At 40.5% G+C, this 52379-nt stretch overlaps 6 protein-coding genes and 1 long non-coding RNA gene across 11 annotated transcripts in view; 3 read left to right on the forward strand and 4 right to left on the reverse strand.

The window, feature by feature from the left end:
- Positions 1-7292, reverse strand: part of cckbrb (cholecystokinin B receptor b) — a gene marked incomplete at both ends in the record, with an annotated part of 12685 nt that extends 5393 nt beyond the window's left edge. The window contains one exon of the mRNA XM_079169686.1: positions 7130-7292. Within this exon, the coding sequence (XP_079025812.1) occupies positions 7130-7292 (163 nt within the window). The remainder of the gene's footprint in view (positions 1-7129) is intronic.
- A 5071-nt stretch (positions 7293-12363) lies between these two features.
- On the forward strand, positions 12364-18417 carry pdzk1 (PDZ domain containing 1). The gene is made up of 8 exons (XM_079170176.1): positions 12364-12497; positions 14240-14449; positions 15400-15613; positions 16341-16676; positions 16767-16963; positions 17041-17265; positions 17336-17650; positions 18173-18417. The coding sequence occupies exons 2-8, from the start codon at positions 14243-14245 to the stop codon at positions 18215-18217; spliced, it is 1539 nt and encodes a 512-aa protein (XP_079026302.1). The 5' UTR covers positions 12364-12497; positions 14240-14242; the 3' UTR covers positions 18218-18417.
- Positions 18418-18691: 274 nt separating this feature from the next.
- On the reverse strand, positions 18692-24277 carry LOC306703966 (Golgi pH regulator). The gene is made up of 14 exons (XM_079170177.1): positions 24051-24277; positions 23672-23731; positions 23448-23551; positions 23251-23357; positions 23021-23122; positions 22744-22864; positions 22491-22571; positions 22286-22395; positions 22084-22172; positions 20260-20352; positions 20060-20155; positions 19648-19737; positions 19460-19525; positions 18692-19362 (listed from the first exon to the last, which is right to left on the reverse strand). The coding sequence occupies exons 1-14, from the start codon at positions 24090-24092 to the stop codon at positions 19156-19158; spliced, it is 1368 nt and encodes a 455-aa protein (XP_079026303.1). The 5' UTR covers positions 24093-24277; the 3' UTR covers positions 18692-19155.
- A 1042-nt stretch (positions 24278-25319) lies between these two features.
- On the forward strand, positions 25320-35533 carry LOC306703639 (OX-2 membrane glycoprotein). Of its 3 annotated transcripts, none has more exons than XM_079169651.1 (7): positions 25320-25462; positions 25960-26073; positions 26207-26527; positions 27679-28008; positions 30430-30714; positions 31357-31458; positions 33795-35533. In XM_079169651.1, the coding sequence occupies exons 2-7, from the start codon at positions 25992-25994 to the stop codon at positions 33800-33802; spliced, it is 1128 nt and encodes a 375-aa protein (XP_079025777.1). In that variant the 5' UTR covers positions 25320-25462; positions 25960-25991; the 3' UTR covers positions 33803-35533. The 3 variants fall into 3 exon arrangements, with proteins under 3 accessions (XP_079025777.1, XP_079025779.1, XP_079025778.1); XM_079169653.1 differs by having other exon boundaries at positions 25998-26073; XM_079169652.1 differs by having other exon boundaries at positions 25320-25458.
- Positions 35534-38055: 2522 nt separating this feature from the next.
- On the reverse strand, positions 38056-41059 carry LOC306703892. The gene is made up of 6 exons (XR_013767299.1): positions 41000-41059; positions 40127-40459; positions 39995-40033; positions 39775-39915; positions 39643-39677; positions 38056-38917 (listed from the first exon to the last, which is right to left on the reverse strand). It is a non-coding gene; the product is annotated as an uncharacterized lncRNA (long non-coding RNA).
- A 1758-nt stretch (positions 41060-42817) lies between these two features.
- On the forward strand, positions 42818-45425 carry LOC306703891 (uncharacterized protein). Its single transcript, XM_079170041.1, has 4 exons — positions 42818-42924; positions 43581-43600; positions 43699-43739; positions 44089-45425. Exons 1-4 carry the CDS (start codon positions 42905-42907, stop codon positions 44275-44277), a joined length of 270 nt encoding a protein of 89 aa, XP_079026167.1. The 5' UTR covers positions 42818-42904; the 3' UTR covers positions 44278-45425.
- Positions 45426-45734: 309 nt separating this feature from the next.
- LOC306704305 (cell surface glycoprotein CD200 receptor 1) lies at positions 45735-50566 on the reverse strand. 3 transcript variants are annotated; one of them, XM_079170592.1, is made up of 7 exons: positions 50248-50566; positions 49105-49146; positions 48223-48528; positions 47754-48017; positions 47459-47555; positions 47318-47360; positions 45735-47225 (listed from the first exon to the last, which is right to left on the reverse strand). In XM_079170592.1, exons 1-7 carry the CDS (start codon positions 50315-50317, stop codon positions 47103-47105), a joined length of 945 nt encoding a protein of 314 aa, XP_079026718.1. In that variant the 5' UTR covers positions 50318-50566; the 3' UTR covers positions 45735-47102. The 3 variants fall into 3 exon arrangements, with proteins under 3 accessions (XP_079026718.1, XP_079026717.1, XP_079026719.1); XM_079170591.1 differs by having other exon boundaries at positions 47459-47558; XM_079170593.1 differs by lacking the exon at positions 49105-49146 and having other exon boundaries at positions 47459-47558.
- Positions 50567-52379: the final 1813 nt, after the last annotated feature.

Here is a 52379-nt window from a genome sequence, read left to right on the forward strand (position 1 = left end):
ATTCAATCAGCTGGCTGTCAGCTGGTTACAGCTGGGGCGTATAACTTCCGTGTCCTGCATGAACTAGCTTCATTTATTAATTTTGTTTTTTTTATAAAACACTAGCTTTTATGCCTTAGACTTCTTAAACAACTCTTAACTAATAGGATCCCCACACTGAAAAGCGGATGGGTCAAACAAAAACCAGTCTTTCACCCATGAGACTGTGGTTTGCACCTCGTGTGAAACGAGAAGTCAACAATGATTTATTTGTCGCGTAACTGCCGTACTTAAGTAATGCCACTTCCATAGTTATTTTAACCTAAACCAAAATCTTTTCCAAAACCTAACCAAGTAGTTTTGTTGCCTAAGCCTAACCAAGTTGTGTGCATGTAACAAGTGGAAATTGACATAGTGTTGCTGGACTTTCGTTGGAAAAGCCACGAAAAATGAAATGTTTTCGTAATATATCATATTCAAACTGTTGTATGAGGATACGTTGGTTGAGTCCAGCTGGGCTTGAGTTATGTTGAACTTGCACCACCTGGCTGAAAACAATCATAAACAGATAAACAGATAAAATAATTGACAAGCTTCTATCTGCTGCTCATTTTTGTCTCACTAGATTTCTGCCACCAGCCTTGGACAAAATGAGCCTGGTTAGCGTGTTTTGTTTTTGATAGCTGTCGTCGCATGAATATTTCTACTGGCATAGCAAGTCACCAGTTAGCTGCAACCAGCGTTGCCAGGTTTGGCTGATAAAAAATATCAAAGGCAGTACCTGTCCAATCGTCATAAAAGATAAATCATCCAGCTCAATTATCATTTTGTATGCACGTGTAGTTTTTCATACTGAGCAGCCAAGCACATATGTGTGTATCGAATTTGGTTACCAACATTAATATTTTCCACCTTGTCTGCCTGTCTGCTCCCTTATCTTCACCTCACACCCTGCTTAGACACAACACATTTTAATTGGTTACCTTCTGTATCCCGTGGATTAGAAGCACCCATGTGTACTTCAGCCGCAGGACAGAAATCACATCACATGCATACGCCATAACTTCATCGACACAGTTGTAGAGGCGACCAAACACGCTCAAGCCCTAGTCCTCTGAAGAAACACCTCCAGCAGTTCCTCAAAGGCACATAGTAAATTGGTAAATTGTAGTAAATGGTACATTACATCATAAAATCTGCAACACATCTAAAAAGAGTCTGTTCCCTGTAAAACACCAACCAAATGTATTGCTATCTCCATCTTTTCTTTACACTTACTGCACTCGAGTATATTTTCAAAGCACATTTTCATCTTTCAGGCGTCTCTCCTTGATCTTTACCCTTTTTCCATCTCAGGAGTTTTCTGCAGTTTGCTTTCTTTCCTTTATTTCTTGGTCCATTCCCTCTCTTTCTGCTCTCAATTATAAGTAGGCTTTCAAAGGAATACAGCAACAAAGCAAAGTCATCTACACAGCTACGAAACTCATATCTGATAAAAAATGTTGGTAAGTTAGAAAAGACAAAATGTTCAGCTTGCGCAGCCGCCATTAATTCCTGCTTTCCATCTGATAAGGTTATTCTTTAAGTACCAGAGCTATTACACCTCACTGACTCACCATCACAAATGGTGTTAAAAACACAAAACACAATACCCATATTTGTACTACTTGGCCTGTCACATGTAATGACAGTTGTCCTGAACCTGACTCATTGATTTACAAAAATCCACCTGAAATGTAAATGTATGAATTGTGCACAGCTTGGCTAGGGCACATACTGTAATCTGTGTGCAAAAAGCAGCGTTACATTCAGGTCGAGATGTGAAAATCTCAACTCTGCAGCACAAGAGCTGGCATGAGGTTAAAGTGGACAATCGAAAACAGGATTTGGCTTCAAATCCAAATGGGCAGATGTGTAGTTCATACTGTATATGAAAGTAGGATAATGGCATGTAATTGATTTCATGCTCTTTCCTCCAACCAGCCGCTCTGAAATGTGTTTGTTTAACTTGCAGGCTTAGCGATGGATTCCGGCTCAGCTTGGTCAGCGAAAGTCAGTCTGTCTCCCCCTCTCTCCCTCTCATCTCCCTCTCAGAAACACACACTTCCCATCTAATGACATGAGGCTGCACCATCTGTCTCACGCACTTCTATGCAAAAAAAAAAAAGAAAAAAGCAGGAACCTCTAATACGGTGGGTAGTGGGTACTGTTCTGCTGACACAACATCAGGGTCACAGCCTCGTAAATGGCAGCAACTAAACGTTTTTAATTCTTTGCTTTTTTTGTGCATCTATACATTTACATGAGCAAAATAAAAATGTGGAGACAGATGATTGGTAAGAAATGTTCTGTATTACGCTCTCTCTCTTTCCTAATGAAATATGTTACACTGGCCTCTGCCTAATTGAAGCCAATTAGCTGTCCTGTGTGCTCGCTGGCTGTGCGGAAAACACTGATAACTCCCTCAGCACATTTAACATTTCCTTCAGGCCAGCGGAAGCTGCTCATAGAGCGGAAGCTGCTCATAGAGCGGAAGCATTTATGTTAATCACTTCCCCTCACCAACTTGTGTTCGGTTTAATATTTTGCTATATAAAGTCGAGCACTCCTATCATGTAGTTTTTGGTTCTACAGCCTTATTTGACAGCTTAATACTGCTACATTAAACTACAAACTGTTTAAAAGCCTTTTCACACCAGGCACACATTTTCGTCCGAAAAAATTGTTACAGAAATGTATAACGTACTTTGTCGGTCCTTATGAATGCTTTCACTCGTCTGCAACATTCAAGCTGGGGAACAAATATTAGAACGGATGTCAATTTCAGCGATTTCCACCTATGGAAAATGAAATCCTTTGCCCTCATTCTGCATGATAATTAGCCATGTGCTTCTATTTGTTGCACGGAGATTGTGTACTTTTGGATAAAAAGCCTTAATACAAATTTAAAACCATAACCCTTAATCATCTAAACAAGTTGCCGGTCCAACATGAGCTAAAAGTGGAACAACCGAGCTGAGGCCACAGGTGGACAGACAGACTAAACTGAGAAGGGCCCAGGGGTGCTACTCTTTATTCACCTCAGGTGCAACACACCAATCCTCAAAACAGAAAATGGCGCCATCTACATTTGTGTCCCAGTGCTTTTACAAGCATCCAAAAGATGTAGGGACCCCACCACGGGTGCCCTCCCAACGATGGCACTCTGCTTCACTGGAGAGGAAAGGGATATTTTACAAAAAGACTCCAAACAAACAAGCAGCCCAGTTGGTATAACTCAAAACAGTAAGGAGCAAAGCAGCATCAAGTGAACCTACAAAGGGGAAACAGGGATTACCAAGGATCACCATGCTGCACACTAAAATATACCTTTAAATGTTGTGAGATAACTCACCACCTCTAGTATCGGGCATGAGACAGTGTTGCCTCGGAGCTGTCTTTATTGAGTGATTTCAAATACATATGATGTGAGGCACATCTACACCAGATGTCCATTGTTTTGTTATACCGCTGTATTATATACTGTAGCTTCTTTCAGCTCATTGTTTTGGTTTTATGGCGCACAGCATTGCTGTTTTGTCTCACCGCTCACATTTGCATCTTTTCTATATGCACCAAGCAGCAGTTTACAGATAAAAAAATCTCTCAAGGCTCTCAACTATCTAAACAGCAGCCAGACAAATGTAGTGACTACTGGTTAACATAGTGGAGTGGCTAAAGAGCTAGATAGTTCCCTCAGGTTAAGTGTTTTCACTCTCGCTGTGAATCTCGCTCTTTGAGCTGATCTGCACAGCTGTGCTGCATGTGGTGCTCCTGATGTGGGTGTCTTATGAATATTCCACCAGTTTTTAGTGTTTCACCACCTGTGACAGTCAACTGGCAGACAAATCCCTGTTATATCTGGAGAGCCTCTAGAAATGCACCGACTGCTATACTACCACAACTTTACAGGAGAAACCCAGAAACCAACGCTGCCCATTTTGCAATGTTTAGTTTGCACTCTGCTCCACTGATTATTTGGAGAACTATTTTCAGTTCAAAGAGCCAAATGACAGAAGGGAAGCCTGCAGCGCTCGAAGTGTGGGGAGCTGGTTTCATGAGTGTGTGAGTGCAGTGCCTATCAACCGTGTCTGACCATCGGCTCTGGCACACAGTCTGCTCCCTGTTTACAGACTAGCGGCACTGTGAGCACTGTTACTTTGTTGCAACGTCTAGAGGTTTCCTATTTGCAGAAAACTAATCATGATATGTCAGAGAATAGTGCTTCAATTGTTGTTATTATAGAGTGCTTTACCTTTTTCCCTGCAGATCTCAATAATGTATCTCTATTTTGTCGGATGCACACAGCATGCCGCTATATTGGACACCCGTGTGTACATGCATGTTATACATTCTGCACTGTTTGGTTCACCTGTGCAAATGCAAACTTCATTAAAGCTTTTCCACCTCTTGCGTAACCTCAATTTGAACGCCTCATCGCTGCTAATTTATCATGAATTTAAGTGTTGAATGTGAAAGGCTGGTGAACAGATTTCCTGCTAACATTAACATTAAAATAATTCAAGATGAGAGTAGACTGTGGTGGCAGAGTCTATTGTTAGATATGCAGTGAAATAGTGAGAGAATTAATAATGGCGTTTGTATTCCAACCATGAATATTTAAGGTTTCATCCGTTTCTCTGTTTCAGTTTTCAGACATTACATTCTGTCTGATACATATGCAGCGTGCATCCCTTTCAGTTGGCCTTCTGTACCTATCAAAGAAAAGCCGACTCTGCTCTTGTAAGACCAAGGTATTGGTAAATGTCACAGCTAGTAGCTAATCCAGCATAGTAAATGTCATCTGAGCCTTTTCACTAAGCCAACTGCACCCCCGGAACAGTTGATGGAGGCACCGAACGAAACCACTTACTGTTGACTGACAGTAACACACGAACCGCAGAGCCCACTGCAGTCGCACTACAAAACAACATGTTGGTTGCTCGGCACGTATAGTGCATGCATGTATTAAACACCTCAGCTCTCAACAGGCTCAGTGAGATGAGAGGGTGTGAGCGATGGAGGTAGTGGTGAGAGTGAAGAGGGAAATTAAAAGCAGTGGAGAGTTATTTTGTCCAAATTCCTTTTTTTGATGGATGCACTGCTTTATGCTCAGGATTTGAAAATGGTTGTTTATTCCAGTGACTGATAACCCCCCCCCCCTCCTCCCCTCCCGTTGCCGTCATCATCACCTCCAAAGTAATGACCTCCTGATGTTGTAAGATGAACTGCACTGCAATCAGCCAGTACCCTTAATAACTATATTGATTCTAAAAATATAGTCATGCACCTGAGTATAACGACGGGCTTGCTTAATACCACTATAGCTTGTATCATTTCTGCAGCAGGGGTGTCAAACCATGGGCCATGAAGCGCTATAGGGAATCTCCCGTTTTTTGTTCCTGACCTGCGTCAAATGTGAAACCGTTTTGAAAGGTGAGATTGAGCAACATGTTTCCTCCCAGCGATGGGCGAGGATTTTCCTGTTTGCCGGGGTGCATTTTGCACCATGGATTATCTTTCAACTGTGATTTGTAACGGTTTTGGAGGGCACAGATAAATGATGGCGTCAGATCAGAAAATGCTCCCGTGCATCGTTGTGAAGGCCAGTTACAAATTGCGTCGGCCTGTTTTGTTTGGTTTGGACTCTTAACATGACTCGTCGCCCTGCAGACCAGGGATGTCAAAGCATGTGCCATGGACCACTTAAAGTCTTCCCACATATGCTGCAGGTCTTCATTCAGCCTTTTTCCATTTCCATTTTTTTCTAATTAGTGGTCTGTGGAAAATGCTGTGACATCCATGGTCTGCGGGGCAACGTAGTGGGAATCTGATGGCGCCACCTAATGTGCTAAACACAGAGGGTCAGAGTAATGGACAGGGAGAGGAGATGACCGAACATGGTGGAGAAGTAATCAAACTCGGGGGTGACAGAGTGAGTAATGATAGCGACAGCAGCTGCACAGGGTCAGACATCCTCATTTACCACCCTGAAGATGTGTGTGTGTGGTCTTGTTGGAAGATAGGAATGCTAAATAGAGCGAAATAAGGCAGCAAAAAGCCAAACTGAAGAGAAGTGAGTATCTGTGTGGGCGAAATAATATAACAGTGCAAGTGGATTAAGCTCCCAACTTAACCATGCTGCTGCACCAGACACGGCGGTCTTGATCTGTACTTGTCACAGGTGTCCCCAGTCTGTAGTTTTCACTGTGTTGATTTAGCTCATTATAATGAGTCACACTCAGGGGTGCTAGAAATGACTCATCTCTGGCAGGTGGTGAAGATGTGACGTAAACATGGGAATGGAGCGAAATCATTCAGAAACGTATATCTCTCACTTGTGAGCTGTCAACACGAATAACAACATCATAACGAAGATGCGCAATCAGTCTTCTACACACACGTAGCCCACACACACACACACACATCATCATCATCAACGCAGGTAAACGTTGAGAAACAACTGTTAAGCAAGTGAAAAGCAGGTGTTTGATAAAATAGCAGGTGGAGGTAGGACTGAGAGGAGATTACAAGACTGATGACGCACTTTCTTTCTTTTTCACAAGCTCAAGTCAAGTCAGTTTTACCAATATAGTTCTAAATCGAACGTTTGCCTCCGAGAGTTTTAAAATCTGTAAAACAAACGACACGCAGACACATCTTTATACCCTCAGTTTGAATAACATGCTTAGAAATGTTCATGTTATATGCAAAATAGAAACATATATTAGATATTTGTATTAAAACAGCAGGAAGCAGCAGTACGACCATGAGGCACAGTCATTGTTAAAGTTGAAATAATTATGAGCCACACAAATTCTTCTTTTTTCTGTAGTTATTTGAGTGGAGGGAAATTTGAAAAAAGTTCAATTCATAGAGCATCTGCCCTTTCAGCCTATCATGTCTCAATACACCTTCATTAACAACCCAACGTTGTGTAAACTGAGGCTTTTTAAAGGAAAGCTTAAATGAATTGTCTTGCTGCTCTGTTGCCTCTTTGTGCTGGAGGTTAAGTCAGTTCAATATAGCACCTTAAAGACAATTCAATACAAAATGTGGTCACAGATGCACTTTTTTGTGATAATGTTGAGTAATCTTTGTGTCCGCTCACCTTTGTGCCTCACACGTTTAGGAAAGGGCAGTGTGGAAACGTTGCCGCAGGTGATGTCTGATGTTCCCAAGCTCCCGTTACCAGCTCCGTTCTGCAGCGCATCAGTCTGCGCTCCAGCGCACTCGGGAGACGTAAATGTCTGATTTCGCACATAAGAATCCATGTTTTGACTCAGTTGTGTCTCAAAGGTTACAACAAGTTCGATTGGGACCGTTTGCAAATTTTCGTGTGAGCCTTTCAAGTGGTCAACTAACTAGACTGCATCCATGATCCTTCACGCTTGAGACTGAGGCAAAGTGTCGCTTTACAAATTCCAAAACAAACTAAAAACTGCAATTTTACTTCTTAATTTATTTATTCATCTTTCCTGTAGATATGTCTTCCAATTAAACGCGTTAATCAAAGATCGGAGCGCTCCAGGAGAGAGGGAGATCGCGGCGCACTGCTGCGCCTTTGCAAAGTGAACCGCATGGAGGGACCGACTGAGCGCCGAATGGATTGGGAGACTGTCATATAGTGTGAGTGCGTCTGTGTGTGTGTGTGTGTGTGTGTGTGTGTGTGTGTGTGTGTGTGTGTGTGTGTGTGTGTGTGTGTGTGTGTGTGAGAGAGAGAGAGAGAGAGAGAGAGAGAGAGAGAGAGAGAGAGAGAGAGAGAGAGAGAGAGAGAGTGGGACAGCAGAAAACGGTCCATTGGTCATTTTGTGGACACTCGTCATCAAGGAAGTTGTATTGTTCTTTTCGCCCAGAAAGTGATAATCTCTCTGCCATGTTATCCTCAGCTATCATCTTGTCATGTAAGGCCTTACACGCTTTTGCATTTATCTCTGCAATTTTAGAAAATTAAAAGAAATGACAAAAAGAGACTTGGATCTACAGTAAAACTACCGGGAAATTTAAATGAATGAGATTGGGGAGAATTCATACAAGATTTATGTAAAGAAAAAAATAAATGACGCAATGTCACTGTATCCAGACCAGATATTTTGCATGTTAAGTTTAATTAGCGACTCTAAGTTGCCCGTATGTAGATGTGAATGTGTGTGAATAGCCGTCTGTCTATGTGTCAGCTTGGTTACCTCTTCAAGGTGTAGACTACGGTTGGTTGGCTCCAGCCGCCTCGCCACGCTCAATGATTTAGAGCGTGTAGCCAATGGATAGATGACTAAAAGCGCCTGTGGTGGTTTTACACGCGCACCGTCGCCCTCATGTGGTGTGTGAGTGCACTTACTGTCTTTTTGGTGAATGATCAACATGCTCTGTGTTGATGAGAAATGTTCCGCGAAATATACCCACGTGTTACATTCTTGTCTCCGTCTTTTGCAAGAGCATAAACGTGCAATGGGAAATCACTGTTCTCTTAAGTCACATCTACTAAGGTTATCCTCATTATATCTTGTTTATCATAGTAAAAACCATCATCGTTACCCAATTAACCCATCCTCTAGAAGAAACAAAGAGGCTATGATATTTAAATGTCCCATCCTTGCTCTGTTTTTTTTACCATGTGTTGTAAACATTAAAATATCTTTTGGTGTTAAATAAGCTCAATGAGTTGACTACGAACAATAATAATAATTCTCATATTTTGGTTGAAAGGTAAATGGTAAATAAACTGTACAGCGCTTTTCTAGTCTTCCACTCAGAGCGCTTTAACACATGTCATCATTCACCCATTCATACTCTGATGGCATGCAGGGGCTACCATGCAAGGTGCCACCTGCCCATCACGTGCCCATTCAGCTAACCACTCAAACACATTCACACAGGCTGCGGACATAGACATGGATGTCGATGTGTCCTTGGGCAAGGCACTTAGCGGAGCTGGGGATCAAACCGTCGATTCTCTGATTGAAGGACCACCCTGCTCTCCCACTGAGCCACAGTCGCCCCTATCAATGACTATCATTGCTTTTAATGGAAATGTGTTACATGAGGCTGCATGGTGTTTCGTATATTTCCGGTACTGTGGCGAACAAGGGATTTAGTTATGATCTGCACTGGCATACAATTAAGTTTCTCACTGAAATCTGTCCAATTTCATTATAACGATAACAAAAAAATGCAAGAAATTTCCTTGAACGCCATGTTCTTTTGTACCATTGAAAGCATGGCAGCCGCGATATTTGTCACTGTGCTTCATGTTTTGGGAATGAGCAAAAAACACCAATACGCTCAGGAATGATGTGATTATTGATGAGTTGTTATGATTCGAGAAATCCTTTTGTAAAGCCATCATCATCGATCCTATCATCAGTTTAAAGATACTGTGTTTTAGTCCAGCTGCACCATTATTCAGCTGGACAGGAGCGTGGACTGTCTCTTCGTGGCACCTGTACATTTGGGAGGTTGAAATGTCGCTGCTCGGCCTACATATTCTCAAATGACTCCCAGATATATAAAAAAAAAAAAATAGGGGTCATTATTTGAAGCGGCCCACCTTTAATCGTTCTGCTGGTCTAATTAGCTGACTCTGGCAGGTCATGTGCAGGGCCACTTACCCCAGATAAACAAGCCATGTGAGGATGTCAATCAAGATGAAGAGAGAGACTAGTGCTCCCAGTTGAGTGCTGTAATCACAAACTGGCATAGTGTGTTGATTACTGAGGCTCCACTGCTGATGAAGACAGGTTGGAGATAATCACTTCTGGGGTGGCACTTTACAGCTCATGTCCGTATCCTCTGGCGCTATATATGCATACTTTACTGCCATTACTGTAAACACTACTAACATTAGGTTTCAGATCAAATAAACATCTGCAGCACTGGAGGATTCAGTAATCAGGCAGTAGGTGTCACGGAAAGACATGAAACTCTTTTTTTTTCCTTCTCTGGCAAACACAAGGTGATGACTGAGGGTAATGGATAGTGAATGCATCAGCACTAAGCCAAGCTGAAGACAATTTCTGTCTCCTTCCACTCACTTCATCTCTTCTCTGGTTGTAGCTCTTGGACCCGAGAGATCGATTGTTCAAACAGCTCCAGGCCGGTAGTGAGTGAGTGGTTACAGGGTTGGAGGCGTGCGTGCGCGTGCGTGTGTGTGTGTGTGTTAACAAGGGGGAGCTCGGGTCGGGAGGAGACCTTAGGGAGCTTCATTGCGAGTTTCTAAAAACAGGACTCCAAATGAATGATAATGTCTGTTATTATCTGCTAACGGTTCGCTAACAAGTTCCCTGTAATGTTATGTTCACAGCTTGTTTCCGCTGCCCCCAAGTGACCAAGAGAATCAGGAATTGTAGCTTTGAAGGTGGAGTGCTGTCTTGTTTGTATCACCAATTCTCAATGCAGTGTGCAGCATGAGCATGGGGCGACTTGATACAGTCTGCAAACTGTAGAGGATGGTATTGGATGTCTGCCGATCTTTCCACCAACAGTTATGCATATCTGTCGATATGCATTACCGTTGGTGGCGGTAATTCGCTTTGAAAAATAGCAGTGTGCCAAAAAGAGAAGGATAACATAAAAGTGCAGCTAATGCATGTTTCAAAGCGTCGACTAAAAGGCTTTGCAAGTGCTTTATGGGAAAGGAAATGTTTGGTCTCAGAGATACAAAATGTAACTGAAACCAAACAAAGTGGATCTTTTACTTTTGTGGAAGATATAAAATATGTGTTGCATTAGTGCATGCAAAGTAAATAAATTGCACCTCTCCAACAATAATATATTTCTCCATTGTTAGAAAATGCCCAGAAATATTCTTTATGACAACAGTAGATGGCAGAAATGCAATGTGATGCAGCCAGAGCCTCACTCCAACAGATTGTCGTCTTGTGGGATCCTAAATGGTGTTACTTGGCCTCTCCTCAGTCCACAGCAGCTCCATCCTTATTTTGACAATGTCAACTAAATGTTTCAAAATGTATTTCGTTTCAGAAAGGGAATGAGAAGAACTGTTGACGACTGAGTGGACCAAAAAGTGTTGTCATCAATGTTTAAATCAATCACTTTTCCTTCACTGAGATTTACTTAAGCTACAAACAAGTCTTGCACAGTGAAGAATTAACTTTTACAGTTTGCAGATTTGTTTTGCTTGGCATTGGTTGAGCTTGAGCTTTTGTCACCTTTGTCCCATCCCAAGGATAGCAGTATTGTAATAAGCCTTTTATAACCAAAGGACTCTCCCTTAGTTACAGACCACAGCAACCATAACTCTTGAGAAAGTACACCCTGAACTTTGTGAATGTTGTGGGTGTCTCCCTTAAAATAGATGTCTATTTAGTATTGTATTTTAGTAGGTCAAACTTTTTTGTCTTTTTAGAAAGACTCTCTGAACCTTTCTGAAGTTTATCGAGGCTTTTACCAGTTAAGTGTGACTGACGTTTTGTCAATTTAGAAGAAAGAAGAAGTTTTAGAAGAAACAAAATCATGCAGAACAGAGTCAAAACTTCTGTTTTCACAGCTTTTGTTGTTGTGGCTGTTAAGTTCTATTTGAGTTAGTTTTGTTGATACCTTGCTGCAAATATATACTGTATATTGTCCCAGGAGACAATAAAGATCTAATGAAGTGAGTTGAAGTTTAACACAATTTAATTCAACAGAACCACAAACTACAGTCTCTTAAGTGACCATAACACTGAATGATCAGCTCCCTGAAACAGTTGAGCAAAACCTGGACTTTATAACCTTCATAAAGGCTGTTGAATTAGTTTCGAATTTAGTTAGCTGTACCTAATAAATTAACAACTGTGCACAGGTGTCAAAATATAACGTATAGAAGGAACCAAAAGAGTTATCCACGGTAGATGAGAGTAAAAAGAAAACATAACCTGACAGAGGATTTTTTAGGGGCATCTCTGTCTTTATATACCATCATTTCATTTTTTGTAAAGTTAGTTTTAATTTTAAATTTTACGCTAAGAAAGTATAGTTGTTTGTGCAATATGAACACCCAAATGATATTGTTTTATCTTGTAGCTTTAGAGTAATGCGATACTGCCAAGATATGAAGTGTATTTAAACAGATTTTTGTTCCACAAATAAAAACCTTAATAGAAATGAGATCAATGCAAATGGTTACCCATGATGCATTTCCCTTAATGTAATGCTGACCGTAATGTATACAAACCATAATGATTCCTAACATTGCTTATTGCCGTCTGCGTGGTGAACCTTTGACCACCAAACAGATGACTGCTTCGTGGTTCCATCTTCGTTTGTGAGCACAGATTGCACCGGGCCATCGCCTCCCGAGACATTCCTGACACGAGACGCTGTTAAATAACTCACCCTTTAGGCTCACCTTTGGCACGTCAAAGTCCCTGCAGAGAGACGGAGGGGGGGAGGAGGAGGACAGGTTGAAGACACAAGATAACAGCAAAGTAGTGACAGGTGAGCTCCTCCTGACGACTGGGACACTGAGCAGAGACGAGCTGGTGAGTTTCATTTGAAAACCTTCCACCATACTGTATACCTGGAATTTATGATCACATAATTTAACACAGAGAGCAGAATGTTTTCAAAGGCCAGTTCAAGATTTTCATCCAAGTCTGAATAGTTATGACATTAGGAACAAAACAAAAAACATTTATTGTTGTTTTTTTTCCTGTTGATTGAAAGAAAAAAAGAAAATTTACTGAAATTTTTACCACTTTAGGCCTCTAAAACTACGTGAAACTAAGTGAAAGTTCAGTTTTTGGTTGAGTTGGTCACAAACATGATAAGGAGCCGCAGGTAGACACTGCTTCGTTTTAATGGGTCACACAAGCCAAAAAGATTTGAAACCACAAACATGCAGTACAATATAAATTCTTCGTCTCTATAAAAATAATAGATGAGTGGACTTTTATGAAGGCAATATAGTTCATTTGAGCTATGTTTGTTTTGTGTAATTCTGATACTGGATCTATTAACTTTATAATCTACAAAGTGCCCTCTTCTGGGCATGCTTTAACAAATGTGTATTGTGAAACTGTTGTTGAAAACCACAAAATGTTACTTTAAATTCTAGTGGGGATTCCAATGTTTTCAAAAACACCCAATATGGCTGAATTTAAGGGAAATCTGTGAACATTTTTATTTTATCGTACATCTAAGTAGGTATTTGTCATAAAAACTGTCTTGGCTTTGAATATTGCACTCAATATAGGCATCAACTAGTTTCAGTTCAGAATGTACTGTACATGCGTTGCACTGTTCCTGTATAGCACGGCAATCTTGTTTGTTTGTTTCAAGTAAATAAATAAAAAAATAATGGGAAAATCAGGGATTTCAAGGTTTGATGAAATGGCATGAACTGTAATCGGAGCGGAATTTTGACATTATGCTGCACATCACATGGAAGCGCAAGGCTGTTGGAAAACAGTATTAACGATAAAAATAACAACTGCACATCGACTCCAAACCACAAATTGTTCGGATCTTATATTTGCTAGGTGTGTTTGACTTGTCAGTACACGGTGGTTACAACAAAGGAAAAGCTGTGTGACTCTAACAGAACATACAGTATCCTGTACAATAACTATGTTAGCCAGTAGGCACACACACATACTTTACAACCTTCTCATATGGAAACGACTAATAAAAGGGGTACAGTGAAATTAGTGAAATTCCTCGCTGTGAATTCAAAGTCCAGGCTGTCTTTATAACGGAGAGTCGTCACCACGGTCAGCTGTGCCTGCTGTTAACAATTAACTGCCACTTGAGTGCTGACATGGAAGATTAACTTTTCATCTGAAGTTATCAGCACTTATATGGCTTCTTTAGGTCCAGGGTGTTCTGCTATTAAATGACAGTTTAAAGAGTGACAGCAGTCACAGGAAAAGGGGGGAGACAGGACAGATTGTTCAGGTAACAAATAAATCAAATGACTGCAGATACTCCTTCACTGAAGGGTTAGATTAGTAACTTGAAAATAGCACTTTACTGTATGATTGTATGTCCCTTGTTTATGTTTGTATATCACAGCCTCAAAATGTCTATAGTCTACTACATCATATGCTAAGAATATTTCCTTTATCGTCACTTTGATTTTGCAATTGAGATATACTACTTAAGTAATATTTGGAGATAAATGCAGTGACGAGAGACAGCAGCTTGTGTCATAAAGGGCATTACAAGATATCATTTTTGATTGTGTGTGTTATTATTATTAACCCTCTCCTCCTGTATATGTTAGGACATGGCCGGGTACAAGCCGAAGGTGATTTCTCTAACCAAGAGGCCGGGTCATTCATTTGGCTTCTACTTGAGGGTGGAGTATGCTGTGGACGGTCACCTGATCCGCTGCCTGGAAATGGGGGGTCCAGCTGAACTGGCTGGCATGAAAGACGGAGACCGCATCCTGCGGGTCAATGGAACATTTGTTGATGGGCTGTCACATTCAGAGGTAAGTAGGATGTGGAATTACCGCAGTGCAATTAAATCAATAAGAACTCTGAGATATATATGGAGCCCCAAAGACGATAAGATGTAGTAGAAGCTTATTAATTAAATGGAGTGAAATACGAAATGTAATACTTTCATCAGTCATCTGTGAAGCACTTTGAAATGCATTAACCTGCATTAAAGGGTCTATACAAATAAAGTTTACTTGATTGATGCCAATACGGCATTTCTAATTCCATGCTGCTAATTTGATAATGACATGGGAATATGGGAATACCCATTATAGCAGCTTAGCACCTAAACCTTTTTAGCTTAGTATATTTAACATTATGAGGAGACACAATAAATCACACAGAGAATGTCAAGGATATCCCAAATAATCCAAGACTTATTTCCATTGTAGTCCTCGATGAAGACAAGAGACATGTACTTGAAGATGATGTTGTGAAGACAGAAGTATGGTGTCTGTCAACTTCAAAGTAGCGTTAGCGTTAGATTGCTGCTGCTAAGATGTTTTAGTTACTGTGAGAGTGGTGAGGAATTTCATTAATGTTGTATGCGGAGAATATAGAATACATAAACAATGAAATGTGTGTGAAGACCCAAAATAAAATGGGAAGTAAGGAGTCGAAAAAATAAACAAGCTAGTAAAATATAGATAGAAGAGGAGTCTCAATCAATTCATCAACTGAATGGTGATTAAGTAAAGAAATTAAGCAATTGCTGCTTTTTTTAACTAACTGATTAGAGGTCAAATATATAGTAAAAAGCTTTATATTTCTGCTTACACCCAACTTTACTCATTAAACTAACAGTATTATGTATGGATGTATTCTGTTATATGTTGGAGTACATTCTGTCAGTTTTGAGGCTCCATAGGATGATTGAATTGTACTGTTACAGGCATCTTTATTAAAACCCTTCTGCTGTGTATGTGTTCCCCCGGGACAGGTGGTGGACCTGATCAGAAACAGTGGAGCATCAGTCACATTTCACATCCTGGATGAAGCTTCCTACGATCAAGCCAAAGCAGCGGGAGTGAACCTGTCCGACAATCAGAGCACACCGGTTGCCAACGGTGGGGCCAAACAGGCTCTAAAACCCAAACTCTGCTACCTGGTTAAGTCCAGCTCAGGCTATGGGTTTTCCATTCGCTCAGTCAAAGGTGAGATGAGGAGACAGGTCAAGGAATGACAATTTAGGATCATATGATGAAAAGAATGAGAATGAAAGAGTGCTTTAAAAAGCACTAAATAACGACATACAAATAAACCTGTTTAATTCATCTACCCATGTGGGTAGATTATACGATGAAAGAGAACATTTAGGAGTAGAGATTGTAACTGCATTGGCTTTATTATTGGTTAAAAAACAACTTTTCTAATTCTTTATAGATCAGGAACAAGTCCGTAATTAGAAAACTTTTGGGTTTGCCAGATTGTGAAATATGAAATTGGTTATCTCCTCCAGAATGACTCTTTGTTGTAATGCATTTAGATCTTTAGCGTGTCCATTGAGGAAGTATTTTGTAGTTGATTGATATGTAGAACATCAATAACTTAAATACTTACAAATGAAGCAAGCTTGTAGGACTTGTGGTGAAAGTCAAAACAGCACGTCATTTGCTGAGCCGATTTTGATTATATTGGCTAGACTAGAGAAAGAAAGGGGCGGGGTTTCTGTCAGAAATGGCTAAACCCTACATTAAAGGCAAAAGCAAGTGACATATTCAAGGAGAAGGAAAACAAGCCAAAGTGATTTGCACAACCTGGCCACCAAATAATGTTCTTATTAATGGCTTATAACTAATCTATAAAGTAGGCTACTACTATTTGTATCAGACTGAAGAGAACTGTTTAATCTTTGCATATCTTCTATAACATCTTCTCTAGGTGAGCAGGGTTTGTTCATGACAGAGGTGATCAGAGGAAGTGTGGCTGACAGGGCGGGGGTCAGTGTCAACGACCGCCTGCTGGAGTTTAACGGGGAGAACATAGAAGGCTCCACACACGATCAAGTGGTGGACAAGATCAAACTGGCTGGCGGCAGCAGCATCATGTTCCTGCTGGTTGACGAGGAAACAGACAGGCACTTCCAGAGCAAGCATATGAAGATAGGAGCATGGTTAGCCACTCCCAAGTATCTCCCACACAAGCCACGCATCATCCAATTGACCAAAGGACCTGATGGCTATGGCTTCCTGCTCAAGGAGGAGAAGAACCAAACAGGCAAGGCCATATGTAAATATTACAAACAACTGGCATTTTAATGCGGAGAGAAGGCTGTGTTTTAACAGTGTGCTCGTTGACTCCATGCAGGCCACTTCACCAAGGACTTGGACAGAGGCGGCCCAGCAGAAAAAGCCGGTCTGAAGGAAATGGACAGACTAGTAGCTGTGGACGGTAAAGAGGTGGACAGCTGCAGCCATGAGCAGGTGGTGGACAAGATCAGGCAGAGTGGAAACAAATGCTGCTTCCTAGTGGTGGACAAAGAAACGGACCAAATGTATAAGCAAGTGAGTTCAGGGTGCCACTGTCAAAACTTCAATATAGAATGCAGACAATCTAAATGTCATCGTTGTGTCCCTCACAGGGCCAAGTGTCTCCTATAGTCTTCTTGGAAGAGATAAAGGATTCCAACTCACCGCCCAGTTACAGAGAGGCCCTCAATTTACCTGCTCCTGTCAAACCATCCACACCCGTTCAGAGTAGGAAGGAGGAGCTCAAGCCCAAACTGTGTAAGATGGAAAAGGCCTCAACAGGCTATGGCTTTCACCTAAATGGCATCCAGGGGGTGTCTGGACATCACATCAAGGAGGTAGGAAGTACAGAAATCTCCAGCATTTCATCGTTTTCATATCAAACCGGTGACAAACACTTCGTTTCAGGTGGTTAAAGGTGGAGCGGCCGACACGGCGGATCTGGAGGATGACGACATTGTGGTGGAGGTCAACGGGGTGAATGTGGAGCAGAGCAGCCACGATGAGGTGGTGGCGATGATCCGCAGCAGCGGCAGCTCTCTGGAGCTGCTGGTGGCTAACAAAAGCGTCTATGACCAACTCGAAGCTCAAGGAGTGACCATCACACGCCTGCTGCTCGGAGAAACATCTTACGCTCAGGTCCACACTGCAGACACTTCAGAGGAAGAGGAGAGACACGAGGAGGCCAGACCTGAAACCCCAACTGAACCAGCAAGAGAGAGGGTGAGTGGTGCTTTGTAAAGCCTCACAGGTCATATATTTCACTAGCAGTGTGGCTCCAGAGATGGCAATGTCGGGTTTGTCGGTCTGTCCACCTCTGTGGTCCAGACTGAAATATCTCAACTACTATTGGAGGTATTGATGTTCCCCAAACAATGAATCCTGATGACCAATGCAACACCATGAGGTAATCATTTGTGGTTTTGAGGGAAATGTCTTGTCAACTATTGGATGGATTGCCACAAAATGTCATAGACATTTATCCTAAATATGAATTGGAACAACTTTGGTGACTCCTAGAGATTTCATTGGCGCCATCTTCAGGTCATACTTTGAATCGGTTCAGTACTTTATGAATACAGACCTGCAAAACGTACGAGACTCATGAGTGTTGGCAGTGGTTTGTTTTGTGCCGTTTCATGTTTTGTCATTTCTTTCCTATCTTTTCAACCACAAGCCTTCACAGAGAAAAAAAATGTTTGATGTCTAAAATAATTGTGATTTTGTTTCCCCTCTCTCTTCTAGACGCCATCATCTTCATCTGGAGAAAGTATCGATGAGAGACTCTGAAAACCCTCTCTCCGATTCGGCCTTTGTCAATCTAATGTTGATCCATCATTTTCTAAACAATCAGCTGTGGGGGCTTCAATCATCCAATCGATATCACAGGAGACAAGAGATGCAGGGGAAAAAAAGGACAGCCAGGACTTTTACTGACGATATCTTAACTCTGGCAGGATATTTGCATGATTAAAGGGCTGAGAATACTTTTTCGTGAATACTTTTGTCTTCCTTTGATGAAAATAGCTCTACTTAGAGATGAGCAATGATCTGAGTCATGTAAAACATCTACCAAAGCTTAAGAGCTTCAGCTGTTATCACCAGTACATACTGTGACCTTTCATGTCTTTTTTCTCTATGCAAAGACTGCTGCCTGTATTTAATGTTCAAAACTTGTTTTTTCACAGTTCTAAAAGGAAACTGAATCAATTACAATTTTTACAACACCAATAAATGAAAACATACTATCTGAAATAAGCGTACTTTATGAGTATTTGGTTTTATTCACAATTAACTGACATATTTTGCTTCAGGGTGGAGATCATGAATGACATCTTGATCTTTTCCTCATATAGTCCTTTTACACTTCAGTAGCAGTGAAGCACAGAACCGTACAGCTCCAAAAGATCGTTCTGGCCAAAATAATAAAAATGTAAGTGTTTGCATTTGCAGGTAAAACTAAATTACTAATAGTAATGTCTGTTCCGCAAATATTTCAATTCAAGAAAGTCCACTTTCAAAGTGTTTTGCTAATGTGCTCCAACGGTTCCCCATCACTTGCATCCAACAATCAGCCATTCCTGATTCAGGAACAGGCGTTCGATATAATTATCTCCCACATATTAAAAAAACCCAACTGATCTCTGGATATCTCAAGATTCCAGATTCAAAGTCACCCAAGGGTCAGTAGTCAAATCCAGGGGGGGGGGGGCTGGGGGTGTAGGGCATCAGAAGGCCATTTGTTTCTCTGGTGCCTGTTTGTGGGCGAGATAAAGGAAGAGGATGCTGGACAAGGCGCTGACCAGGAAGATGACGTCAAACCAACGGTGGTAGAAGTTGAACTGCAGCTCTCCCAGAACCTCTGTCACGATGGAGCGATACTCCAGCGGCATGCTCATACGCATCAGCAATACGGATGATACAAAATACATCCCCTGGTGGAGTGAGACAGATGGAGAAGGTTTTGCTTTATCTGTTGGTTTGGAGGCTGTGCTCTGTGTTACAAGATAACTATAAAAGCAACACACTCACCATGATCTGAGCGAGGACGAGCACGATGACATTAGACGACTTGTTGCTTGATATTGCATAGAAGAACTAAAAAAAACCAAGGAGCATTAAATGGTTGGTTAAACAGCATCATTTCAAAGAAAATATCACAGATTTATTGGCCCCAAGATCTGTAGCCATTTCAACAAAGTATCATGTGATAGTGTTACCTTAGTGAGGGTGATGAGTAAGCCACGGATGGATGTAACGATTATTATCCCCACCAAGATGAAAGCGATGTGTTGGGACCAAAACTTCACCTGAGAAAGAGAATAAATGAAAAACAAAGCAAAACATGTTTTAATTGGGAGTAGGAAAGGAAGATCATGTATCTATTTAAATGTAAACGTAGTGCCATATTCTGAGAGTGTTCGCTATAACGCAACAATAACGCAATTAAATAATCATCTACGTGGGAAAAGATTGAACGCGATCATGATCAGGTACGCAGCAGAGAAAGCAGCAAGAGAGACGACAATGTGCTGGCAATTATCTTTACAGGAGGTCATGCAGTGTAACGTGGCTATTTCTGCAGGTAGGTGTGTGTGTGTGTGTGTGTGTGTGTGTGTGTGTGTGTCTCACTTCAAACTGGATGCCCAAGTAGTTCACTGTAATTTCAATCCCCCTCGTTACTGGATCCGTCTTTCCAACTCGATCAAACACAATGTTTATTGTGGCCTGTGGTGGATAGAAGAGGCATTTTGAAAAATAAATAAATAAAAGGTACTTTTTTGAGGTGAGGGAAAGACACAATGCCAGAATATAACTGTGAATGTTCTCACCATGAAGATTTTCCAAACACAATAGATGGAAAAGAAGTAGCCGAGGAAATTGAAGTATTTCCCCTGGAATGTCTTTGAGTACTCAATTCGCTCCTAAAGATAAGGAAAGGTGGTGGTAAAGCATTAAGTAATCATTCATCGCATGTAGATAAAGGTGTGTGTATGTAATGTCAGCATGGTACCATAGCCGAGCCCCAACTCAAATCTCAGTTCAAATGTGGGCAGCTGCAGAACAATTCTTCTATCTGATCTGTATGAACCATGTGATGAGTCAAGAGCAGACCTGGCAGTACGCTATCAAAAGGTCATGTGATGTTATACTGCATGTGATGATATGTAGTGGTAATAAACCTGACTCGTGGCATCTTTTATAGAAACTGATTTGTATTTATGTGACAGATGTTTAAGTAAACTTGTTTTACGTTTAATAGAACTACAGTTTAGGTAGGTTTAGTGTGGTTGAACCAGCGAAAATCAGCAAAACTAGAATGAAAGAGGATTAAGTTTGCAGCTCTACAGAGATTTTCGGCCCCTTTAATTGTTTTATAGCACTTTTACTGTACGATTGAGTCTTAGCCCCTCTAATTAACTCCAAGTCCAGTAAATACTGGACTAACATTCATCAGGTGCGCAGAACTACTACTCCAATGAGACATTACTATAGATGTGTGTGTTATGGATGTGATAATACTTCATTGTAAGCGAACAACTTTATAAGTAGGTGTATACAATGGCAGCTGTTCGGTCGGGGTAAGGACAAGTAGAAATAACTAGACATTGCTAAACTCTGTCTGGAAGAAAGGACTTAAGTGTACGTCAGTAATGTCTTCTTTGCTTCTTTTGTATGTTTTTAACTCGCTCCGTAAGCTTTGACTGGCTCATGCCTCCCTCAGCGGCGCTGACCACGCTGCCTTAATAATCACCCGAGGAGCTACGAACACAAGAGGTGCATGACAACAACTGAAGGGGAACACAAACTAGCGTCCACGCCTGTACACAGCTTAAAAGCTGATAAAGCTCCAAACTGATAGCAGCAATTGAGAATTTGTTTTGGGAGATGACTCTTTGTTGACGGTCCGCCGTCGTCAAAGAAACCGCACCACAGATTATACTTGAACTGAGCCTTTGGTTTACAGAGTCATAAAGTAGTCATTAAAGCATGCTAAACCTGTGTTTGATCACTTGAGAGCTTATAATCACCTGTTAGCAAAGAGTTACTTATTTACACATCCAGCAGTTATGGAGCAACATTACCATTCCTTTGGGATCCAGTTTGTGTTTAGCTGATGAAGGTAAATCTAATATTAACTCCTTTTAGCCGTTTTTGGTCTCCACCAACTCCTGAAGGAGATATCTGGCTCTTTAGCTGCAATATACTCTTTTATAAAAAAAAAACAAATTAAATAAATATGCTTTATAATGTCCACTAGCAAGTCCCTAACTGTGTCTGTCTGCCGATTGGTGCTGAGCAGGCAGTGTGCATTGTTTTTTAACCAGAACAGTAAAGTTGCAGCCCGGACAGCTCGAGACAATGAGCTGAAACTCGCTACAGCTCCGTGAGGCATTGGGGTGTTGCAAACCTGCCAATCAATCATTACTTGCTATATGATAGCAATGTTTACTTGTTCCAACCTTAACTTGGAGGGAGTAACTCAGGGTTGTTTGTTTTATTTCTAGCTGCATTTCTGTATTTTTGTTTTTTAATTCACTCTGTGTGTTTCTTCAGTGTGCTTGTGCGGCCTTGTGTGTGTGTGTGTGTGTGTGTGTGTGTGTGTGTGTGTGTGTGTGTGTGTGTGCGTGTGTGTGTGCATGCACGTGTGTTACCTTAGTGGCTTGCAGATCCACAGTCTCAAGGAAGAGTTGCCGACTCAGCTCCTCTAGAGCATCAACCTCCTGCTGGATCAGAGATAGGTCTGGAGGGAATAAGTCAAGGCTGACATCTACTACAAATACTGTAAACAATTAGTACACAGTTATCTGGTAACAGACTTTTTGAAATCATAGTCCATATAAGTATAAAGGATACTTTCGCTGCCTGCTTGTGTAGAGGTTACACTCTTGATCATGCCCCAGAATCCTGTCTGTTTGTTCTGGTCTTCCCCACGCTGGTACATCTGCCTCCGCGTCATGGCAATTCTACACACACAGAATTTATTGTAGTAGCAAAATAATTTGTTGTATTCATTCCATCAACAAGATAAACAATAAACAATGTTTTTTTTTTTACTCACCGTTTCTTCTTGCTGACAATCATGTCCATGGTCTGGAGCAGCCGCCTCTCCAGAGCAAGGATGTCACTCTCTGTTACATTCCTTTGAAAGGAACCAAGCAGGAAGCATCAAAGCAATGGCAGCATGTGTCATGAAAACAACAATATGCCATTCCCGATAATAATGTCCGACGCATATAAGCAGGCTGAGATTAACAAGCCGTGTGATGCGGCTTCTGAAGGTAACCTGAGAGAAAACCCACAGCTAAGCTTACCTGAGGAAATAGGACATGTACGTGTAGGGACAGTTGACCGCACCAAACCCAGACAACAACGCCATGAGGGTGACTCCGATCACACCAACACGACTGATGAGCTGCTCGATGGACAGGATGCCTGGGGGAAAAAAAAAGACAACAACAGACTGACAACAGGGACACCAGTGTTTCACTTGGCTATCAACCACCTTTACAGATGAAGGCCTCTACACAGTATGAGGAACAAGAAACGAGGCGTAAAAGGTGCCCAGAGAGGAGACGGATGCACACTGACCATGTTTTGGACTCAGGATGGGGAATGGATCTCCCAACTTCCAGAAGAAATACATGAAGGTAAACCACACCATACAAGCGAACAGAAGCTTCTGTCTCTGCACTACACACAGACACAAAGAAAACAGCTGTCTGTGACACAGTGTTTGAAATTACAACCGTCAAACTTGCGTAAGACACTTTTAGTTGCAGCATTTTATTTTCAATACCCGGCTAAACAGCTATACTTACACAGGCGTATGTTGCTGACAACAAAGTATCCGATGTAGAAAGGCACCACGAAGATTAAGACCAGCAGAATCACATACAGATTCAGCTTCCAGTGAAAATACCTAGAGCTGTGGCAAAGACATGACAACAATTACAATTCTTCATCTGCAACGAAGCAGCAATAAAACAGAGTTATAGTCCACAGAACATGTACTCACTTGCTACTTAAGGCACCCAGGATCTCAAAGATGATGAGCTCAAACATGGTACATGAAAAAGCAAAAGTGATGGAGAAAACCACCTGGACAACATACTGTCGCACCTGTCAACACACACAAAAGCAGTTAACAGTTAGTAGAGAGGACGTCCAGCGATTGATGAGGCCTACGGCTCTATTGGTGATGACCAGGTGGAAATGCACTTGTGTTTCATAACACTGTACCTCATAATCTTTAAACAGACGGCGCATAAAGAATAACCAGCCAAATCCGAAGAACAGCACCTGTGTTGGAATAAATGAGAGTTATTTGGAGAAAGATGTGGTCCATGAAGAAAGACAATACAGAGTTATTCACAGTTGAATCCACATAAACTGCTGTTTGTTCTCAGTATTGAGTAAAGGGTGTCATCTATTATGAAATGAATGTAGATAGACACACCATGTTGAACTACAGGACGTTGAAGTTCAATATGGTCTCAGTCAGAGCGAACGTTACGTAGATAACATTTAATTCAACGTCAGCTGGCGCTGTATCAACTTGTTCAGTGAAAATAACACACGTTGCGATGTGTGGACTTTATCAACTCACTATCAACGTTACCTGTGAGGTGAACATGATGACTGAGTCCACCAGGAACGACATGGTGATGTCTGTAAAACAGCCTTTAGTCCGCAAAACAAACTGACCGTTCAGGTGTAGCAGCGTAGAGGACAGTTATAGTTCATGCTAATGTGAAAAAAGTCGGGCTTAAACTGTTTATGTAACTAATGAGCTCATTTTAAGAGCATTTGTTGTTCAGCTGTCAAATTACTACGGTAGCCCATGTTGATACGTCATCAACATGAGTCCGACAAAAGACACTTCCGTCGCACAACTGTGACGTCTCAAAAATGAAAAGCAAATCGCATGACACGATGCACGGTGTAATACGATGATTCATGAACTTTGAAACATTTTTAAAAGCATTTTTGATTGATAGTAAATCATGAACTTGGTTAACGTTACTTTCATTAACGTTGTGAGGACTTTTGTTACGGCGTAGTAGTTACCATGTTTGCCTACAGAGGGCGACAAAACATAACCTGCTACTTTTCCTCACCACCAAGAACAAGTTGCCTACTAATAATAATAATAGTAATATTTATAATAACGATGATAATTATCGGGTTTTTTTCTTTAAAGGTCCATAAAGTTATTGTTCTTTCTCAATTTACCTCTCTATTTGAGCGTTTGAGTCCCTCATGAACACAACGGTTTCTGCCAAAGTTAGAAAAGATTTGGTTTGTTTACTTCACGTGATATTGTTTCTATAATTATTGCTTTATCCGTACTCTTCTAGACAGTGCACTCTTCACAACGAGTACTGTTTGATACTTGAATCTATAAACTGGACTACTGCAAATACTTTTACTTTGATATGTTTACATAAATGCTTTTACAATTTAATTGTATCAACATGGTGGATGCATGTAAATTAAACATTTTTATACGTTTATTTATTTTATATTTATGATTTATCTCTGGACAACCGAGATGAGTTAGAAGTGAAAGTTGCAGGGCAAATTAACTATTTTCTCCTGTGGTAGGCTATTTCTGTCATCGCATACTGCAACATGGGCCACAAGGAAATCCTAATTAATAGAGCAATTACTCAATTGCAACTTTTTAAAGCGTAGAACAGTGGATCAAATAATTGAAATCTCCACCTGTATCACAAAGCAATACACAAAGTGACACTGGAGAGCGCTGTATAATCAAAACTGCGCCGTGGCTTCGCCCGCACTCATAAACCCGACCGCATCCAGAGAACTGGAGGTTTGGAGCTGCCGCCGGCTGGTGTTCATTGTGCTGAAGGGGCGCAGAATAGAAAACACACGGAGGAGTAAAAATAGTTTCTCGCTTGGTCTGGAGTGATGTTTCGAAAGACTGCTGGGTTATAAGGATGCACAAGATGTTGCAGAGGTAGAACATCTTCAACCGTTGGCTTTTACCTTTTGCATTAGGACAAGTAGGTGAGTGTCATAATTCATGTCATAATGTATGTGACACAGGGAATAGAAAATATAGCCTGAATCAAAAATAGTGGAACTTTTGTGTAATTGCTGTATATCTGTGGTGTTATTTGACTACGATGCTTTTATGTCCATTTTAGTCAGTGATGTGGCAGAAAAAAAATCGGTTCAAATTTTAAAGAGCTCTGATAACTAGAGACCCAAGGATGATTTATTTCTGATTTCTCATATGAATAGCTTTGTATTGAATATTGAAATATATTGACACAGCACATGATGATTTATTTTGCATTGCACTGAATAGTTTTCTGGATGTTTTTATGCAATGAAATGTGTTAAACAGCATCTAGTGAACACATGAGCTGAATTCTCTCTCGGTCTATAGGGAAAAATCAGACTCTTCAAAGTTCTTCCTGTATCACTGTGACCACCAGTTATATAAATTAAAGGAGAGTTTGAGTTCATGTTGGGCTGACTGTTACTTATGAAATTCTCAGTACCGCTCTTTCTCCTCCCTGTTAAATGAGTGATGAAGAAGATGATGATCCAGGCCTGCTGTAGGAAAGGTGTGCAGGTGTGTTTAATCCTCCTGATGGTGGGAAGACTACAGGGTGAGTCTGCCATGATAAAAAGATGATGGAACAACTGACATCGAGAACTCATGTCACACCAAAGTATATACTATTATGTGGTTTTCTTATACATATTATAATGTTGTTTTTTTTATTTTGGTGGGTGTTTCAGGCAGGGTAACAGCACCAGAGCGTTTACAAGCTCCAGTGGAGAAGCCCTTCACTCTCACTTGCAGTGTCTTGAGGGACCGAGGTGAGTCTCTGAGGCAGGTGCGTTGGCTGGACGTCCAAAACCAGACCCTGCTGAGCTACCAACCCGGCAACAAAGACAGTGTGAGCGGACAGCAGCATGTGGAGCTCGCCTCCTCCCCAAAAGACACCTCAGCCATCACCATCCGCAGGGTGGGTTTCCGTGACGAAGGCTGCTACACCTGCATCTTTGACATGCATCCTTCCGGTTCAAAGCAGGGACGGACGTGCCTCACTGTTACCTGTGAGTAAGTCCTGTAATGACCACAACTTTGATTTTGTGAACAAGGTACGCAATTAGTTACAGTTTAGACAAGATGAATGTCTAATCTTGTTGGTGCCTATATTGAGAGCAGTTTAAAATTAGTATCAGTAGATAGGTTCTTGTTTCTCCAGTGCCAAGGTTTAACACCATGTACTGTTATGACATGCTGGCCTGTTAGAGAGCTAGAAATGCAGGGATGAAGCAAAAACAACATGCGGGTCTCTGACATTTATTCAACCCTGAGAGGACAGGTTTAGATGAAACATGAGGTATTTTTTGGCCCATGATAAATTCCAGGAAGTGTCACTGCTATAGTGACATGGTTGTGAAGTTCTTGAACCAGGTGGGAGAAGCATCCACCTGAGGCCAGGATGAGTAATGATCTTGGTGACACACTGATGGGAGACTGATATCAGCCGTACAGATATATCGAGGAGCTCAATTATCCAGAATCGGACACCTGAATGAGATCTGGCCTCTGTTTGATGCAGGCGTCAGTGTCATTCACATCCATTTGTTTATGAGTTTGAGGAATTATATTTCTTTTTAATCAGATGCATCTATTGTATTAGTGTTAGTAATACAGATTTGCAGCCACTCTGCCAACAGTTTGCTGACGGCTCTATGAAGGTTATCGTCAGTGTGGGTGTGAATTACAAATTGGAGGCTGACGCAAACAGTTTTTCCCGCTCTGCTGCTCGTAATTACATTTTAAACAATGTTACATGAAAGTGGCATAGCTGATATTGGAAGTCTGCCCCTTGCCCCCGCCCTTTAAAATGAAACAAAACCAATACTCCAGAAGACTCCAGAGACAGTTACTCCTCCCTACAACCTCAATATCAATCCGCTTTGGGGATTTACTGAGAAATATGTAACCACCCCTAACCTTTCAGAGGCTCAGTCAGTCATGTTAATAAAGAGCAGTGCAGCAGTGGAAGGGAAGGAGGGCTCATCCTTCTAACCAGAAACAGCTGTTGCAGATTCCAGTAACTGGTTTCTGTTTGGGCTCCTCGTATTTCTGAATATTGTCCTGTTTTTCACTCTCTATCCCCCTGTTGTTACTCTTATGTCTTTTCTCCTCATCCATCATTCTTTCACTGGATGGTGGGCTCTCTTCTTACTCCCAGCTCAAGTCACCGTTGAAAGCAACAAGACGGCAGTGAGTGGCAAGAAGGCCTCCCTCTCGTGCTCCTACGGTTTGCCTGAGAAGGTTCAACAGATCGTATGGAAACACACGTCTGCACAAGGGGACTCCACAGAGGTGGCCTCCTTCGCCAAGCGGAGCGACCCCATGATAGAGCCATCGTTCCAGGGAAGAGTCTGGCTGAGTGCCTCTCTGTCAGAAAGTCAGCTCACCATCCAGCCTGTCGCTATCCAGGATGAGGGCTGCTACACCTGCCTGTACAACACACATAGCGACGGGCAGAAGACGTCCACAGTTTGCCTCGTCACCTATGGTAAACTTCTTTTTACACAGCTCCCATTATTGATGATTATCATATATTACATTATATAAAAGTATGGCCCACACAGAAACCGAATAGGTGAGGAAAAGTCGAGGAAAGAGAAGGTTGTGTACAATATAGTGTACATACTGTCTATCAGTCAATGCTTGTGTTGTAAAAAGTGACATTTCACTTTACTGTGTTGAGCAGGAATAAGGTCAGACGGCTGGATTAAAGGATACGTTTCTAAAATAACATTTTAAAAGAATAGTTTGACATTTTGGGAAATGTTTCGCTTTCTTGCAGAGAGTTAAAGAACAAGATTGATACCCCTCTCGTGTTTGTGCGGTAAATACGAGGCTACCGCCAGAAGCCGGTTAGGTTAGCTTAGCATAAAGACTGGAAACAAATAATACCAAAATGTTGAAATAATCCTTCAAACTCAGTGTTTCTTTTGCGGTCTGATTTAACCAAAATCCCTCTGCAGTGGTTCAGCAAGGAAACACTGTCTGTGAAAACTCAGATAACAGAATCCATCCTTTACTCACAAAATACATATCAGGCTGATGGGAGTTAATTTGTTTGTTGTTGAGGCTTTCTTTGATTGAAAATGTGGACCTGTTGGTGGTGCTAAAGGCATTGTCCAGTGATCAACAATGTTATTAGAAGTCTTACTGAATTTCTGTATCAAATTACACACAAAATGTCATGGCAAACCATCAAATTGACATATTTTATTCTGGACTTAAGTGTTGGACCAACAGACTGACCGACATTTCCATCTCTAAAGCCATGCTGCTAAAATCTGACATTCAGGGCAGATAAATTGATTTGTTGTCAATGCTTTTGTTGTTGCTACAGTCATCTCCTATGCTGCTTTGTTTCACAAAAATGTTTTCACTTTTATGTTAACCTCACTTGCAATTCTTTTCTTTTTTAAGATATAGAAGTAAGAGTTGTTCAGATGCACATTTTTGCAGAGGTGTAGTAGTGAGTGACTATGTGGTACAGCAGATGTGAGAGCTGGAAAAACATGATCTTGTTGGGGATGATGGAGTCAGACATGCGCGTGTATTCAAAGAGACCCAATTTTGGCTTTGTGTCTGCAGGAAAGACAGGTACCCCTTGGATTTAGACAGGAATGTTTTTGTTTTTTCTTCTTGATTGTAGCTGCTGAATGATTTCATGATATAGCAAGGCTAAGCTGTCGGCTGATTTTGTTAACACACAAACACAGAACAGTGTGTCCATGTAAAGAATGGAGCATTCGAAAGAATGATGGAGGCAGGGAGTGAGGTCCGGATGCATGACTGTGTCAGTGTTTGCAGCGGACAGAGATCCCCTCTGTGCTTTGTCTCTCTCTTTGCTCATTTTCTCCTGCGCCCTTTCTCTCACAGTTATCTCAACAAACAGATGTGCTGTTGTTTGAAATTGAACTGTACAGTACAGTAGGTGCTTCCAGTAGTGAAGCACGATTAGCATTAATGTTTTGTATTTTTGTACGGCTGCCAACGGTCTTCCACCCTCATCCCACCCTGGATGATGCGATGCCCCTTCCTTTACTCCCTCTCTCACACATGCTGTCCACCAAACAGCGATAGATCAAACATGCAAAGGCACATGATCTCGCAACATTTACATCTGGAGTAAGTCACTAAAATACAATGTGTTTCCTCAAAATGAAACAGAAATAGTGATGAACTTACAGAAAATGATCACCCGAATATGCAGCTCCCCTCAGCGTTACGGAGCTTTATAGTGAGAAACATCGTGAGGAAAGTCTGTGGAATTTCATTTTCGCAAACAGCCAACTTTCACACCAGCTTTGTGCTCACTCACAGGTCATTATGGTCTGGATTGTTACATAGATTTTTTCCTGTTGTGGAAATGTGCTACAATCCAGACCGATGGAGGGTGAAGCTCACCAACTAGAGCTCCGAGAAGACGCTGAAACTATGAGGGCTGAATATCTGTGGCTGAACGTAGTTCTTGCCAACAACAATGTTCTCGGTTCCAGTGCCTCACATTCCTTGCTCAGTCTCAGAGCGAGAACAGAGAATTGAAAACAGCCAGAGATTTACTTATGGAGTAGAGGAATTCACATTCCTACCTGATCAAAGGCTTTAAGGTTTTTCTCAGGTATTATCTTAGCAATTTACCCAAAGACGCTTTGAACATGTACAATACAAACTAAACTACAATCTGGATTAGCATAACAATTTTCATATGCTAGTTTGATTGTCATGTGATACTATTTCCAGAGTTTTCTGGCTTGTGTATTTCACACACAGCACCAGATAATAAAGAGGAATACATTATTGCCACAGTGCATTTTATATGTGCCATATACGTTTACCACAGCATGAGCTTGTTTGTGTAAGTGTGTGCCAGTGTGTTGTGATTGTTCGAGTTTTTTCTGTATATTTCTCCCAGTGCTGCCCAAACCTCAGGTGAGCTACAAGACCACCTCTCCCGGTGTGATCGAAGCCAACTGCACCTCAGTGTCACGGCCCCCAGCGGAGATAGTGTGGAACGTGGAGAGGGATAACCGCACCATGGGCCCCCCTGTGACAACACAGCTCCCACAGGGCGATGGGACCACTCTGGTCATCAGTACGCTGACTGTCCGATCTGGGCTGCTGAAAGATGTGTCCATCAAATGCTTGGTGCACCACAGAGGGCTTGAGTCACCGATTGCTGTATCCATGAACACTAAAAGTGAGTTGCTCTCAGTGAACCTTTGCTCCAATGAGATACTTCACCTCAATATAGCATTGTTTCTTTATCTTTTCTGGCATACTCTAAGTTATTGATGCCATCATCACGTGACATGTTTTGGCCCGTTCCATAGAGGCATGCTTTGTCACGTATATGTGATGTGATGTTTGTTTCACAGTTGACGAAGATGATCAATTTGTTGCTTTGTTAAATTAAATTCATTAGGAGCTATTAGGACTTTTGCCTTCACACTATAAGGAAAGGCCAGTTCTACTAATCCCATGTCTCAAATGTGCAATGTCCCATGTACAACAATTAAACAATTTAATTTGTTTTACCAAAACAAAAATCTGCATTAGTTTTATTGCAGCTAATGATGGGCAGTAGGTAGTGCAGTGCATCAATGGCTTTAGTTTGCTGAACTAAACTCTGAGATCAGATGGTAACACTGTAAATTAAATCTCAGCTCTAATCACTGATGGTCCATAAAAGGTAAGCAGTGTCCAGACTAGCACAGGCCTTACAGTACCAACACGTATCATGACTCCGGCTTCTGCAAGGCTCGGATTTGCACACTGCAGTCTGTAGAAATATGGAAGATAATAAAACTGCTGATCATTTCACTTTTTTTCTCCCTCCTAGTTGGGACGGCTCTCACCATCCTGATCTCTGTCACTACGGTGGCTGCCCTGTTGGTCATGTCCCTCTGCTTCTGCCTTTGGAAGTGTTTCTTGCACAAAGAAGGTGAGATCCTATTTGTCATGAACAAGCTGCTGAGTGTAACATCTTGTGTCTACACACCCTTTAGGCCATTTAGATAGAGATGTGCAGAGGACAGTGGGGAGATAATTCTTGTCAATCTCAAAAATATGGGGCCTCCACTCACACCGTACTGGATTCAGAGATTACGCGGTGGAGAATGAGGGAGAGATTAATAGATTACATCTGAACCAAAAAACACCAGCGATCAATTTGTTACCTACAACCAACCACTTGCTAATGGCCAGTAGCAGTTTTTTATGATGGATGTGGTAGCTAGTGGTCCCGAATCAGATTTGATTGGATACATTTATATAAAAGACCCAGACTTCCAGATGAGTGGACAAGAATATTTTCATCTTTTAGAGGATGAGAAAGGAGATATTCTGATATAGGAATACTCAACCTTTGTTTACATGTATTTGGCATCCAACAAGAGATAAGTGAACAATTAACACAAGGGCACAGGATTGTAACTCAAAAATTTATTTATTTCCCGTTAAGGTTATTTTAACTGACGCTGATCAGAGGTATTGATTGAGCTGGGAATGATTTTGTGACACTTTTTGTGTACTGTACCTTTCCTGAAACTGACCTTGCTCTCCTGGCTTATTTGGGAACATTTTTACAGATTAACAACTATCATTCTCTTAAGAAGTCATTTGAAGATCAAGAAAAACACATTTTTAGGACCCCCCCCCCCAATTGTGGGTTTTGGCAAACTACCTGGGCGTGTACAAGGAACAGCGGCCCTGAAGGGATGTGCTGCAACACTGACGGAGTAGCCTCTGTTCCTCTTTCTTCCAACGCTCAGCGCATTCGGTATTTCTGTATTTCGGAAAAAATGAAGCGTGTTCCTGGTGTTCACTTGAGACAAATCCCCATCCATTGTAGCAGTTGCAATAAGAAATGAAAAGCTTTCTGATTAAACAAAGTTGAACAATATTTACTTCCTCTCTCATGGACCTCTTTTGTTGAGGAGTGACGCTGCGGGCTTGTGGGAAATGAAGTTTGTTGATGCCCACCCAAGAACAAAGACATTGAATAAACAATATTAGATCGTTTTTCAAAAACTAGCATCCTTATCTCAACATATGAAGCAAGATACATGACATATACTGTTTAGAGAGGCTCTGTAACCTGTAGGAGACATTTGGAAACTTGCTATAATATTAGCGTGAACTAAACTTTATAGCTGCATTAATCAATGTTTTTATATACTAACAGTGGGTCTCCAGTTCTCCTTAACTCTACTGAGCCTTTTAGTCTCTTTTAGCTGCAACAAGCGGCTGTTTTCATCAAAACCAAAAGCTGTGATAAACCAAATAACAAACTAGCTTGTGAAAATAGTGCAGCATTAAAGACACAGCATTGAGGTCGTTCAAGTCAACTGGCGCAAACAACATTGCTCCTCATTCACATGATATCATGTTTATATCATCTCCTCCTGAGAACATGACTGCCTATTTTTTTTCTACCTGCACTCCATCTGCACTTTACTCGCATGTCCAATCAATGTTTTCTATCTGCAGGAAGGAAAACATCCACGGCATTACTAGCAGTGCAATACAGAATAACACTGTACACAGGCAGCACATCAGCAGAGCTCAATCTGGTGCCTTAATAGACAGGACAACTGATACCGGATCTGGAGTGATGAGCTCTGGTGCCCACCTAGGCTTTAGCAGCACATTAGAAAACTGACGTTTAGTGTTTGGCATTAGATTGGATTCTACTCAATTACTCCACTATTTTTTTTCCACACATGCTTTCTTGATTTCCATTTTACTTACAGCAGACTTTTACACAGGAGACATTCCTCATATGTGAGGTGTGCCATCGGACCCTTCTCCCACTGCCGCCTCTTACTCCGATAAAGGCTTCATGTTGAAACGTCATTTGCTAAAATGCTTTAACTATAACTGTTATCCAGACTTCATCACTCCAGATCATGTATTGTGTTGGCTCAGAACATTTTACTATCACAATACAATTGTTGCTTTGTATAATCCTACAGCTGAGACATAATAGTTTGCCGTACCAGTATGTATAGCTACTGACTGTGCAGCTGTGATGTCTCTTGGGGATTTTTTTACAGAGCAGTCAAACGGTTTCCGATTTGGATCTGAATTTGATGGTCCTCATTAATAGCGTTGTCACGCTGTCATAGCTGCACCAAGTCGGATTTTAAATCTTATTTTTCGCCCTGAAAATGTATGAGAACTACTCTCAAGATATGAGAAAACATTGAACTTTCAAAAAGACAAATGTATAGTGAGTTCTTCCATCTGTCTCATTGTTCTCCATGTATTTCTTTTCAGCTGATTAATCTCTCAGAGGAGACCAGACGCTGTAAAGAAGGGGCAGTGTTTCTCAGAGTCAACCTTTGCAGAATTGTTTCCCTGCATCATCATCATCATTATCATCATCATCATCTTGGTACAAAGGGAAGATGTTCTGACACACATCTATAGGATGACAAATACAATTCTATTCATGAACGCCAACTGTACAACGATATGTATCTCTTCTGCCTCTGACTCTTATATAACCTCCAGGCTGTCCTCACATGGAGTCAATAAGGACACATTTTCTCTCTGGCTCTGTAACTGATGGAGTCGATGGCCACACTCTCTACAACACACAGCAGAGTCACTCTATGGCAAATTAAAGTCCAATATTGCCCTTTAAATACTTCCCTCTGTTTGTCTCCGTCTTTTACCTGGTCCTGAAATGATAAGTGTGGTGATAATACAATTTTTCTTATTCAACAAATCCTATGAAAAGACTAAAACCAACAATGAATTGATTCTAGTAACAACCATAGTCTGTGTAACAGTCTGATACAGCATGGCCCTGCATTGTTGTTCGAAAACTGTTAACAAAAACTCATTATGAGCTACGTGATGCACCGATGACTAGAACACGGGCACTGTACTTAATATACAGCTGAAAATAGTCCCCAACAAATGTCCTGTTTACCCCAGTTTCAGTAATAATTGTTAAAAACTACAGTGCCTTAGGGAAATTATTATTTCATTAAAGGCTCTCATCTTAGTTACAGTAGTTCCCCTGCCAAACTAGTATTGTGGAGGACACTTTTTTTCTGTATTTGAATGGGATTCTTTTTTTCAGTTGGGAAAATAAAGAATATGGTGAGCTTTATCCTTTAAATAACAAAGCTAATTGAAAGCATAAGCTCGCCATTAAGGCTTTACTTCTCAGCCGAAGGCCTACGTCACTTCTGTATATTGTTAAAGCTGGGTGAGGTCTTCACTTGTTCAACTAAGAGAGCTGCATACTTATGTCTTGTTTGTGTAATATCTATTGCAAACTTTTCTACATGTTTCAACATCTGTGTATGCATGCGTGTGTGTTTGTGTGTGTGTGTGTGTGTGTGTGTGTGTTTGTGTATTGGTTAGGGGTTAAATTCCACGGTCAGGTAGCTTGAATCAATTCCCTGAGGAAGCAACACTGAAACCTTTTTGGTGCCCCTGAAAGGAATGCATGTCTTGCTGCCTTCATGTGTGAAGATGTGAGTGAGAGAATACAGGTCGGGGTGTGGAGAGTCGGCTTAGGGGTTTGATAATGGTTAAATGCCAAAATGCTCATTGTATACGTTGCTCTGGATCAAAGTGGCACCTAAATGCCTAAAATATAGTGACGCTTTTATAGGTTATATCATGTTTGCATCTGTACAGTACAATGTAAGCTTTATGCTGAAATATTATTGTATATCAAAGTATATGAATCGGTCAGTTATGAACAGAATGACATGCTGGTTTTCAGATTTCAAAGTTATTGCTTCAGTTGGGCTCATCACATTCCTCACCATTAACAAGACTGTAGGCAGCATTCCTCTGTCAGTAGCTTCACTATGCACACAACACTGATTATAAGCTCAGAGCTTACATTAGAATAATTATGGATGTGGAAATGTGGTTTCAGAACGTTTGTTGGAAATAAATTGAAATGTATCTGGCCCTGTAACAGAGCAACTACAGTCAAGAAAATGTGAAATTATGCATTATGACCGTCTACGTAAAGTGTATGTAATGAATGCAACAAATAGAAAAATAAAAATATTTAAAAAGTATACTTTTTTGAAGCTTTATCGAATTAGAATCTTTCATTGCCACTCTTACAGCTTTGTACCTCTCAGAAAAACATGAAATTATTTTCTGATGTGCCAAACCTTGCTGCCAGATGCTCATTTTTTGGTGCCTTTTTCATCAAAAGCCAGATGGATTATGATGGACCTCGCAGAGCAAAAAAAAAAACACACATACACACATGTTGAGCACACATATTCACTCACTGAGCCTGCAACGCATGCCAGTTCTCTTCTGATGTATTAATACAATATACAGTATTTATTAGCTCTGTTAACTCAGCACAGGAAAAACTCAATCAGCTACCAATATCATATACTTGGTTATTAAAAATAAAAACATGATAACAGTTTGGATCACATACAGTATTTGGCTCTCCTGCTTAGAAGGTGTTCTAAGCTGCAGTGCTGCAGACCACACACTCAATCAAATCACATATTTGTATGTGGTGGGATATAATATATGTGTGTGTGTGTGTGTGTGTGTGTGTGTGTGTGTGTGTGTGTGTGTGTGTGTGTGTGTGTGTGTGTGTGTGTGTGTGTCTGTGGGTGTGTCTGCATGACTTTTAGAAGTTACATTCCACACACAGAGAGTTAGAAATCTATTCACTTTAAGATGCAACTCTTACCTCCTTTGTTCTAGGTATGTTTCATTGCTTGTCTGCATTTTATAAATGTATATGTCAGGCTGTGGTGAGGAGTTGAGATTGGGGCTGCAGGTTAAAACCTCCAAAAGAGCCACTCTACTCCATTAAAGTGTCCTTGAACGAAACCCTAAAACCCTGCCTGCTCACTTTCTGTTGCTTCGGATCAAAGTGGAATCTAAAACAATACGTTAAAGCTCAAATGTGCTATTTAACTTCACATTACCCACTCACTGTTCATTAAAGATCTTTTTTTTTTATCATAAATCACAACTGATCCACTTATTTATACTAGAAAGGCCCCCTAGAGGGCGCTTCGTCACGTTTTCTCTACTGGAGCGGCACCCTACAAGGCACTTTGTCACACTTTCTCCCTTTAAGAGCATTCTAGAGCATTATGTTTTATCCACACTGTGGGCATCCAAGAGGGCATGTTTTTTGGATGGATTTTGGAGTATAGGATCACAAGCATTCAGCACTCCTCTACACTTTATCAGATGATTTCTTGGTAAAAATGCTGCAGAGCCCACACACTCTCTAAGTGACGTCAGGCTCGATCTAATCAGGCCCATCTCAAGCGCTGCCGTCGCACAAGCCTCCACGCTCTCCATCTCTCTGCGGCCTGAACCAGGGCTTTGTCCACCAGAGAAAAGACACAATTACTCATGTGTGTGTGTGTGTGTGTGTGTGTGTGTGTGTGTGTGTGTGTGTGTGTGTGTGTGTGTGTGTGTGTGTGTGTGTGTGTGTGTGTGTGTGTGTGTGTGTGTGTGTGAGAGAGAGAGAGAGTGTGAATGTGTTTGAGAAAGAGAGAAAACCTTAAGGAGCAGAACTTGTGGGCTAGAACTACCGAACACCGTTGTTGAGATGAAAAGAAGTTCACTGAGTCATTTCACAAGATGTTCAAGACCCACGTACAGAATGTAGACTACATTGAACTTTTCACCTTCCTCTCCTGAGTATGCATTCCAGTGAGTATATTCTGTAAGAAACATAAAAGTCAGGTCACATTATTCAGAAGCATTTCATGACATTTTCCACATGCCATTTCTTAGTCAAAGGACCTTTTTGTGAGTACCGTTAAATTGATTACAACACAAGAAACACTGTGCTCTACTGGACATCATCTAAAGGAAAGTGAGTGATTTAAGGTCTTAAGAGGTGAGCTGGGCAATCCCTGATTTTCTGATTCTGTTCTCAATTTTGTCATCTTTCAGATTGCAAATGAGACGCAGAAATAATTTGACTTTGAAAAAATATTATGGTATTTCTGATTTATTAGTTAGTAATCTAATCAGTTACTCAAAATGTAAACGTGCGGCTTTGTTTTCCAGTTATCCCCCAAATTTCATGAAGATTTCACAGCTAACATTGTTAATTCATGAAAGCAACAACTTAATTTTATTAATTGAAGCTTGATAAGATATAATTTAATGATAACATTTTAAACACTGACCACAGAGCTAAGCCATGCATTCAAACATTCATCAACTGTTTTTTGTTGTTGCTGCAGACCAGCCCAAGAAATGGCTATATAGGATTTACTGCTCGAACTACAGAGTCTCAGTGTGGTTGAGTACGGGTGGGACATCCGTCACCACAAATGATGTCAAGAAATCTTTCGATCTTTGACTTCCTGTGCATTTGAGATCAGACCACACCAGTGTGGTCGAGGGGCCCGGTACAGCATTTCCGCTGGTGGAAGTGAAAAACATGCGAGGGCTGTGAGGGACAGAAAACGTGTGAGAGAAAATACCAGATTCATGAAGGAAGTAAATTTGCTCAAAATGTCATCTCTCACGTGGATTCTTCCACGTAGAACTATAGGATGAGCTGGCCAAGCAATTCTTTCTTTAAATTATTGAAATAGTCATCTCAACGGACAGGAATGCAAAAATGAATACCAAGGACACCACATTCATGACCTTTCAAACAGTCACAGATCAGACAACACTGGAATTTATTTAACAAGATATAGACGCCTCTTAAACTTCAGTCCTCATACCAAAAGACAGAAGAATGCACAATAATTCAGTGAGTCTGCACACCACAAATCTACTTACCCACTGGCATGTTTAAACAATCCACCAAAGCTTTGAACAACAAAGTTAAACAAGTCAACAAAGCCCTCTAAGTCATGTAAATGAAATGATTGTAGGAGAAAAAAACCCCTAAAAAAACAAGAAATTAATAATAAAAAGCAGCTTTGCCTGGAAAAAACCTGAGGGTGAGAGAATAAGTTCAAAGCTGCTTCTGGTCTAGCCGGGTTAAGTTGATGAATATACTGTGCATCTGCCGGACCACAAGCCTCCTCCGTTCACATCTTCTGCAGTGCGGTTGATCGCTTAACTTCTTGGCCCATGTTCCATGACACGACCACATACTTGAGTACATTTTTCCATCCATGTTCTCATCTGCATGTGTCAAATGTGACTGATCCAAAACGTTGAAGGCAGCATATCCTGTGTTTTTATTTTTGTTCAGTGTCTGCATGCTGTTCTCCGACAGGTCTCTCAGTCTGTCGGTGGTTGACGGCAGCATACACTACAGTGACTACACGGTCTGACACTTGACTTTCATCTGCTGTGTTTGCCATCGGGGGAGCTTGTGGTGGTGGTCTTTTTGCAGTACTTGGGGAGCAGGTGTGATGCAGGCTAATGGGGAGGTCGGGTATCATGTGAGTGGACTTTTCCTATGACACCAAAACACCAGAACAAGATTAAATAAAATACTTGACACCATTTTGACTCGTCAACATCTGGGTTAAATGATTAGTTTTTGAGAAAAGAAGATCCCATACATCACTGCTTTTGCATAGCGTCACAATCTATTGATCATAATAATGTTTCTGTCCCTCCGGACCTTCGCCAAGAGTATTTTACACAATTCATACATTGATCTTAAATAGATAATGCCTGACACACTCTGTGTGCACAGGTTTAAAGGCTGTAGTACTAGTGTGACACTGCCTGTAGCTTTATATGAGCGTGCAGGAAGGGAGTGGTGTCAATCTTCTCATCTAACTCTCATTCATGAGCTCACTTCAAATCACATTCATGAGGATACAGGATGAGGGTTAGAGTTAGGGTTAGGGTGATAGGAAGGTCCTAGAGCCTTGGGAGTGGGCTCTACCCCCACTAACGTTTGTCTAATTTGTCTAATTTCAAATGACATTTTAGAGGAAATGGTGCATAGTTACAAAATTTCACAACAGGCTAATAGCAGACCAACTCAAGGTCTCACTCTGAAGTAACCAGGACATTCTGATGTAGCACTCCAAAGTTATAGCCCTTCAAAATCTCATTCATGAGAGAATTTGTCTAATTTCAGCTGGGGGCGTGGCCAAGCTCAGGATAAGGGTTAGGGTTGGGGTTAGGGTTACTAAAGCTAGTAAGTTTATTTGCCAAAATGCATTACCTGCATTGCCTGTCCCTCTGTGTGGTTCAGTTGTCCTGTGCAGAAGACATAAAACAAATGCTCTATTGTTAGCGTTGAAATGTAGAAATGTTGCATTATTAATTGACTGTGAGCACGTATTGATGTTCTTACATTTACAGCCATAACAACTCAGGAGGGTTAACACTGTCAGTGTGACAACCAGAAGAGCTATACTAACACAGAGGAAAAAGTAGGGCAGCCAGGGCACATCATCATCACGCTCATCATCATCGTCAGCGCTTGGTAGCTCATCTACAGAAGAAGAAGAACCACATCAGTAGTTCCAGTCTTTAAAATGTATGCATATAGTTCAACAAATAAAGCTTCTTACCTGCAATATAGACCGAGATGTTTACCCCCTGGTTTAAATCTGTAAAATAATAGAAAATATATACAATTTATACCTGCATTTGGACATCTAGTAAATCTATATTTTGGCACTGGGGGAGCAACAACTGCCTACCTGAAACTGAGATGTTGATGTTGTGACTGATGAACTCATCTTTGTATCCTTTTACAGTGCATCTGTACAGGCCGTTGTCACGAATGGAAATCCGTGTGAAAGTCAAATATGAGATCAGTTCACCCTCAACACGTATGTCGTTCTGTCTTATTTCTACGCTTTCTGTGTAATGAATGCGTTCACATTTGTTTGTGTCGAGCAGTTTACACCAGGTGACATTCAGTGATTCCCCGCAGTGTTTGACAGGACACCGGACTGTCAGAGGTTGTTGCGGGACAGCTTTCCACGTCGTGCCTCTCCAGACCATCAGCTCAACTTCACAAGGAAACAAGTCTAAAAAAAACAAAATCACGTTTCGCTTGTCTTCAATCATTAACATTAGATCAAACATCTTTGCTTTGTCTTAAAGCTGTTCATCATCATAACAAAGTGTCTCATACATTCTCACAAAAACATCTACAGTATGATGGATTTGTTCTCTTATGCAATAAATGTAGTTACATTTTCCAATCTAAAGACTATGCAATTGACATGATTATTTGTTTAATTATTACATTATTATTTTAATTGCAACACTGCTAACACTTTCTTTAACAATTCTTCCTGCGTCATGAATTGAAGTCTCTCTGAAACACACAGTCTGTACCCCCTCATAGTACCCCCTCATTCACCAACCGGCCGTCTTTTTCCCTTGTTGTTACATAGTTGCCCAATAATTGTATTGATGACTATATATTAAATAATCACACCGTCATTTATGGGCTGTAATCAAAAGAGTAACTGTAACTTAATGACTTAACTAATCACTTATTCAAAATGCTCCGTCATGCCCTCTTGAAAGTCATATCACAACACAACAGTATTAAGGCTTACCTTGACCTTTGCCATAGATGCAGACAAATGTAAAACAGCATAATGTCAGCAGGTAGGTGTATCGCAGCCCATCCATGAGACTTGACATGTTCATGACCTAACACCTTAGAGATAATCTAAAAGCGGATCGACTGCATGGGCTCATTTCACTTGTGACAAGCTCACCACTTCCTGTCCTCCCACATATTTTCAAAGACCACCCTGCATGTGTGTATTTCAATATGTCATGGCAAAACACAGTGGATGCTGTGCACACAAGTGAAAATTGCTCGTGTGTATTATCTTTGCAATTTGATTCTGCAATACTCGGTTACAGAAAGACTTATTTACACAGATGTAGGTCATTCTCAGAGCACAAACTGAGACACATAGTTATCAAGATTATTGAGTGAACTTGACACTTCTTGTCAGGGAACTGAAGATCAACTTCCCAGGGACACAGTTTCATCATCTCAACCAACAACACTCCTGCGTTGTCCTAAAGTGTCTCAGGAGCCTTGGAGGAAAAAAGTTAAATATACGTGAACCATTATTTGTTTTCGTCACAGGTGTGGATGATTGGTGGATGTGAATGTATTTGATTGATGGCACTGTACAGTGTTTTTTATTTCTTGCTTTTTTTTTAATAATGCAACCAGATGCCATTTGACCTTTCTGTGGTAGACTGAGGTCAGGTTCCTGCTCTGTGGTTTGAGAATCACTCGGGCTGCTCCAACAGTGCCCTCCAGTGTACAACGTGATACCATCTGCTGCATTTAAATACATGGAATTAGTGAATGTACAGTGTACGTTTGCTTAAAATGTACCTACTCTCAAACATCTGATATTTGACAGATACATTTATCAAAACTTAAAATAGTGAACGTCATCATTCTAGGTTGCATTTTTTTTTAGACTTTACAAAACTGCTTTTACTGCATTTTGCATGTTCAAGAAATCTCATCGAATGATCATTATTACATCCATAAAGATCTGTTACTCTTAAGTAAGTAAGTAAGATTTATTTATAAAGCGCTTTTTACAGACATAAGTCACAAAGTGCTTAACAGGGGCAGAATTACAAACATAAACAACACAATGTGACCATATAAGGGCCAACAATTGACATACACACAGAAAGTACAAAATTAAAACATGGTTTAAAAGCAGGCCTGGGACATGAGTTTTTAGTCAAATGCCAGTCTCAACAGGTGAGTCTTGAGCTGATTCTGGAATGAATTCACAGAATCCGAGAAGGGGGGCAGGCAGAGCATTCCACAGCCTTGGTGCTACTGCCTCTAAAGCTCGGTCACCACGGACGTGGTCATTTATCATGTTTGACCAAAGACGCAGTTTGTTTGTAAAGTAAACTGGACCGAGTTTCAACTGTACGGGAGTGAAATGTCAGTGACTTCCTCATATTCTTCAGCAAAGAAAATTTGCACAATTATTCAAAAGAGCCGGCAGCAACAAGAGTTTTACTCCTAGATCGGCTTAGCCCCTGTGATATAGCTATGCAGAGAATTTTGATTTTACTTGCAGATGTTTTGAGATATCTGTTGCTAAGACTTGGACATTTCACATCTCTAGACTCAACGTGATGACAACTCCACAGGCATCACCTCCAACCGTTTTTATTGGGACACTTTTTCATTTAAAAATCGCTGGACTGGGCTGTGTGTGTATCTGTATGTATATGTGTGTGTGTGTGTGGGTGTGTCTGTGTGTGTTGGCACACAAAAGGCTGTTGTATGGTATACAACAGCCCCCCTCCCCTCTCACTCTCTCTCTCTCCAGCCCATGTGCAGCAGAGCGATATCAGTGACTATAACACTGTCAGGCTTAGGGTTGCAACAGCATCCAAGCACTTGAACCTGCCGCCTTTTGACGAACACAGTGTGAACGTCCAGACTCTGTGGGCACATCATGGGAAACTGCACTTCAAGGTAGGTGATCATCCTTAGATGCGCATCGTAGAAGGCACCCTCACTTGCCTCGGAGCAATTTTTCAGCAGGTGGTGATTAGGCTCTCAAGCTTTCCTGGAAGTGTATACTGACAACCTAAAACAAGACTGATAGCATTAAAAGAAACTGTGGGAAAGACCCCTTTTTAAAAAAATAATATAAAAGAGCTGGAAGCACGTGTTTAAATGAAACATTGTTGTATTTTGTCTCCATGTCAAGCAGCTTGTGCATTTGCTTCAATGAGGAAATAGTGGTGATAACAACAGACTCAGTGTCCAACTTAAAGAATTGACAGTATATAACAGTGCAGTTTGTATCGTTATAAAATGTTGACGTTGACCTAGAAGCATGGAAAGTTCCACAACCTGTGCTGTTAGTCGCTGACATACAGTACACAGTTGGTCATAGATAGATGTGGGTTGCATATCTGAAGTGCTTCCTGTTGCAGCAAACGTCATCTTTTAAACTGTCAAGGAAATACTGCTGTGGGGTAAAAACCTACGCCTCTAGCCTCTAGCCTCTAAACTAACATTCTCAGTCATTTTATTTTCCCCACACTAATAGTTTTTATTGTTCTGTTTAATATTTCGGATGATTGCATCTTTATTGTGGTCCTCATCATTTGTTCTACTTTCAGAATGAAGAAGAGCAGGAAAGGTAAAAGTACATTTATTATGGCATTTTCAATATTTAGCATACAGACTTTATACTGTGTTGCCGTGTGTGATGTTATATATTTACATTTTCTCTTCCAGGTGATTATGCAGCAGATGGAAACAGCAGCACACATAATAAGGTAGACCTGCCCACATCAATGTTGAGTCTATTTTTGTTGAGTATAAATCTCCATAGTTATCAGCTCCAGCTTTTCATGGGACACAGGGGTGTTCCTGTGCTTTTATGATAGCCCGGTCCGAGGTGCTGCCTCCTTTGCATACTGGGTGAACATTAATGTGAGGCCTCTGTTGTAAAAGAAACTGTGAGGCTGTTTATTTCAGTTACAGGAAGTCATAACCACAACCCGCATAAAAAACAAAACGTACTGTTTGCAGTAGTCCTATGTGGAAAAAAAAGTATAAATAATGATGTGTAACATAAATCATGTTCAGGATTTACATCTTACTCTTTGTATTATCTCATGACAGCCTCACGAGGATGTAACGTATGCCTCTATTGACCACAGCACTGCCAAAGGATCTAGAAGCACCAGAGCCACCACTGATGATGATTGTGACTATGCAACAGTTCATGTCCCAGCAGCACGTCAACCTGACCGTGTGTCTGAGTGCTCATCTAAAGACGAAGGTGCAGACGATTATGTGCTCATGGGCTAAATAGAAACAAGGGGAAGTTTATTCTGACTTTTGCAAGACGCAGGACTCGTAGATACCACAAACAGGACAAAGTGACTGTCTGTTAATCAAATCTTGATCTTCTATGAAGAAACTGTGACAAAGTGAAGAAAAAGACATCCACAGTCAACAGCAGGTGGTTGCGGAAGCACCAATCCCCCTCACGTTTCGCTCCACTATTGAGAAAACTGTCATGTTCCTTTCTGAAGAAGACAAACTTGCATCACATTTGACATGTGTCAAACTATTATATTATAGCACCTCTTTTAAATAATTCTGATTGAAGACTTTGTCAACAAAATTGGTTTCATTGGTGTGTGCACTACTACTATGTAATACATACTGTATGTAGTAGGAATTTTGGACATAGCTTTGGTGTTTGGCCATTTTTTGACACTCATGCAGGAGGTTATATTTCGAACGTCTTTAAAACGGCAGAGCAAGTAGCTGTTAGTTACAACATGACCTGAATGACTGAGAATCTTTATCCTAATCTTTGAAATGATTTTCATTTGCTTTTGTTTGTAGAAACATTTGTCTTTAAAATGTTGTTGCTTGCAAGGGGTATATGTGCAGGAGACCTTTTTTTCCACCATGAAAGGACAAGAATGGCAGCTATGAAACCTTGTAAACAGAGAGTAAACACTGTGGCTTCCTAGTCAGGATGGTTAATATATTAACACCACATCCGCTGTCACTGTTATTCTCTATTGCTGATAAATGTTTGATCTGTAGGCAAACAGTTGCAGAAACTTAACCCTACATCAAGATGCCTGAACCAGACTTCAATAACAACGCGCATTATGCCCAGACTAAAATGTAGCTCAAATGTTTGTGTAATAAAATGGTAGAATTGTGTGTGCAGTTGTGGCCTTTGCCACTTTATCCAATCCATGATGGAAGAATGTAATGTTTATAAAAGTGTGTCCACAGCAAACACCTCAAACTGCTTTCCGGAGTTTGTGCATATTTTGTAACATTGCTCCTGAGAACTATGCACCAGATATAACACAAGTAGATATTTAAGGCTTCAGAATTTATATTTTTCATGTCTTGTATACGAGCATTTTGAAAATGCCTCAGGATGTGTTTGACTAGATGGATATAACAAAGTAAAGTGGTGTAATTTACTGCAAGTTGTATTTGTTTCTTTGTGGTTTTATTTATATTATTAATCAACCGAATCACTGAAAACATCTGAGAGAAATCATGGCAATAATCTCTAATTAAGGTCAAACCTTCAGTAAGGTTCTATACATTATAGAATTATATAGAGACATTATAGAGAGCTGTGAATATGTTCACCAGAAATAGACAAGTAAATAACTAAGCGAGTCCAAGTGTGTCATGTTCTGTGGACAGAAATGCATTTGACAGTTTCCTCTTTCCTGTTCAACTTAATAATCAGTGTGAGGTTAAGACACATTATAGTTGCTGCAGCCACTTTAATAGCAGAATTCAAATAGAAAGTCTAGACCCTGGCTGCATGTGTATCAGGGGAATTGTTACATCAAGCACAACCTGTTTCAATGTACATGTGGACATGTGGGTACATATTAGTATTAGTCAGACTTCTCTTTAAGATTCAAGATACAGGATCGGGAGCATTTTGAGTGCCTCTCAACGGCTCCCAACGTCGGCTCAAAGCTAACAGCAGTAAGCGCGCAAACATTGGTGAAAGTGCTAACATGCACCTAAAGCACGCGCAGCCGGAGAGCGACTTCATTCTCTGCTCAGGTAGACATAACTCCACTATATTTTTACATAGATGATAGTTGTTTGCTGCTATATTAATGTTCAGATTGTTAAATACAGCTCTTTAAACATGGACTGTGATGCTGATGCTGATGATGATGATGATGATGATGTTGATGGACTATCTTCTGATCTCCACCAGTAGATGGCAGAACAGTCCTTTTTCTATTTTCCATTTCCTCTACATCAATTTCTTGAGAAATGGGTTTACACTCATCATGAGAGTCTTGGACCAAATTCCAAAACTCACCATTTATTAGGATGGTCTGGTGCTAATATTAATCTAACGGATGAGAGAGGGTGGATGTTCAAGCAAGTATCAGTTTGCTGCAATGGATAATAAAACTAATCTTGACATTTAACCTTTTTAAATAGTTACCACAGTGGAAAAAAAGCAAACATGTACATCCTGTATACTTTTACTAATTTTTAGTGTTCTTTTTAATTTTGTAGAGTTTAGCAGTGGAAACAGTATATTTGGATGTGTGTTCAATACACACAATTACATAATTTGACATTACATGAATACCTCAATATTATCTTGAGGCAATTTCACACCTGTGTTTTTTAATTGGGATCGTATTGGGTTGACCAAAGCTAGAATCTGTTAAAAAGTGAGCATCTCTTCACATTTATCTATAAATATATGTTAAAAATAATAATGATAATAATGTTCATGTAATTGCCAACCATATATTTCATGATTACATCAAAAGTTCTGTAGTCTTGGCGCACTGAGTCCGGCTGAAGGCGGTATTCTTTCCAATTCATCAATTCCTTGCATTTGTAACTACAGTTATTATTAATGTTCTCCATGACAAACACGCACACACCCACACACAGAGAGTAGTGGGCTGCATGTGCAGTGCAGCCAGTGTGTGACATCAGATACATCCCCTGTTCCATCAGTCAAGAGTTAACTTGGGGCAGACTTTAAACTGAGAGATTTCCCTTCCTTATCAGAAGTCTTTCATCTCACTCTCCTCTGTCTTTACTATTTCACCATTTCTCAGTTTCACAGCCTTCAGTTTCTCACAAAGAGCCACGTGCATTTAAGCGTGTGAATGTGATGCATGTGCAGGATTTGATATGAACAGATCTGCAGATGAATTATAGATAGAGTTCACACGTTGAACATAGCTGGCGTAGGGCTCCACTTCCTCCACATCTTCTGCCTGCAATAACCAGAAAGGTGTCACAGACAAAGCTCAGCAATGTGCAGTGAAACACACAGAAGTACAAACTGCAGACATAGAGGTTTACCTACCGGTGGAGATTTAGATGGTGAGGTGTCGGACGGCTTGCATCGCCTGGCAAAAGGTGGATACACAAAGCAGCTCAGTGATTCAACATAAAAAGCTTACAAGTAGTCATTGTAAGTCATTTTTTATTAAATGAAAATTCTTACCTCAATGTTATTATTTTCTTTATTGCCAAAAGTAAAAATCCGGCTAAAAGCACAATGATTACCGCACCAATAAGGACGTACAGCCAAGGGAAATGACCTGCTGTGAGAGAGTGAAAATTAAAGGTTTGTTAAAAATCTGCGGTATCAATACAGCACATAACATCTATTAACCACTATGAAGTCAATGTTTACCAAAAATATAAAATAGAAAAACTTTATTTAACCTTATTGCTTCTGCACTAAACCCACAGCTTAAATTGTGTCTCTCATACTGTCCACTCTGCAAAAGCCTGACCTTTTTCGGGTTTCAGTAGCAAAATCCTTTCCCCTGTCCAGTTTGGGTGCCGGATAGCACAGGTCAGGTTTTCTGTGTCCGTTCCCTCGGGGAGCTCCAGGTGACTTTCTACTGTAAAAAATCCCTTTCTGTCATTTTCCACATACGATGCATTTCCCAAATGACTCCAGCTGATGTTGGCAGCAGGTCTTCCTCCTTCGGCCTTGCACACTGCCACCATCTTGTTGTCTTTATGGTATAACCAGGCTGATATCCTGGGAGGAACTGGGCCAGGGAAAACAAAACAAGAGAAATGAGACTCACCGAATAGACCTACTTCAGCTCGCTGTAACCAAATCACCAAAAAAATCTAGGCAAGTAAAACAGAAATTGATGTTTTATTAATCTTCGTCACAGTGATTTGGGTGAACTGATCCTTTTACATAACCTTATCGATTACATGGCTCTTGAAATCATAAATCTTTCCTACCTATGATAGCCACATGGATGGCATGATTTTCGGTTCCTCCTGTGTAAACCGACTCACACTGGTATCGCCCCTCGTCAGTATCTGAGAATTTTGGGATGTGAAGGTAGGACTGGACGCTGGATGTGTTTCGGAGTGATTTGCCATCATTGCAGGAATCATCGTTTGTGCCATTGTTAAAAGATATCCTACATTCTCTTTTGGTTTGAAATTGTATATGCCAGATAACAAACAGCATCTCATTCCATGTCTTATTGCTGCATGTCAGGTTAGCTTCACTCCCCCGGTTGAAAGCTAAATGTCTGACCACTGAAAAAGAGAAAAGGATAGATGCATTATATAATGTATGCACATAGTGGTATAGACTGGGCTGATTAAATGGTTTGGGTTTATTCTATACACAGTGTGCGTGTCCTAATATACACAAAGAATAAAAATAAAAACATCTTCAATTCTACATGGGACATGGAACTGCAAAATCAAACCAACAAAAAAACTTTAAAATATATATATATATATAAATAGCTTGTAACACAGATATAACTTAAGCCATGAATACAAGATGAAAACAGTTATAAAATGAATCATATTTGTCGTTTTTTATTTCTATTACTTACAATAAAATATCCCAAAATAAATAAGTTATGATAAATTATTATACGGAAGAAAATTATATTAGAATGTCATTTGAAATAAATTCAAACACACAAACTTTCCTTTAAAATATTTTTTTAACGCTGCAGGACTTACAAAATACAAACATGTATTCTAAGAGCTACTGAATGAGAACAAATTGTAATCAGCCTACTTTTGTAATGCCGGCCCCTTAATAGTTCATGATTGCCTTCCAAAATAATAGAAATAGAAAAGGGGAAATGTGTTTACCATAAACTGTGGAGTTCGCAGATTGTGTGCTTTGATTAGTTCCTGAGAGAGATGGAGGTGGTTGTGAGGAAAAGGTTAGTAAAATCAGATATATCAGTCAGAAAGCATGCAGTTAGTGATTTGTTCTGAAATGTTCTATCAGCAGAGAAATAATCAACGGGTTCATCTGTTATCCGTTAGGTAGTATTAGTAAGGGTGTGAAGCGATTCAATTAAAACCGGTCTGACTTGAACAGCGGCAGCAGGGCTAAAGCACAGACAGTTGTGGCAGAAAATGCACTACTTTGACCTTTGTAAAACAAATCTAAAAAAGGAACAACAACAGAAAAGAACAAAAGTAGTTTCATTTAATCTCTTCATAACCTCCCCCAGTGTGCCTGTCTACACTGTGGAAGAAGCTTGTGACATTATCACTGCTATTTCAAAGGAATTCATTGATAAATGCAGGACTCAATGATTGACTTTCATGGTGTTACGGGGTTTTTTTTTTTACTTAGATTTGTTTACTTCTGACAGGTGTAAGCAAACAGGCATGCATGAAGTGGGATGTCAAAACCACAGATTTGAAACAGAAGCGTCTCTTCCCCCTCTCAGAGACCACACAGTGGAGAAAATGTGCCTCATGGTGTTACCCTGATCTGAAATCATGATTTCCACTGAGGAAGCTTGCTGCTTGTTCATTCAGAAAATATGGGGCAACTTTTTCATATACAGTGTTATGGAAGATTGTCCTCCCTTGTCAGCTTGTGCATTACCCGAGCATGTTCTTTCCACTGACTGTCTACACTGTGTGAGTCACACCACAGACAACTTCACAGAAAATGCAGAGTGTCTAACCGCTTACAGTTTACTACTCATCCAAATACTACTAACATATCACAGAATATACAGTAATGAACGATAATATTATGACAGTATAACATTTGAGTTACATTGCACATTACGGGAAATACACTCGCAAAACATACATATAAAGTATAAAGTATAAAGTATAAGTAGCACATAGGTCCTCACGAGATCATCTTTGTGGAAGTTTTGTGTTCCTCAAAATAACAGCGTCTGTATCTAAAAGCTGTATCTTACCAAGGCTAAATAATCTAAAGTGCTAAAACTACTTGTGAGTAAAATGAATTTATGTTCAAACCTGTATCCATGCTCTGTGCTTCAGACAACACGAAGATAACCACGGCATAAATCCACATCATGTGCATCATCGCCAGTTGTCTTCAGGTTCCTCTGTAGATTGGCAACCTGCAGCGCCAGTGACAAACACATCAAGTATTTAACCGAATCCTCAGTCCTGAACTACAGTGACGTCAAACTGAGTTGCCTGGTTTTTGCCCGGACTACCATTTACCCTAGTTTATCAATTTCTCTCTCTCTCTCTCTGTCTCTCTCTCTCTCTCTTTCTCTCTCTTTCTCTATTTATGCCCAATGAGCTCAGGGTTTGAGTCGAGCGTGTTCTCCACCCCATCCAGACAAACTGAACATCCTTGACACTCCTGATGATAAAGAAATATAAACGACATGTGACTCACTAATCCCTCCCTTCATTTTTCTCTTCCCCCCTCTCCAAACCGCTTTCCACTGAAACATCTGCCCTTTTTCTCCCACACAGGATGACGCCTGACAAGATACCAGTTTCCTTTCTTGCTAGTTACACATCACTCTGTCAAAGCAGTATATGTCAACACTCTAAGCAAGACAACGTTGCAAAACAGATACATTAGTCACATTTTGTATATGTACAATACCAAAGATAGAATTCAACATGGCTTGGACTGCATTAGTATATGAATGCTTGTACCTTAATACAGTGTAATACAATAGCATTGCAATAAATCCCACCTTCTTTAATGTTAAAATGTTCAGATGTTATTCAAACTAAGACAGCTGTGTTGATTCTTAATAGGCATTTTGGAGCTGCTGTTGTTGAACGCATTTGCATTAAACTGAGCGGTGTAGTCTATCCTCATTGATTTAAATAGTGTAGACAAAATATCAGAAACGCCTTCTCACTATAACACAAAAATGTTACAACAGCACAATCTAAATAGCCTCCAAAATGACCACAATTAAATCAACACTTCTCTAAAAAGGTTACTTACTGAAAGCAGGGTTTATTAGAAGGTTGTTGTGTGACTTTTAGCTAGGTTTTAGATAATAATCTATTATAGAGAAGAAATCTTTTGTGCTGAGTAAGGGTAATTTGGTTGCGGTCTCTGCTGGTGTATGAACATCTTGCTTTATAACGGTTACACAATGCAAAGGTGCTGACTCCATCCTCAGTTTGCAGATCAGAGATTAACGCATTAGGTAGTTATTGCGTGCATGTGGTTATGATCTGCAAGCTCAATGCGGAGTTTGTGGTTCATGAGCAGTTCATGCAATGAGACATCTTGATATTAGCTGCCCCATATAAAGTCAGATGGGGCGGATGAACAATAAAAACTCAAAGTTTCCATTTGCTGTGTGTACTCTCACTCTGCCCATAACTGTGACAATGAACATTCAATGCAGATATACAATTTCTGAAAGGCAGGCCTACATAAAATCTTCTGGTTAAACAATAACTCAACCCACAGCTCGGCTAGCACTTATTTGCTTGTCCTCATAAAATGCTGAGTTTGGGAATTCAAAAACAGTACTGACACTAATGTGAGGAAGTGTTAGTTGCAGTAACCCAGCTTTTACCATGCACAAAGTGTTCTCCTTTTTCTAAGATCTAATATTAGACACTGTTTATTCATCAAAAATAAGTTCAGCTGACTGTGAGCTGGCACACTTGGCACTAAAACTGGCTCTTTTTTACAGCTGTGAAGAAATGTTGCTTTGTTCCTCAAATCCAAAACTAAAAAAAAACTTTGAGAAAGAGACAAATACTCTCTGTGCCACATGCTGTGTGTATATATGTATATATATATATATATATGTGTGTGTGTGTGTGTGTGTGAGTGTGTGTGTGTGGCTGTGGCTGTTTCCTTTGATAACACAGACTTCCTGTTGATGTCAAAATCAACCTTTTTGGCTCACCAAAAATATGCTCTGAGAGGTAAAGAACAAAGAGAGATGTATGAAGTGAAACAATGAATATGTCTTCTGAAAAAGAATAATAGCCAAAATAAGCTCCTGATATACATTTGTACTTAATGGGGCAATAAGCCTTCCTCTGTGACGGATGAACTCTTGTGAAAGTAATTCAAATAAATGTAATTTTACCATTCAAACACCTAAGCAGGATAATTCAATAAAAGTATCATTTATTTTCACATAGAA

Source organism: Pholis gunnellus, assembly GCF_910591455.1.
Source record: "Pholis gunnellus genome assembly, chromosome: 12".
Taxonomy (NCBI): domain Eukaryota; kingdom Metazoa; phylum Chordata; class Actinopteri; order Perciformes; family Pholidae; genus Pholis; species Pholis gunnellus.

What these genes read in the sequence shown, in the direction of transcription:
- pdzk1 (XM_079170176.1), top strand. Translation starts at nt 14,243, where the DNA reads ATGGCCGGGTACAAGCCGAAGGTGATTTCTCTAACCAAGAGGCCGGGT. An exon ending in ATGGGCTGTCACATTCAGAG is followed by an intron (nt 14,450 to 15,399) that starts GTAAGTAGGATG and finishes CCCCCGGGACAG; the next exon opens with GTGGTGGACCTGATCAGAAA. An exon ending in CGGACCAAATGTATAAGCAA is followed by an intron (nt 16,964 to 17,040) that starts GTGAGTTCAGGG and finishes TGTCCCTCACAG; the next exon opens with GGCCAAGTGTCTCCTATAGT.
- LOC306703891 (XM_079170041.1), top strand. Translation starts at nt 42,905, where the DNA reads ATGGGAAACTGCACTTCAAG. An exon ending in ATGGGAAACTGCACTTCAAG is followed by an intron (nt 42,925 to 43,580) that starts GTAGGTGATCAT and finishes TTCTACTTTCAG; the next exon opens with AATGAAGAAGAGCAGGAAAG. An exon ending in AATGAAGAAGAGCAGGAAAG is followed by an intron (nt 43,601 to 43,698) that starts GTAAAAGTACAT and finishes TTTCTCTTCCAG; the next exon opens with GTGATTATGCAGCAGATGGA.
- LOC306703639 (XM_079169651.1), top strand. Translation starts at nt 25,992, where the DNA reads ATGAAGAAGATGATGATCCAGGCCTGCTGTAGGAAAGGTGTGCAGGTG. An exon ending in GATGGTGGGAAGACTACAGG is followed by an intron (nt 26,074 to 26,206) that starts GTGAGTCTGCCA and finishes TGGGTGTTTCAG; the next exon opens with GCAGGGTAACAGCACCAGAG. An exon ending in GACGTGCCTCACTGTTACCT is followed by an intron (nt 26,528 to 27,678) that starts GTGAGTAAGTCC and finishes TCTTACTCCCAG; the next exon opens with CTCAAGTCACCGTTGAAAGC.
- LOC306703966 (XM_079170177.1), bottom strand. Translation starts at nt 24,092, where the DNA reads ATGTCGTTCCTGGTGGACTCAGTCATCATGTTCACCTCACAG. An exon ending in TACATGTCCTATTTCCTCAG is followed by an intron (nt 22,572 to 22,743) that starts GTAAGCTTAGCT and finishes TTCCTTTCAAAG; the next exon opens with GAATGTAACAGAGAGTGACA. An exon ending in ACTTGGGCATCCAGTTTGAA is followed by an intron (nt 19,738 to 20,059) that starts GTGAGACACACA and finishes TCTCTTTCTCAG; the next exon opens with GTGAAGTTTTGGTCCCAACA.
- LOC306704305 (XM_079170591.1), bottom strand. Translation starts at nt 50,317, where the DNA reads ATGATGCACATGATGTGGATTTATGCCGTGGTTATCTTCGTGTTGTCT. An exon ending in AGCACAGAGCATGGATACAG is followed by an intron (nt 49,147 to 50,247) that starts GTTTGAACATAA and finishes CATCTCTCTCAG; the next exon opens with GAACTAATCAAAGCACACAA. An exon ending in GCTACTGAAACCCGAAAAAG is followed by an intron (nt 47,559 to 47,753) that starts GTCAGGCTTTTG and finishes ACTCTCTCACAG; the next exon opens with CAGGTCATTTCCCTTGGCTG.